Source organism: Condylura cristata, unplaced genomic scaffold, assembly GCF_000260355.1.
Source record: "Condylura cristata isolate star-nosed mole 26May11 unplaced genomic scaffold, ConCri1.0 scaffold00011, whole genome shotgun sequence".
Classification (NCBI taxonomy): Eukaryota; Metazoa; Chordata; class Mammalia; order Eulipotyphla; family Talpidae; genus Condylura; species Condylura cristata.
The window spans coordinates 6,182,299-6,254,387 of record NW_004567112.1 but is presented as its reverse complement, the minus strand read 5'-3'; the positions used below and the strand labels follow the sequence as shown (position 1 = coordinate 6,254,387).

Here is a 72,089-nt window from a genome sequence, read left to right as displayed (position 1 = left end):
AGCAGAACACTCACCGAGAATCGTTTTGCCAACGGCAAATTATCCAAAGGAATCGAAAATATCTCACATGAATAATTAACATAAATGCTAAACGTTTGAAGTGAAAAGCTGCTGAGTTTCTGCTGATGAAATAGCTGAAGCCCCAGCAAAGTTTCCCTTAATAAATGCTGAAGTATTACTTCCACCCTCCCAGGCAGGAAATCTGATGACGTAGACAAATTGGTCACTCGGCAAATTGACGGGTGAACTTTCTAGAATTCATTTCTTGGGCTTTACCGCCAACGCACCGAATCGGGATCTCTACATGAGGTCTTCAGGGCGTCCCACCGCCCCTCACGCTTGAGAAGTGCTAACGGAGTGACGGCTTTCAGCCTTGGTGCACACGGACCTTGAAATCACTGTCATTGTGCCACCGGCTCCTTGGTGTTCACTGCAGCCCAGAGGTGGCCACAGCCCAAGCAGCGGAATGGACAAAAACCGTGACACCTATGGTATCTCTATAGGGGTAGCCACACACACACACAAACACGCACACACAGAGAAATGCTATTTTGCCACACGAAAGCAGGAAACCCAGTTCTGAGGGACCCATGCATGGGCTTGAGCGTGTTCCGCTAAATGAAGTAAGCCAGCGGAAGACAAGCTCTGTACGACGTCCATTCTATGTGGTGGGTGGACTCTAAAACCTCCAAACTCATGGAGCAGAAGCTATAGGTGGATGGGTGCCGGGGCCCAGGGCCTGGGGAAAGGAGGACACGTAGGTGAAAGGGCAGAAGCGCCCAGTGACAAGATGCCTCGCTTCTGGAGACCTGTGTCCAGCGTGGTGACCAAGCCAACATCACTGCGTTGTGCACTGGCAAGTTGCTGGGAGAGCAGGTCTTAAACGTGGTCCCCACCCTCGCAACCCAAACTAGGGTGACTGGCGTGTCAGCTGCCCGCAGGCGGCCGCTGCTGCGTGAGGCACTGGCACAAGGGGTCATCACTTACCCCGTGTCCTGCGTCAGTGACATCTCTCTAGCTGGAGGAAGACTCACCGGAGGAGCTCTTAAGGACTCCAGTTTCGGGGTGAACGCCCAGCCTTCAGCTCCCAGGCAATGGCGGCCCAAGGTGCCCCGAGGCTCAGTGGCCCCTGAGGCTGGCTGGGGCCTACATCTCTCCACCTTCTCCGTCCCTTTCCTCCTCCGGGGTCCTGGGAGCTCCAACCTGCGACAGATGCTCTCACTTGGGACTGATTTCTGTCGTCGGAGGCTGGCGGCCACCAACCTGGTGCCCAGGAGCTGCAGCCGGGTCCACACCATGCTCTGGGGGGGCTGGGATGAGGGGAGGTTCCCCTGCAGACTGCAGACCAAGGACGCCCACAGCGGCTCAGGCTGCCTCTGTGTGACGGCGGCTGTGGTACCTAATAGAGAAAGAATGGCGGCGGGGGGAGGAGCGCGGGGAAGCCTGTTGCACACACACCTGTGTGTCTTGTCTCCTGTGGGCTGGGCAGGTGGGAGCTGCTTCTGGAGAGGGTTAAGCAAGGTCAGTGGAAGACCACACCCCCCCCCCCACAGCCCCACTTCTGGAGCCCAGCGCCCCTGGGGAGACTGAGAATCTCCCCTGGGGTGGGCAGAACCCACCCGCCCCTCTGCGGGCCAGACCTGGGTGCCGTTCTCCTGGCCACCTGGCAGGCTCAGGGGCCGCCGGGCAGTGATGTGCCCGTCCCTTGCAATCACCGTCTCGGCCTGAAAGGAGGCTTTTGAAAGCTGCTCATCTGTGCTTCTCCGCAAGCCCAAGGGGTGGCACTTGCTCAGCCGGGGGCCAGGGGGCGGACATCCCACCCCGGGCCCACCTGGAAGAGAAGAGGTTGGCAGGTGACGGGGTTGGCGGGTGGACGGACCGGCCTTGCAGCCCCGGGCCGGAAGCTGCGGACCCCCACTGGTTTCAAGAACAGTGCCTGGCACACAGTAGGAGCTCGACAAAAAACAGCTGGCTGAGGGTGAGGATTCTGGAGCCAGACCCTGTGGTTAGGTGTCCCTGCTGCTCTGCCAGCCTGGAGCGGTGCCTCGAGGGGAGAGAAACAAAATGGCACCTGCACAGAAGGAGCGATGCACCATGCTCCAGAAATGGGGGGTTGCCGTCAGGAGCAGGAGGGCTCCCCTGGCTCAGGATCACTGGTTTCCACCCAGTGGGCCTTTGAGATCCCCACAGGTGGGTCTCAGCAGTGTGTCTGCAGAGAGAAGTCCAGCAGCTGGTGAAACCTTGGTGCTTTCTTGCTCCGCCTGCCGGAGGCCCCTTCCCGTGCCCCAGGGGTCCTCCCCCGAATGTCTCTAGATGGGCTTGCTGGACCGGCCGCTCCTGTGGCCCACAAGTGGGAGGGGAGCGTGAGGGACACGCTGCCCATGGCTCCGTCAGTGCCTTCTCCCATGCCAGGAGACCCCTCAACTCTCAGCTGGCTTCCTGGGCTCCACAGGCAGCCCCCATGTCACCCTCAAAAGACAGAACCCCAGCTTTCTGCCTCAAAGGCCCCCCGTCAGCCCACTCCCCAGTCCCGCCCACTGGCCCGGAGCTGGGACCCTGCGCCCCACATGGCCTGGCCTCCCCATCCCCAGACTCACCGCCTGTAATATCAAGCTCCTGTCAGCTCAGTCCCCGCCCCGATACTGAATGGAGCCAGCCAGGCTTGGTTGCCAGAGTAACCATTGAAATCCCGTATTTGAGGAAACCAAGAATCCCTGTCTATACCTACATTGATAAGCCCTGACTACCTGGGGCTGGGGGGCTCCAATCCAAAACCCCCGATCCCATCCCCAGTCAAGCGGGGTCAACAGACAAGAGTCTCCCCAGGGCTGAGCAGCCGCCAAGATGCAGGATCCCTGTCTAGGGAGCCTGAGTGCTTTGTGAATCCAGAAAACAGGACCTGTGTTCCCTGCAAGAAGTGCACGTGTACACACACCCACGTGCACGCTCTCCTTGCCCCCCACGGCCCCCCTAAGTGCTCTGTTACAAGAGCCTGCAGTGGGGAGGCGGGGGCCTCTCTGTGCCCATCCGTCTCCCATCTCTGGGTCCTCGCACCAGAGCAGGTGCTCAGGGCAAGTGACAAACTGAATGAAAAGGTCACCTAAATTTGGATTCTAGCTTCAGCCCTACGACGACAGAAGTCCAAAGATGATGTCAGATTAACCCCCCAACTTTCCTATTTGAGGAATTTAAGAACTGGTCTTCAACGAGACAAGAGAGACGTCAGAACCCTACAGTTAATCTAACCTGTGCGTCCCCAGAGTGGGGGGTCCGTGCATCCAGGTCCCCTGGTCGGGGGGTGAAATGCAGGGCCCAGACCTACAGAATCAGTCTCTGGGGGAGCAGGGAAACGGCGCCATTAACACGCTCCTCTGCGCAGCTTACACACCAGCTCAGCCGGTTCTCCTCTTCCTACTGCTGAGAGGACAGCAAGGTGCTGAAGGCCCTGCATGGTCACGCGGGCAGGGGCCCTGTGCGGCTGACGTGAGACCTGCCGAGGGGTGGCGGCCCGGCTCCGAGTGCTAGGAGCCAGGCGCAGCCTTGGCGAGACAGATCCGGCTGCTGGCAGGCACGCACTAACGGACTCCGGGACAAGCAAGGTCCCCACTGGCCTCCAGGGTCCCCTCAGGTGCAGCTGCCCATCCTCGCGGCTCCATTTCGGAGCAAACCAGAGCCCCGCCTGCCGCTCACCTAGCACCCCAAGCCTCTCTCAGAGGACTTTCTTCCTGCCCCTCCACCAGCCTCAGCTGGAAGAGGCGCTGCCCCCTGACCCCCACTCCCGGCCCCAGGGAAGTGCTAGCTCACCCCCTGAGTTGTTAACCACGTCTTTGCCCTGCCAAGCCTGAGGAGACTTCCAGGTGGCCAAGAGGAGGCAGTTCCGCAGGCGCAATCAGAGGAAGCTGCCGGGGCCTGTCTGAGGGCGTCGGGAGGCGACCGGCCCCTCGGTGTCCTGAGCCGAGAGGCCCAGGGCTCAACCACGCCTCTGGGCACAGGGGCACCCAGCTCCACCCCCTGGTACTGGGGGTCTTTGGACAGGACACTGTCTCTGAACCCCTCCCAAGCATCTGCAAAATGGGCCTGGAAATGCTGGCGGATGGGAGGCGTGGCACAGGCCAGCAGCGCCCGGACCGACAGCCACCTGCTGCTGCCACAGGCCTGTCCAGGCCAGCGGGGCTGTCTGGAGACAGGCGCTTCCCATCACCATGGAGATGGGGCAGTCGCAGCGGGGAGGCTGCTCAGGGGCTGTTCCTGCTTCAGAAAAAATAGGGATCTAATTTTAGCCCAAAGATGAGAGTTTAAAGGCAACTGGAATAACGCCGGCAGGCCGTGGGCTAGCGGGCTGCCATCCTCCCCTTACCAGAGATGGGTGCTGGTTCCCTGTACAGAAAAAGGCCATTTGAGCTGCCTCAGGGGTCGCATCGCGGGCAGGTCCGAGTGGGGAGGGGCCTGAGTCTCCCTGCTGTGGGGCTGAGACCTGCTTGCCCCCAAGAGCGCCCTAACTGGCTCCCAGCTCAACACTAGGCTGAACCCTGACCCCTGACCACCCCCAGGCTCACATTTCCCCGTTGGGGGTTGGGGGCGGGCTCAGAGGGTGAAGCCCAGGCAGGCCCCACGTCATTGGGCAACAAGCGGAGCCCATATTGCCACCCTGCCCAGGGCGCCGATGGGGCGGGACGCCCGGGGGGCTCTGGGGCCCCTGGGGGCGCTGGACGAGTCACCTGCGGCCCCTCCCAGGGCCACAGGGTGTCAGGAGCCCCTGGAGGCAGGGTCCTCCTGTGGAGAGCAGAGTAAGGATGGCCCCCCGCAGGTGTGAGACCGCCCACGGGCGCTTGTCACCAGGCTCCGTGGAGTCTCATTCCAGTGAGACCTTTTAGAGAACAGGAGTGACACCCGCCACCCAGTCCTGCTCCGGACAGTGGAAGGGGCGGGGGGGGGGGGGGCTCCAGACCCACCGCGGGTAAGCGAGGCTCACCCTCACCCCCTGCACCCAGCCGTGAGAGCCGTGAGAGGCCCCAGCCAGGGCCTGAGCGGCCATGGGCCATCGCTGCCCCTACCCGGCCCCGCCTCGCGCCCCAGGCAGCCTGCCTCGCCCCAGCCGCCCTCCGGTGGGCGGCCAGGTCGTCCTGCGGGCTCCCGCTGCGGGCCGAAGGACACCTTCTGCTCTGGGAGATGGGAAATGCATTTTTCACTCTGTCAGGCACCAGGGCAAAAGCAATTTACAAATGGTCAGCTGGAGGAGAAACGGACAGCAAGTGTTTTGCAGTTCATTACGCGGTGTCGACCCGCCTCAGGAGGGGCGATTGCAGGCCGCAGCAGTGTGGGGTCTGAGGCTGGGGCTTGGGATCAGACAGAGGCTCCCTTTTCTTTCCAGGGAGCAAATGCAGAGGAGGAAGAAACCATCAGGCTCCATCACCAAAATGTTTTTATTTGATCACCACCTTGTTCCAGAAAACTCCAAGGGGGAAACAAAGGCCCCACGAATGGGAAGGGACCTCCCAGAAGCTAGAGCACCCAGGAGTTCTTCTGGGGGCCTTAGGGCACTTGTACTGATCTTCACCCCATAAAGTAAGGCGATAATCGAAGAAGGGGTTGTGGGTGTCCCCCAAGTGGGAGGTGGGAGGCAGAAGGGCCGGCCTGAGTGGGGAAGGGTCCCTGGCAGCTCTAGGCCTCTCCACGCAGGACCCCAGCCAGACCCCAGGGTGCTGTACGGACCCCCGACTTCTCCTCAGTTGCTCTGTTGAGGGCCAGGTCACAGGCCCTTCCAATGGCGGCGGGAAGCAGGTCCAGTAGCGCCCCCAACACTGTGTTGAGTGAGGAGCAATCCCCAAAGTCACTAACATGAAAAAGGGAAACGCTGAGCAGTCCCAAGCTGGGGTGTCCGCCGCCATCTTTATGTTACAGCTGTGAAGACTGAGGTCGGTGTGGCTCAGTGACTTGCCTGGAAGTTCATGATGGAGCCAAATTTCCCAGTCTGACCCAGATGCTACAGTGAGCTCTTTCCGCTACAGGGCCTGGCCTCCCCTCTCTATGTTCGCCCTAGACCCGCATCTCTACCTCTCCAAAGAGCAAACCACCATCAGCCATTCAACTGCTCTCAACTGCTCAGGGCCTGGCGTCCCTGGTCCCCCCGACAGAGCCGCTCACACCCCTGGTGGGCCCTCTCAGCAGCCCCAAACATCTGATGTCCTTGCACCTTGGACCACGCAGGTGGGGCCCCGTCCTCAGGCCCAGAGGCCACCCACAGCTTGGGGGCCACTGTCCAGCAGGCAGCTGCTGACATACCTGGCAGGCTGAGGGCCCGGCTAGGTGACAAGACAGCTCGTGGTCACAGGGAGGCCACCTCCGCCCTCCAGGCAGCCTAGCACAGGAGGCCGACCTGACCTGCGGCCACCGGGAGGAACTGAGCACTCAGGAGGCGCCTGCTCTGAGCCAGGCCCTGTGACAGTCCCGTCTTGCAGCCAACGTCCACCCGTCCGTGAGCAGTTCTCAGGGACAGTGGCTGCCTCAGGGCTGAGTAGCCTATGTTACCAGTTCGCCCTCACCAAAAAGCACCGCTGACATGAGCACTGATGGGGCGCTGGGCAGGGAGCTTCTCCAGGTCACAGCTCGCCTCGGCAAGTAATGGACTCTGAGCAGACAGCGTGAGGACACCTCAGCCACGGGTGAAGGCCACTCAGATGCCACAGAGCTCGGGTTGCTGGGCCACACCAGCACCCAGCTCACCCCAAGGCATCTCGCCGCCCCCCCCAGAAGTCCTGGCGGGTGCCCCGCTCTGCTGCCTGCTCACAGCACCTACGTCTCCGGTCTCCATGTTCCCCGACCGCTGGAGCTCACCGCCAATGTGACAGTCTCAGTTCTTAAAATGCTCCCACAGCCACTCCTCCCCATGGCACCTGCTCGCTTCAATTTTCCTGTTTTTCTTTCCAAGATTTCCTTGTACCCCTGGAAGAGCGCACCCCACGGAAAAAGCCCTTTCATGTCTACTTTCTTCTCTTTGATGTCCTTCCCTCATTAGCAGATGGTCTGGCACCTTCAATCTTCCTGCCGGTCCATACCTGTAATTCTCATGCAACCGCACTTCAACTGCCATCTTGGACTGGCTATTTGCCTGGATTCACTAGACTCAAGGACTCTGGGGCAGTCGCAGTGTTTGACTAGAACCAGGTTATCCCTGGAAATCGTGAGAGTAGAGTACAAGAGACCCCAAGAAAGACCTAGGTCTCCAGGGAAGATTGCCCACCCACCCAGCTACAGGAGACTGGGTACCAAAGACTTGAACTTCCCCCCTTTGGAAGCTTGCTCTAACAGCCACGATGACACTTAGCTAAAGCAAGTGCTCTTTTGGGGGGAAGGGCATCACATACCCCTGTGCTGGCAGCCAGCCACTTTGACCTTGCAGACCCTCCTCCCAGGAGCCACATGCACCCTTGGGTCCTGCCTGGAGAAACCGCCCCAGGGAACCCCTACTGGAAAGCCCGTCAGGGAAGCCCTGGCAGCCACGCTGGAAGCAGCAGAGGTGGGGGTACCCCTCCGCCCTTCCTCATGGAGACGCCATGTATTCAGGGGTCTGCTGCTCCCTGGACCTTCGGGAACTGTGTCCACAACCGCCAGGTGAGACCATCCTAGTGCAAGTCCTATAAGTCCGCAGCGGCGTCCCTATCGCCTATTCCACCTCGCTCAAGTGAGAAGCCCGGTGGTCGGCTCTGCACCGTTCCCAGGCTCTTCACGGAAGAGGCTGGGGGCAGACACCTTAGCTTAGGTACAACAACTGCAGCGGCGTGAAGACCAGAGTCGGCGCAAGGCTGGGCCAACGTGTGGACACTGGCAGAGCAGGAAGCTGGGAGGAACCTGCTCGGTGGTGACAGCAAAGAGCTGCTGGATGTATCAACCTGGAGCCATGCAGACTTTGGCAAACGCGTGAGATGAGAAGCTCCCTTACTGGGGAAACTAGCGGTTCCTGGTAGACAAGATGGAGCTGTGTGTTTTTAAGAGTAAAGCAGATTTACCCAAACCTCTGTAGATGCTTTGTAATCGAGCAGCAAGGGAGGCATCCTGGAAGCACCAGCGGCTCCACTCAGAGGGGCAATGGCCCTTTGTCTTTCCAGAATGTGGTGGCAAGCCTCCTAGAAGTTTACATTTGAAACATAGTAAGCTTCCTCCTGGTTATAGCAAGTTAAGCCTAAATTTGCTATATATGCTTTGCACTGATTAAAAAAAGGCAATTTGCCAACCTTGTGGTGACAAATACCCAATTTAGAAGGTATTACAAAAAAAAAAAAAAAAAAAAAAAACTACTTTGGCCCTCCCTGGTAGTGCCAGGAGTTAAAGTGCAGCGCTCTGAAGCTGTCTGCAGCCACTGCAGCACAAGTTCAATCCCCAGCCAGGGAGCTGACCCACATGGCGCTGTCTCTGTCTCTCGTGAATCTGCTCACCTCCTGCACCTCTGGCCGGTACCCCAGTTGTGTGCATAAATAAATCTTAAAAAAAAAAAAAGATTTATTCATGCATACAGAACTGGGGTACAGGCAGAGGTGCGGGGGCAGTGAGTCTTCACCAGAGACAGAGTGGGGCGCAGAACAGGCAGATCGACGAAGGACACTGCTGAGGGGAGCAGCGGGCGGGTCAGGAGAGGTCTGCTGCGCCATGTGGTCACCTCCGGGGCGGGATTGAACTCGTGCTGAATTGGTTTTAGCTTAGTGCTGTGCTTTAACACGCTGCGCCACCAGGGAGGACCGCATAAATAAATCTTTAAAAAAAAAAAAAAAAAAAAAGACTTTACCTAACCTTTCAGTTAAGGAGATGGTAGCAATCAATTAAAAGGTAGCTGGGTTTTTTTTTCCCCCAAATGAAATGCATTCAGAGCATTTTGAAAGTAATTAGATTGTTTCCAGCTTTGTGTAAAATGTATTGCTAAAAACTCTCACCTATTAAAAATAAATGTTAAATAATAATAAAAAATAATAATAAATGTTAAGTGCACACTTAAAACTTGGGAAATGAAAAAGTGAGGTACAGTCTTGAACCCACTTGTTACCAAAAGTAAACCCACCACGTTCCCAATTACTGAGCAAGGACAAGTTACTGACAGCAACAAAAATGGAAATTTAAAGATTTCAGCAAACACCTTCTGCGGCTGTGGGGTGGCCACAGTTCTGAGTGAAGGGGCTTGGGTTTTTTCAGCAGTAACAGTCACTGAAGCCTCACGTGGAAATTACCTTAGAATCAAACTGCTTATCATAGAGGATTAGAAGCATTTTGAATAATCTGATTCTCATTAAAAGAACAAAAAATTAGAAGAGCCAAAGGTTTTTTTTTTTTTAATCAAGATACACAAACACTTTTAAGCATATTGTCTCATCTTTCTCCCCCTATTTTTTCTGTGTATTAATACAAACGTGAGTTTAAAATACATACGTAGGGCCTCCCTGGTGGCACAGGTATTAAAAGTCACAGCACTATCAAGCTACCAGCAGCCGCTGCAGCACGAGTTCGATCCCCGTCCAGGGAGTGACCCACGTGGCGCAGCAGACCTCTCCTGTCTCCCTGCTGCTCCCCTCAGCAGGGAGCTTGAAACTCTTCTAACCCTCTATGATAAACTGTCTGATTCTAAGGTAACTTCCATGTGAGGCTTCAGTGACTGTTACTGCTGAAAAACCCAAGCCCCTTCACTCAGACCTGCGGCTCCAAGTGCTCCCATGGATCCGCCTTTTCCGTTCTACTCCCTATTGTCTCTGGTGAATCCTCTCACCATCCCCCCTCACCTCTGACCTGTTCCCCAGTTCCTGTATGCAAAAGTAAATCTTGAAAAAATGCATAAATACACTCATTCTGGGGGCAGGGTGCCCCACAGCACCAGGGTAACAAGACACGGGGCTTCAGGCTGTTGTCTTGTCTTTAGCACACACTTCTCCAACCCCAAGAAAACATTAACAATGGTGACTTCTAGCTTTTAACACTTCCTTTAACTTTTTTGTACACCAAAAATGACTTTTGGTGAACGGTATTACAGGATTTATTATAGTTTTCTCCAGTTATACCAGCACCTTCTATTGAATAACCCATCATGGCCAGAATAATTTTTAAAAGTTGTCCTTAACATATCCTGTTTTTCTGAACTATTTTTCATCAACCTATTTTTATACCAATGTGAAAATGTCATTTATTGCACTTTTAAAAAAAATATTACTTGTTCTTTGATATAGCAAGTTCCTTTTTATCCTTTCAATGAAGATTTTTCTTATTTTCATTTATATTTAAAAATACTCTTTGGCATTTGAATTGGCTTTGCAGTGAATTTACATGTTAACTCAAGAACCAACAAGGTTACAATGGTCAAAATGTTCCTGTTCCAAGAGCTCACAGCCTGTGCGCCTCTCCTCACGCCTCTCAGCTTCCCACCTCAAAGGAGACAGGATTCTGAGTGTTAATTCTCCAGTAGCTTCACAGTTTTATTACTGATGAACATCCTGAGTTTTTTTGTGTTTTAACTTTCTATAAAGGTACCTAAGGAGGCTATTCTTTTCCAGACTTGCTTTTCCCTAAACAGGATCTGTGATGTGCAAAGATCCACACAGCCTGCCCAGCCCTCACTTTGTAGATGACTCTCCTTCCCTCCTGCTTGGTATAAATAACACCATTGAGGAAAAAGCCAATACTGTACAAAAATGAACAATGATGTAAAATACATTTAAATTTAAAAAGATTAAAAGAATAGAAAATTGAAATAACGCCATTGTGGCCATTCCTATATGCGACTCCTAGGGATCACCATCTAGTATGAGTTTCTCTAAGAGCATACATCCTGCCTGAGACATACCTGTGTTCAGCATCACTAAAAAAGAAAAAAAAAAACCTCTTTTCCAAAGTGGTAGCACCAAACAGCAACATAAGATGTTCTTGTCATGTCTCCAGTTGTTGCTATTTTCTCTTTGGCTGCTGCCATTTTGGTGACTTATGAATTATGACTATTACATAAGCTGTTCCCATCTCTTTTGTGACTTGCCTGTTCATTTTGCCCATTTTTCTCCTGAGTTTTTTTTTAATTATTGATTTGTATTCAGTAACTGTTAGTGCACACGTCATCTATATGTATGGTAAAAAAAATAGTATTTGGTATAGTAAGGTTAGCACAAAATGAATGTCTCACACTTCCTATTTTGTTCACAGCAGTCTTCCTTTCCCCAAACTCATGAAAATATTCTTTGATACAGGTTTACTAGTTTTTATGTTAATTTTCCTATGTAACTTTAATTGGCTTTTGTGTATGGTGCAAGGTAGAAATCCAACATATATTTTTTTCTGTTGTCAAGAATTACAGGTGCCCAATTCATTAAATAATTCATTCTTTTCCTCACTGATCTGCAATGATTGCCTTTGTAAAAATCCAGTTCCTCTAATGAATTGGTTAGTCCCAAGCTCGATTCCTTTTTTGTTTATCCACTTGTCATCTTTGTACCAATTCCTCATTGTTTTAATCACTATACTTGATAGTGAACTTTAAAACCTGGATGTGCTAGTCCCACTCATATTTCTTTCATTCTTTAGGAAGGTGCTGGAATCCTTGGTCCTTTGCTCTTCCATTTACATTTTAGAATCAACTGGTCAAGTAACCACAGGATTTTTTATTAATCTATTAACCAATTCAGAGAAAGAGTTCAGACTCAGATAACAATGAGTCTTCTCATCCATCATGGTCTCTCCATTTATTCAGGTCAGTTTTTTTTTAATTAAAATTTTCTCATTAAAAGGTTCATACATCTTTTAGTAAGTTATCCCTAGGTACTTATTTCATACCTACAGTAAACTGTATTTCTTAATTACATTAAAAAATTTTTAACTATTACTGCTTATAACTGGTGCATAAAAATATAACTGGCATTTACATATTGACATGTTCTAGCAACATTTATAAACTCTTAAAGTCTTGCAACTTGCTTTGTAAATTCTTAGGATTTTCATAGACAATATGATCATATGACATGAACCCATAAATACAGGAAGCCATTGAAAACAACTGATTTTTTTCATTTTCATTTTTTTTCATGTAAGCCAATTTGCAATCCTGGATAAATCCAATTTGGTCATCACTTTAATATTGTTAGATTTGACTTGCAAAAAAATGTTTATTTTCTTATTGAAAGGTGTAAGTTTATCTCTGTGTATATATAGCATACCTTATTTATGCATGAGTATTTCTCCATGAGGCCAAACTTATCAATTGTTCTATTTAAATCTCGTATGCCTGTGACAATGACTTTGTCTTCTGCATGACCTATTAATAAAGGAGGTGTTGACTGTCCATCACACTGGTAGACTATGTCTCCTTCTACTTGTGGCCACTTACTTATTTTGAGGTATTTAATCACTTTGGTGTGTGACTAAAATGGTAAGTTTAGAACTGTTATATTCTTTTGGTAAACTAAGTCTTTGTCTTATGTAGAGGTCCCCTACACTAGTAGTTTGGGGGGGCAGGGGAGGCAGCGAGGGTTCAATATAGGGACCCTCGAGCTTCAGAAAAATGCCTTACCCAGGCACTCACTAGTTAAGAGATTCCAACTTCTGTTCTCTGAGTTTACATGTGATATTCTTTCTACTCTATTTTTAAAAGTCAAATGCTTTTGAATTTTGGGTTAGAAACAGGCTAAGAAACAAACTGCACAAGAAAGAGTGGCTCTAGTAGAAACGCTTTGTAGTCAGTAAAGCAATTTTGCTAAAAGAAGGGAGAGCACTTAAATAGCCCCTACTTGGCTTAAAACCAAAGGCTGAAGGAAACTGTCAGGTGGTTTAAATGCAGAGAAAAAGAAAAGCTAAAGCCGCTGAATCCTGCTGTGTGTGGTAATGAAAAAGTAGACGCGGCCACAATGCAACTTAGGCAACAACACAGAGAAGCGGCATTCCGAGAACAGTGTCGGAAAGAACATTCCAGAGAGACAGCGAGAGGAACTAAATTCATCGAGTACGATTACAAAATACCGAGGGGCCTTTACTAATTTCACAGCAAGAAAACACAAAGGGTTATTATTTTTTTTTAAAGCATGTTAGTCAAAAAAAAAAAAAAAAAGAAAAGAAAAACCTAAGTCAGAAACTTTTGATTAAATGTCCACAATATACCAGGGTTTTACAAAAGAAAACTATGCACGCAGAAATATACACGTATGTACAAGGAACATGGAATGCTATACACACGGCAGCCTGCTCTTTAGCGGCGGGGGTCGGGCCCCACGCTCACCGAGGCCCGCCGGAGCGCTGTCCTTTAAGGACACAGTGAATGTGTCATGAACAAAATCCTATGTTCTGTTTATAACAAGTTCCAGTGAATCAGGCATGAACATAACAAGGCCAAGGTTATCTGTACAAGATTTATTTCGTTAGCCACAATGTTTTAGTGATGGTATAGACTAATACAGAAGGAGTGACTCAAAATCCATTGAGAGTTCAAAGTCAGAGATAAGTCAGTGGCTTTGAATCCCAGGTCAGTAAGTCTCATCCACCACCTTGGGTTACTAACAGCGCTGATGTACAGAACACCCTGCTCTAAGAGGCACAGTCTGTCCAGCAAACAAGCACACCAGCAGCTAGGCTTCACTGCTCCATCTTAGTCTGCTGTGCTAGTGGGTGGCAAAAGCCTCCCAACTGCATTTTACTCCCATTTTCGTGAACATTCCTGCTTCTAGCCATCACTTCCCATGACTTCACATTTGAGTATTTCTCTTGAAATACAGCAAGGCCGTTCAACTAACAGGACTAATGAGGGCAACGACATTACCATGTCTAAAATCTACCCTTTGAAGAGAATAGCCAGTGTACTGCATTTAGTATATATCACAACATTGAAATGACATGTGAGAATCAATACAAAATATTTATTTTTTCAAACCACAGAATTCACCCCAGAGCCACACTATACACGTCCGGAAAGTGTAAGCCATTAACATTTTCCTTAACAATGCGGTCCAACCAGAAATGATGACAACTTCCGACCAGCAGGGGGCAGTGTGCGCCAGAGTCCCAGAAGAATGGCCCTCTGAGCAGGAGCCCTTAAGGTCTCTCCAGTCATGGGCAAACGCAGGCCCAGTCCAAGTACCTGTGCCCCTTCTGCTGAAAGAGGCCCCATTGAGGGTTGGGGACAGTGGAGATGGGGAAGTGTCAATGACTCAGCTAACAAACAGCCAGGACAGAAGAAGAATCATTTCCATTGGGAAAGAACAGGGGTCACGTGTCCTGGAGGCCAGAACCCAGGGCCATTTCAGCAAGGTGATAAAAGTAACAGGAGTGTGAACTCTATTTAACTTCGATAAATGTGAACTTCATGTTACACAATATGACTAAAAACAGTAATCACAACAAGAGGCCCTAGAAACCTCTTACAGGTCTCAGTCACATTCTGATCTTAAATTTTAACGTTGCCTTAAGAGGCCCAGACCTGGATTAAAGTAAACATAATACCCTGAGCTAAGAAGCTCAACACGAATCATTATTTTTAAAAAATCAAAACATTCTAACAATGACTGGTTAGCTAATGTAGGTCTTTAGTTTTGCTTTAAAGTTGTAAAGTCTTTATTACCTCAGATTAGTGTATATTTATAAAACAAAGTTTGCTTATTTTAATAACAGCTGCTTATTAAACAAATGAATGTAGCTCAAGGGCATTGCCGCTTGCATAATGATCATGGAAACAATTAACTGCAATAAAACAAAAAAACGCATCAGAAAATACAGCCAGCCTCACTACGATGAGCGCATCTGAAAGGCCTGCTCCGGAATCAGGTGTGCCAGCTACCTGGACAGGCACGCGCCTGCGCAGTCAGGACCGCAGAAGCCGGCGGGCGGTCAGCCGCAGCGGGTGTTCCCAAGCTGGCGCTCAGGCCCTGCCCGTTTCCTGCGTTTTCCTCTTGTGCTAAGAACCTTTCGAATCCCTTGTTCGGACGGTCCAGAATTGGAGGTGATGCGCGTGCAAACTCTTCCTGAGGAATTCTTTGTGTGTGCAAATGTGCAATCCGATAGAAAGCATGGCCTGCAGCAGGTGGCAGCTCCGAGGGAGGCTGACCAAGGCGCCCATTCTGCAGTTTCACTCAGACATCACTTTTCATCCGGAAACCCTGAAGGAGGGGAGGGGGCTGCCTCAAACTTGTAAAGGGGAGAGGAACAAACTTAATAATGCAAACTCTCGGCTTCTGCTAAGTCTACCTAAGAACTACCGGTTAGCCAGATGCTACCCCAGGTGTGGCTTTCTGCCCCACAGAAAACAAAAACACAGTTCCCACCGGTGAGGGCACAGCTGTGACCATGGGACAAGAGCTGACACTGACTGAAGCTTAAGGCAACTGCCAGAGAGGTATGCCACTCTCGCAATTACCCCTCTGCCGACAGTCCCATTTGGTGAGCAGTCTGGCTTCCTCTGGAGGCTCTCGTGTGGGGCCGCAGGCAGTGTCAGGTCTGCCCAGCACCTCAGACGAAGGAGACAATCAACCTGCAGAAGGTACATTCTGTCTCTGATGATGTGGGCCCCTCAAAAGCCAATATTAAACTGAGGTGGAGAAACTAGACAAGGTATTGGCAAGTAGAATACAAACAAACAGGAGAAGAAAAATACTTCCTGGCAAGTAGTGTTTAGTCAACACAAAATGGAAGGCAAATCTCACTTAAGCTGCAAACTAAGAATGTTGGTAAGCGTTCCGATCAAACAGGAAAGGTTCACTTCCAATTGAAAGAAAGGTTGTGGTCACACCGCCAGGTGCCTCCTGGGCCAGGAAGAGGACAGCCGGGCTGCGCGCGGAAAGAGCCCTGTGTCCTTCCCAACCAGCCTCGCAATACCAACCCCAGGCCCGATGCTGGCTGTAGTCGCTGTACAAAGATTTAGAGCAACTCCATTTTGCAGACTTCACTTTGCCTGCTTTTTGTTAACACATACATACTATGACAAAAATAAAATATTTCTCCATTACGCTAATAATGCAAAAGCATCCAAAGGTTTTAATGCCAATTCACATAATACAACGCTTTTTATAAGGAAAGTTCTGTTGTTGGCCCAAAAAATACTCTCTCCCAGAAAAAGCACTTGGATATATTATAAGGATACTGAAAAGTCCATTCACGCTTAAAGAAATGTTCCAATTTTATTCCTCTTGGAAAAATTAAAAGTTAAAGGAGACTTCAGTTGCAGATACTATTCATAAGCCTGCAGCAAGCATTCCATTGAGAAGAGTAAATTTAGATTCCATGATGAAGTGGAATTCTTCCGTGATTGACACCAGAGTATGACTGGTGCGGCAAATCCAAACACACAGGGCAGGTGAGAGCCTGTATGATCAGCCCAGCAGTTCGTGCTCATCAACACAATCCGAGATGCTGAGTGGAAGGAGTACAATGCAAAGTCCTCCAAAACTCTGCCAACTGGAGCTGTTAAGTACTTAAGAAAATAAATCTGACATCCTTCCATTTGCCTCTCTGAACAGTAACTCCCAAACGGAGGCCTTGTGTTAGATGAGGACCTGCTCCCGCTATCACACGTCCACCTCTCCCATCTACCCTCAGTCTCCCCACAGGACAAACCGAGCAGCAGGGCAGAAGCGGGGCACAGCGCTCCTAGTCATCCCTTGGCCCTGGGTCCTCAGGAGAGTAAAATCCGAGTAAAATCCGACGTTACCAAAGAGAGTCAAGCACATGCCCAATTTAGATTCAAGCAAAGTTGAGAAGAAACATATTTCTCTCCTGTCACACCTTCCTATTTTGCTTTGCCTGTCAAAAACAACTAGAATAAGCTTCAGAGCCTTTTATAAAGAACTAAATAAGTAGCACTGTGGGTGTAGAAAAACAGAAAATCCAGCTTTGCCACAGCTGGAAGGGAGCCTAGAACAGCAGTGCTCGCTCCCTGTCACCTCAGATAAGGTACGTGAAAGATGCGGCCTGCAGACTCGGAAGTACGTATCTCACCCACTGGGAAGGAAGTGGATCAGGAATCCCTCACCACTGATTCTATTTGGAAATCATAACCGTATCTGCTTCCTACAGCATCACAGGAACCAGTCTTACTGCTGGGTCGTGCTCAACTGGGTTAAAGGAGCGCTCCCGCTCAGGACCCGTCTCCCCACACCAGGCCACGGGAGCAGCTGGTGAGGTCCCTCGTCCCTCCCGCCACTTGACAGTCCCCGCGTGAGCAGACACAGGGCTCGGGGAAGCAGGATCTGACCGGCCTGCTGCACGTTTCCACTGTCCCCAGGTGGCGGGCTGCTGACACCCGACACAGCGGGGGCCAGTCTGCAAGGCCATCAGCTTTCTCGGGAAGCCTTTATGAGTCTGACAACATGGTCACAGGGTTGCAAAGTGCACAAAGCTCAAGGCACAGAGTAGAAAAACGTTGTGAACAGATGGGGAAAGGTTAGGGCGAAAGCAGAGTTAGCATTTTCTTTTAACAAGACTCGCTAATGCTAAACAAAGACCAACTCTTTTAAATGGATTTGTTTTGGTTATGAGTGGAAAATACTGTAACAATCGGCTTGATTTTAAAGCAAAAGATACCATGATGTGTGGAACCCATATGCCAAAGTGCCAAGTCCACAAACGAACAAAACAAGTGCTTAAAAAAAAGATTCTTCTGCTGTTCTATTTTGGGAGGAAGCTGCTCAGTTTGGCTGCCAGGTCTCACTTAGCCACGGTCACTTTTCAAGACATTTGTTCCTCACAGAATCTGTAGATAAACTCATTAAAAGATTGTCCCATTTCAAAATCATCCCCAAGTCTAGCAGCAACTGACTGGTTTTGTTTTTTTTTTTTGTTTTTTTTTTGTTAGTTTTTTTGTTTTTTAAAATTACAAACCAAAGTATGAAGTCCAACATCCTCTTCTGAGAAAAGCGTGTGGCAGAGCCCCTGAGCGCCCGCAGGCCCCGCTCTGCCCAGTCTCTGCAGCTCCAGTGTGTCCTCTCTTCAGGAAGGAAAGTACATGCAATACATTCACTATCTGTACCCTCTGGAACTCGCACATGCTGACGGGCTGTCTGGAAAACAGTGCAACAAGAAAGTCTGAATAGCAGGCAGCAGCTGACAACGGGCGCAATCTGTCTGCCTAACACATATTCTCAGCCCTCTCCTCACCCCCCAAAGGGAGATACCGGGGGCAGAAAGGCAAATCCTCAAAACCACATGGCGTTAAGGGAAATGCAAGGGGGCTAAATGAGGAACCGAAGCAGGGCTGCTCCCACTCTGACAGGAGCCCAGGACACCCAGTTAGGTTCCTGACAACAACCTGAGCGCCGGCCGTCAGGGCGGCCACGCGGCGCCGAGCCGGCCACACGCAGCGCCTCGCAGGCGCAGTGCGCACAGGGGACGCTCCCCACAGCGAGCACTGGAGCACCAGCACGCTCATCTGCACAGTCACCGCCAGTAACTGCTTCAATCACAAAACCACCAAAAAAACGTCAAGGAGCATCGCTACTTACTGTAAGCCAACTCTTCTCCAGCTCTCTTCCGGGACTGGTCACCTCTAGGGATAAGAAAAGAGAGTCAGCGAAAGTGTCTGGCCTCTTCACATACCAAATGAGAAGAAATGAGCTGGTAACAGATAACAGAAGTATAGCAGGTATTTCAATTCTAACAACCCATTTAAAAATATCCGAGCAGGTACAACCTGGATGCACCAGTGAATATTCTCTTAATTTTTTTTTTTATAATTTTTTTTTTAAAGATTTATTTATTTGTGCATACATAAGTGGGGGACAGGCCAGAGGCTCAAGGGCGGTGAGAGGCTTCACCAGAGACAGAGTGGGGAACAGAACAGGCAGATCGACGAAGTCCACTGCTGAGGGGAGCCGCGGGCGGGTCAGGAGAGGTCTGCCACGCCATGTGGTCACCTCCGGGGCAGGCGGGGATCGAACTCATGCGGAAGTGGCTTTAGCTTCTCCGTGCTGTGCTTTAACCCGCTGCACCACCAGGGAGGGCCGAATATTCTATCTCTTAAATACAGAAAGTTACTAAATGAAGGAGAAGAGTATCTACAAATATAGTTTGGAGAAATAGGCTCAGACTAATATGTTGTTATAGAAAAACCTGATTTCGTTATCAGTATCTCTGGTGACCTGCATATACCAGGGCAAATTTCAAATAGAAAAATTAAAAATCTTCCTCTAAAAGCCCTAAAAGGAGACTAAAGCTACACCGTCTTTGAAAAACCACAGACTCACTGTAGATGAATACCTGTCTGCAGGTAGAAGAACATGAACCTTTACACTATACTACCCAGCTCATCTTCTAACACCAGAGAAAAAAGTTCTAGTTCTGTTCTAAAGACAAGCAAGGTCTGCCCAGATCCTAGGCTACCTGAAAAGTCTGTTCTAGTCTCTTCAGTTTCTCAGAGAGAATGCAGTTAGAGTGACTACAATGCGAACTGACTATCCTTTCCCTACTGGTGCTCGTAGAGTACATATTACATGGTTGATCTGTTCCTAACTGAAACACTTTTGGTTTTGCTCAACACTCTCTCTTCAGCTACTCTGTCTTATCCAGGACACAGGTCCCACAAGCTGTGCAACCTGAAACATCGTCCATATGTCTGGGGCTCCCAGATTTATTCTATTTCCAGCCCTGGCTTCTCCCTACACTCAGACCTGTAGGGCCAGCTGCCCGTCACCACTATGCCTGGGTGACCTACATGTGCTGCGAAGGTCCAAGGCCACAATGCTGACTCCACTCCGCGCCCACTCTCCCACTCTTCCTCAATAAATGGCACCAGCGCCCACCCACTTACTCCAGGTTAACTCTTAGCTCATCTTTGATTTCTGTTTTTTCCCTCACTCTGGAGCATTCTGTCTCCAAACAATCAACTCTACAGCTACCACCTTGATCCAAGCCACTGTCATCTCATCCTCCATAACTCTATCAGTCCAGACAAGAGCCTGGGTGATGTTACATAAAGACCAAATTATTTCTTGCCTCTGATTAATAAGTCTTTCGGTGGCTTTCATTACAGCTAGAAGTCAATCAAAATTCATTTCCCAGGCCATGAGCTATGCCTCCCGCCTACTTCACCCTTATCTCCTACTTTAGTTCACGGAACGTCAGTTGTGCTGGTTTCTGTCTGTGCCACGGACATGCCGGCACTGTTGTGCTTACTGCCTTCTCAGCCTGTGGCACCCTTCCCCTCAAAGAGCCACAGGGACGGCCCCTCACACCACACATCACCGGAGTGACTCTGCCTCAGAAGGCATCACATCACCAAGGGACAGGGAACGGCCCCAAACACGTGGCCAGACTTCCACTCTCTTCATAACACTGGGTATTGTTGGAAATTATTTGTTCAAATGTTTATTATTTATCTCCAGACACTGGAGCATAAGCTCCCTAAAGAACTAGGAACCGTAACTGTCTCACTCCCTCCTGTATCTAGGACTATCTTGTACATGGTAGGCAGTAACTACTAGCTACATAACAAGTGAGTGAAAAATAGCCTCTACATATGGATTATTAAATGCTGGTCCAAGTAATTACTTCCTGCTTTTGAATAATCTTTCAGAATACCAAAGTTTCTCATTTTCTCTCTCTGGTTACATTCATGACAAGGACAAACACCTCTTGCTAAAGCAAGGCAAGAAGTCTCAGTGACTGGCAGAAAGAGAATCCCCGAATGGCCTCTCGGGGTTCCCCTAGGCTGAGCATTCACAGGAAAACCTGCCTATTTACCGGGAACCAGCCTCAGGCAGCCTAAGGAGCTGGAAACAGAGCCGCCCTGAGGCTCTTCTCCCAGTCACTGACCTGCAAAGCCAGCTGATCATCTCGTGTTATTATTTACTAGTATCCACATGAACTGACATTCTCCAAACATGAAACCAGTAATGCTGATCAGAAGAGAAGATATAGGATTTCATATCTGGGACCTCAAATTGTATAGACAACCTTCATTCTTACCCTGCAAAGGTTAAACAAAGACTGAACATGCGAAAACGCCTGTGAAAAGAGCAGGCAGGAAGAAAAAGTGATGCATTACTTACACATGTAAGTAATAGATGCGTACAGCTAATGCCACATGTCTAGAAAGCTATTAACTGACCTCAAAACCAGAGCCCTGCTGGTAAATAAACAAGTACCAATTCTAGAGTGACCCTCTCAGCTAAAAGAGCAACAAACCCCTACATGATTCTATTTTGTTGCAGAAACTCAGGTAACTATATTCAGAACACATTTGCCTTTGGAAATGACTTAGCACACCCTGACGAGGACCCCCGACTGGTCTGAACGGGGATGGTTCACTAGTAAACACGATAGACTTTCCCAAATAAGCTTACCTTTAGTAAGGGAATCTTGGCAACAACAGAAACCAACCTCTTGCCTGTCCCCCACCCCTCAATAAGCCATTTAATTATGCAGGGTAAGAAGAAAATATTGCTCGTAGTTTACATATCAATTCTAGCTTTGAAACAAGCCCACATTATATTAATATTTCCATGCACCTAAAGATGTTTAAGATGAACTCCAGCTCGAATAAGAATCTGTCCATCAACTGTGCAAGAGTAGGTGACCCACCCCACAGCTGGCCCAGTCTGGTAGAAGGGGCACTCACCCTCATCTTGTAACAGGGCAGGGGAGAATATCTGACAATATTCACATATCACTTCAATTAATGACTCACTCTGTGCCATCTACATTAAATTTGTCTGCTGCCTATTCAGGGCTCCCTACAGCACAAACACAGAAGATAACCTTAAATGAAACAACAGTTTGTGAGTCTGAACAGCAATCCTATGATTAGGCATAAACCATAAAATGAACTTCACAATTAGCACAGCCAGTCAGAGTCTCTGTTACACAGTTTGGACTACATTCTCAATTTTTGCTTGGATCAGTGGACATCTCCAAATAATCCAGCCTGAGGCAGGCTGAGAATCCATGTGCAGGAGTCAGCTCAGGCAGACCTTCTCTCTGCTACTGAGATTGTACAGGGTGGTCCCCAGGAAAAGGGGAAGTTCCAGGGTCCCTTCCCCACCCAGAAGGAGGGAGTCTGAAGAAGGCAGCAGGACGCAGAGCCAGGAGACATGAGGAAGCAATGTGGAGCAGGGAGCATGTGATGAAGAAACTGTGCTTGTTTCTTGGCCCTGTGGTTGAAAGAGATGTGGGTGACAGACCCGTGGGGAGGTTGACCATGGCAGTGTTTATACTGATTTTGATTATGTTCTTTTCCTCCCAGACCCGTCTGGCTATGTCTGACCCTTTTCTGTGGGTTCCAGCCAGAAGGTGCTTTAGGTTTGTGGTGGGCTTGCAGGCCTTGCTTTGGGCCAATCCCTTTTGGGTGGACTTTGACCCACGAGGGGATGGGTAACTTCAGGTGTCTGATTTAGAAATTACACTCTTTGTCTTCTGTACTGTATACTCACTCTATTAAAGTTCCTTTCCATTAAAGCTCTTATGTCTTGTCCTGATGCAGCGGATGGCAGAACCTATTTAGAGCAGGCAGGTTTGAGGGTTCAGGAGGGGCCCTCTCTCTCCCTGCCCTGTTACAAGATGAGGGTGAGTGACCCCTTCTACCAGACTGGGCCAGCTGTGCAGTGGATCAGCGAATATGAGAAAGTCACCTTAGGTAAGGCCCAGTGTGTGCAAAGTATCCATCAGAATAACTAAGGACTTAATTCTCATAGTAAATGTTTAAATTGCTCATTTAATTCCCATTGCGAACCACAAAATTTTTCTATCATTTATGTCGGTTGAAAATATGTACTTTGCAAGATGCTCTGGGATAAGGACATCACACTACATTGCAAGTCTTAGAAAAATTAGCCAAGGAAGAAAAATGTAAGTGAATAGAACTATCCTCCTTTTTAAGAAGAAAAAACTAGAACTTAGGGCAAAAGTGAAAATATGAAAAACAGAATCTTAAGTCTCTTTATTGTTTAGTCATAAAATTAGTTATTATTTGCCACTTTAGTCAGAAGAGCACATTATAATTGACCATAAAGGTCGCACATCATTTTTTCCCCAATGTTCAGTGCTAATATGAGAAGATCAAAATTGGAAAAGCTCGGGCCCTCCCTGGTGGCGCAGTGGGTTAAAGCACAGCACTAAGGAAGCCGTCTGCAACCTCTTTAGCATGATCCCGAGCCAGCGGGATGACCCACAGGGCGCAGCAGACCTCTCCTGACCCGCCCGCTGCTCCCCTCAGCAGTGTACTTCGTCGATCTGCCTGTTCTGCTCCCCACTCTGTCTCTGGTGAATCCTCTCACCCTCCGCATCTCTGGTCTGTACCCCAGTTCTGTACGAATAAATAAATAAATCTTTAAAAAAAAATTGGATGTAGGGCCCTCCCTGGTGGCGCAGCGGGTTAAAGCACTGCACTAAGAAGCTGAAGCCACTTCCGCATGAGTTCGATTCCCGCCTGCCCCGGAGGTGACCACATGGCGTGGCAGACCTCTCCTGACCCGCCCGCTGCTCCCCTCAGCAGCGTACTTCGTCGATCTGCCTGTTCTGCTCCCACTCTGTCTCTGGTGAAGTCTTTCACCACCCCTGAGTCTCTGGCCTGTAGCCCAGTTCTGTATGCACAAATAAATCTTTAAAAAAAAAAAAAATGGATGTAAAATAAAAAAAAAAAATGGAAAAGCTCTTGGAGGCTGGTCAGCCTAAGTGCTCAAGAAATCCCTTCTTTATGACCCGCTCGCGAAGAGCAGCCCCCCGACATCGAGGCCCAGCGGCCCCCTGCAGCACTCCACGTGTGGAGTTGCTAAACTCCCACCCCCACCAGCGAGCCAAATGGGCAGAGGGATGGACGGCTCAGCCACCAGAGGAAGGACACTTGCCTCGTGAACCCGTTCTGTATGAGTTCTCTTTGAAGTTTCTGATCTTGAGCAGCATATTCAGAAAGTTCGGATTCCACCGCCGGAGGGAGAATGTTTGGAATAAATTTAGAAAATAGGGTTGGAGCCATCTGAACCCACTCTGTAAGGGAAGGAAAAGATTCATTAAGGAAATCATACAGACTAACTGAATTAAGTGGAAAGGGAAAGCCTTCTATTGTCCAAAGAACAAAAACATACATCAAACGAAACTTAAAATGGGGAAAAAACGAGTGTAATCCCATTCTGCTAAGAGGATGAAAAGGCTAAATTTCTTTCTGCAAAGAATGTACAGTATAAAGAAATCAGATATTTTACATTCTACTGGTTTAACAAAATTTAATCAAAGTCCTTAGAGAATTTTTGAATAAATCTTACTGAAAAATCTAAATATAGATGAAAACACGAACAAGATAAGCAAGGATCTCTGAGTGGGAGAGAAGGGATTCTGCAGAAATACGGCCCTACTAAGCATTAACTAAAACAATTTCATGGTCAAAGAACAGAACAGAACAGGCAGTTCAGACTTAAAAAAAAAAAAAAAAAGTACCACGAAAACCTGGGGAGGATCGACAGTGAACACGGAGTAAGTGGACCAGAGATTAACCGGCAAATACTTTTGAAGTAACAATCCACTGTTCCTAGTATTAAGTTATAACAGCCCAAGAATATGTAACAATAAAAGATAACTGAATAGTTATCAAAAATTAAGATTAGTGACCCAAAGAGTACTCTGTAAAAAAAAAAAACAACATGATCTATCAAATAAGTGAAGTCTACACTAAAGATCTGTATCAGACACAACAAAGATGATCATCTTTATGCTAAACTATTTTTATCAAATTAGTAAGACCAGATAAATGAGACAGGACTGACTAATTCACAAGAAATAAAGTAACAGCCCTGTTAGCACTCAGAAAAACTCGCACCAGCATAAACACACTTCCCTCCACTCGGTGAATGCTGCGTGCAAACAACATGTTCCTGCACCCCCCACACCCTGACCCCACCCCAGCCGTGGCTTGCTGAAGCCACGCTGTCCTTGTGGTAGCGGGTCTGAAAAAGCAGGGTCACCCCTTTTGATTCTGATCAGATCCTTTCAAATGCTGTCTTTTGGAAAATATCTTACGTTTGTATCAGGACCCACCAACTGTCAACGCCCGAATCTGGTGAGCTCATCTTAAAAACTAATCTGAGTAAATAATTCTAAGTTTGAAAAAGCCCAGTTTAACACCGTACAAGGCTGGAATCCGGGTTAAGTACAAAAGCATAAAGTCAAACACTGCCCAGCAGCGCGTGCGCTGCCACCTATCAAGGCAGCGCCGGGGGCTGCGGGCCAGGGAGCGCGGGAGGAGCAGGCCCACCGTTTACCGTGGTCACTCAGAGCCGTTTTCATCATGCAGGAAAATGAAAATTCAAAATTCTACAAAAATCAGCTTATTGGACACATACAATATTTCTGCTGTGTTATAGAACAACTTTATGCAAATAATTTGTCCCAAAAAATATGAAGAGAGCACCATGCCTGATCCAACTCAAATGTTAAAGTTGATGCTCTACAAATCACTAATCATTTACAAAAGGCTGAGGAAAAAGATTTCTTACACCATAGTCTAACTCATGTGCCAATTTTACACTTTACCAAGCCAAATTCTGACACAGCTTTTAAATAAATCATCAATGACCTGAAATAACCACTCTCTGGATAACTTAACAGTTTATAACAGTTTATAACCTGATTATGCTAACAGGTACTGTGTTAATTCTCTATTTAATCTTCAAATGACCAAAGAATTGCACAGAAAGGGAATTACTATCAAAAATTATCCCCTGTGTTTCCACAATTAGGAAGGATACACACAAAGCATCTGGGATTCCTTTAAATTCCCGCTGTTATTCTAAAATTGCTATGGTGAGTTAAGTTGCAAACCGTGCCTTTGAATATAGTGATCTCTGACTTCTGGTTCTGCTATTATAACTTCTCAAACTATTCTTAATCCTTCTACATTCCCTGCAAATTACGTAACAAACGTAAAAAGTGCTGAGGTGTAAATGTGTGTTGGTGCACACATGCAGCCTGGGGCAGAAGTGGGAGATTCCAGAGAGGGAGGCAGCGGTTAGACGTGACCCCGAATGTGTCTCCTACAAGCTGTTTCTTTTATTTCCCAACTACCTGGTTTACATGAGGAGAGAACCAGGCAGTCCTGCGTTGACATTTCACAATGATGAATACCTATCTACTTGACTTTACGGCTGTAGCAAATCCTAATACCACTACACACTAGAAAACAGAGGGATAAGGCTGGAAACACACAAACAACTGCAACCCCCAAGGAAAAGATGAATGTTTACCTGGTCTGAGAGTATACAGGCCTTTCACAATATTTGCCATAGTTGAAGGTGTGACCTGAAATGGTGTTGACTGGGCTTCTAGAAGTAAAGCTGAAATATGAAGAGAAAATGGGTTATAAAAATGATCTAACGTTTACTGTCAAGGTTTCGCTATTATTATTTCTCCCAAAGGCTAAAGGGCAAGCAAGTGCAAGAAAAGAACAGCACAGGAGGAAAAATAAGAGTTTATATTCTCAAAAGTTGTTTTTTTCTTAATTCAATCCAGAAGCTTCATCAAACAAGTGACTGTGCAATTCTGCTGAAACTAATGGAATGATACTTTTCACAGAAGTTCTGAAAATAAGTAAAGCTTTCTAAAAGCAATAGTGTTCATGGACTTAGTGAGCCAAAAGAATGCTTCCCATTAAGTTTGTGATTCAAAAGAAATTCATTTGGGGAATGAAGTGTTCTCTAGAATTTGAAAGAAACCCCCTCAGTCATCCCTCTTTCCCCTAAATCACCATAGTTGAGGCTGGCAGAACTTTCTGAAAGATGCATTGCTAGTAATTTTAGTAACTGTGATCAGTCAGAAACCCACTTTCCCAAATGCCACAGGTACGTGTACTTTTTCTTCTCACTAAAGGTAAAAGCTAGAGATCACACAGGCTCACCTGGCTCACTCCAGCACTCTGGTGACCACGTGATTGACTGCAAGTGACAACAGTCATCGACTGCCACACAACAAACTTACTAAAATATTTCAAGTGGGTACAGTAATTTTTCTAGGTAACAACAGACACAAAACCATTTTTAATTTCTCTAAGGTAAGCATTTTATTAACCAAAAATTTTTATAATTTTAACTCTAAGTCAGGCTTATTAAACTGTGCAAACTGAATTTCTTTGGTAAATGTCTTTTTTAACTGAAACACCATCTTGCTTAGCCAACAATGATTTTACACTTTCAAAAATACATTGTGAATTACACCTAAGTTTATATCACAAAGGTCATTCAAGTTAATTCTTCCGATTTTAGCACTGGTAGACAGTTATTTTGAATGGCATAAATTTTAAGAATGATCAGTTAAGCATTTCAGATCAACAAAATATTTTAAAATGCAGTGTTTAAAAATTGAAATTCTAAATGTTTCTGAGAGTCGCTTCTCAAGGTTCTCCCAAATTTCAACGTGTGCCCCAAATCCAGGGTCTCCATTAATCCCTCTTCCTTCTTTTTGGCCATTCATTTGGTTTTCAGTTAAGTCTTGTTCCACTAACTCTTCAGTTTCAACCACACAGTTATTACTGGGTCAGGTATTCACATTTGTAAAAACCCTTAAATTAAATTTACAGATTATTCACAAAATATGTATTAGTTTGGGATGAATTAGCTGAAAATGACAATTGTGAAAGATTACTAGAGTTGAAAAGGTGTAACATTTCACTAAAATCTTCTCCACCCTTTTTAGGAAAACAAGAGATTTCTTGTTGATCTATTTTAAGGAAAAAGAAATGGGAGTGGGGATATGGTGCTTGAGAGAAAAAAGAAAGTGTGTATTCAGTATTCAACCCTACTGTGTTTACATCTCCTAAGCTTTAGTGAAGATTTACCTTCTGGCAAACTATTATTTACCTTTCTGTTTTTCAGATAAGGGAACTGAAGCTCAAAACAAAACAAAAATACAGAACTAGCAAGTACAGAAAGGGTCAAAAAACTTGTGTTTCACTCAAAACTCTGCATTTTTTCTACTCCACCAGCCATGACTGAAAGGCTAATCTTACATGTAAAGAGCTCCAAAGTGTTACCGTCAGGAACAGTTTTCTTCCAAAAACAGCAACTTTGTTTTCTTCCAAAAACTGTTAATTTCAAGAAGAATCCCCAACCATCCCACTGACTCTTAACTGTAAATCAATAGTTTTAAAGCTACACCAGAACCTTACAGAACTTCTAGTGCACACCTTTTTCTTTACAGATTATGAATGAAAGTTTTGAAATGCCTTGCTGAAAGTCACTTGGCTTTTTAATAGTGGAACTGGGACCAGCACTAAGCTCCTCTGCAATAGGAAGTCTGGAAATCAAAAGTGATGTTAAAATTAGGCCCTCCCTGGTGGTGCAGCTGGTTAAAGCACTGCACTAAGAAGCTTAAGCCACTTCTGCATGAGTTTGGTTCCTGCCTGCCCCAGAGGAGATCCACAGGGCGCGGCAGACCTCTCCTGACCCTCCTGCTGATCCTCTCAGCAGTGTACTTCGTTGATCTGCCTGTTCTGCTCCCCACTCCTCTTACCCTCCTCATCACTGGCCTGTATCCCAGTTCTATATGAATAAATAAATAAATCCTTAAAAAAAAATCAAACTAAGGTCTAAGTAAAAAGCAGACAACACCTGCTAAGGCTAAGAACTGAAATGAAAACCCTCCACGCAACCCGACCGGTAAACTTCCACTGCCACTCAGCATACCACATTTCTCTGGATGCATCTACCATTAACCGACCCATTCTGTCACGTGCGCAGAACCCTCAATACTGTATTACATATACCATGATAAATCCAAATTCTAGTACTTCTGTTTTTCAAAGTTAAATGTATAGTAAGAATTGATTTCAAAGGAAAACAATTTTACTGCCAGCCAGAAGTAGAATCCACCTAACTGCAAAAACAAACCTATGAAAACAAGTAAACCAAGGAAAGAAAAAGTTTTATGTGCAGTGAGAAGGCACCGTCCTCATTCCTGAACCACCTGGTGGGAAGGGGCCTTTGAGCACCAATCAGTTACGAGCAGAGAGGGCATCCATTTTGTTCGGCTCTATGGCTTTAACACGTGGCCCTCAAATACTTCTGGCACACCTCCCACTGCGAAGTGTGCCCCCCATGTCTGCCTCCTTGGAATCTGAGCTCTGTGGCTGTCTGTCCAACGGGATAGAACAAAAGTAACACCATGCCAACTTCTGGGCTCAGTTTCCACACAAGATAGTTTGCTGACTACCAGAGGAAACACAAGAGAGGGGCCACAGTGGGCACAACTTGCCAGCTGCTCAAACGAGCCATTGTGAGTGTCTCTCCCCCCCCCATCCCAGTCAAGTCTCAACGCTAGAAAACAGAGGCAGCCCCTGAACCCTGCCCAACTAGCAGATTTGCAGTCAAATAAATAAATAGCTGTTGTGAGCTACTGTGCTTTGGGGGGCGGGGAGGGGGGGTAACACAGCAGTAATAACTGAGCACAACATTCCGAGCAGGTCTGAAGAAGGAAATGACTAATTGGATATTAGAAAGTCAAGAGGCTACCTACTGGGAGGCGGCAGGGGTCCAGGAAGAGAAGGGGGAAGCACTGAACTCCACACTGTATTCTGCATACTTAACCCTCTAGGCTGCCACAGCAAACATTCTCAAAGCCTGAGAGGGCAAGGGCTGAGAGTTTTGCCAAAGATAATCAGTAAATGAAAGAGCCAGTCAAGACAAGGATTTTCCCACTAAAGAATCAAAACTAGAGCATTCTATACTACAGTTCCACAGATAGAACACTGAGCTCCTTCTAGGGCTAGGGCTATTAGTAGCAAAGTTAGGAGTTAACCTCCCAATATTTCCCTCGTCATCAGAAAAAAACCAAAACCGGGGAGCCAGGATCAGGCCAGGCATGAATACAGCGTCCAGTGCTCTGGAAGCTGCACTGCCCCCAGTTCGCTGGGGACCTTCAAGTCCCATTTCAGTTGTTCAGCGTCTCTGTAGAGTTGGGCCTCAGCTCCACTTGCGGTATGAATCAAGAGCTGACGACACCCACCGGGTGGAGCTGCCAACACGCCCTGACCACGGTGAGTGTGCCCGGGTCCTCAGTCCCGCCAGAAGCTGATTACTCACGCATCAGACTGCAGATGTGCTTTTCTGCGACATGTTCCGTAAACAGCTTTATGAGGTCATCTTTTAAATCTCTGTTAAGCTTGGTTTCGATGTAAAACTTATTCTGAAAGAGAATAAATTATTTTCAGTGTATCAACGAGGGAAAATTAAATCTACTGAACCACTAAAAGGTACTTTAAGACAATATTAAGGTGTTGACTAGAGCATATGCATCAAATAACGAAGATGCCGCCTGTCAGTTGCGTTTCTCTGGCATGGGAATAGAAGCACACAAAGTCAGAACGCCGTGAACCACACATTTCCAGAAGAACACTGGAAGACACCTAATTTCTGGAGCTTTATTACAGGAGATAATTACATTTTGGATTGAATTAGCTAGACAGGGATGTATAAACACAGGAGCTGTGAACAGGCAATTAATACACTTTTTTTAAAGATTTATTTATTTATTCAGACAGAACTGGGGTACAGGCCAGAGATGCGGAGGGTGAGAGGCTTCACCAGAGACAGGGCGGGGAGCAGAACAGGCAGATCGAAGAAGTACACTGCTGAGGGGAGCAGCGGACAGGTCAGGAGAGGTCTGCCTCACCATGTGGATCTCCTCCAGGGCAGGAACTCATGAGGAAGTAGCTTAAGCTTCTTAGTGCAGTGCTTTTAACCCTCTGCACCACCAGGGAGGGCCCAATCAATACACTTTTTAAAGACACTACCAATCAGGCCTCCCTGGTGGTGCAGGGGTTAAAGTCCCAGTACAATGGAGCTCTCCAGCCACTGCAAAGAGTTGAATCCCCCACAGGGAGCTGACCCACACAGAGCTGCAAACCTCTCCTGTCTCCCCACTGTTCCCCTCAGCAGCGTATTTCATTAGATCCACCTGTCCTGCTCCCCACTCTGTCTCTGGTGAATCCTCTCACCCTCCCATACCCCAGTTCTTGTATGCATCAATAAATAAGATCTTTATAACAAACAAAAAAAAACACTACCAAATCTACAGGAAACAGTACCAGAAGGCACCCCCACCTGTCACATTCCTGGCTGGCAGCAGGCAGTGGGCTGGCATGAATGACATGAATGACAGCCTCCATTCCCAGCCCACAGCCCTGACATGAATACTTAGCTGATGGTGTTCCCTAGAGGCCACCTCTAGGGGCAAAGGTACACACATGACCCAATGTAGCTCCGTAAGACAGAAAGAAACCTGGGATCGAGTCATTTATAATCGTTTTTCATAGAACCAAGAGGAGCACAGGATGAACAGGTGCTGGGAACAGTACAGAGCAGCAAAGGGGCAGCTGAGGCCCTGGTGACGCTGCAGGGCTGCCGTCCCCCAGCCCTGGGGGAGCCCACCTTCTTTCTGGAGGTTTATCACAAGAGAAAATACTTTTTTATTAAATCTCTTTGAATCAAAGCTTTCAGTTTCTTGCAGGCAAGAACATCTTGATTAGAATAACTCCAAGTCAAGACACTGAATTTGTTCATGTTTAGATGTTAACTCAGTGCGTAGTAGCTGCTGATTCTCCTCATTTTTAACATAGCTTTTTTTCCTTTTAAGAAGGTCATAAAAATAACATGCACAAGCTAACGAAATAAAGCCATGCCGATCCAAGTCTCGCACGGCAGCCCTCCGGTCCCACCCCATGGCCCTGCTCTACACTGGGGAACATTTATATGCTCCTCAGTGTGGCTCGCATACCTGTAGGTAGACTTTCTTTTTTTCCAGTAAAGAAGAAAATACTTGCTAATGAAGAAATGTTACACTGCTTTGCACCTTGCTTTTTTACCCAATGTTGTAACTTGAGAAGACCTTTTTCTCTGATAGCAGACAGCCTATTTTTCTATATCTTTCATGAATTATTAAATGAGTAGTCTCCTGCTAATAAAATAGATTTCCCCAATATATTCTGCTATTAAAAACAATGCTGCATAATTCTTATGCAAATATATTACGAGCTTTATATTTATGAGCTTATTTGTATAACTTCTGAGAGGTAGAATTTCTGACAAAAAGCTTGGTTTTTAATCCTGAAAAATGCCAGAAAGTCTTCCAAACATGTTTTACCCATTTGCACGCCCTTATATTTCCTTACAGATCCCTACAGAGTGTGAGAGGCTTGTTTCTCTAGAGCCACCAGAATTGGTGATTTTATCCACTTTCAATTTCACCAACAAAGACATTAAAAGTTATTTTCATTTTACAGATCTTTAAGATGTTGAGTGTATTTTCATGTTTATAAGCCATCTGTATTTTTTTGTGTGACCTACCCATATCTTTTTGGCCATTTTTTCAACAAAATTAGGGTTGTTGATCTTTTTCAAATAACCAAGGAAAGTGTCTCTCTTGTTTTGCAAACTTATTGCAATTTTTTCCTACCTACTTTTGGTGGGGGGAAATCCTTCTTCTATTACTGTGACTACAAAGGATATTTTACTGAGTATAGGTTAATATTCTAAACTATTTTAAGAAATAAACTTTCCCAAAAAGCAGTGCCAAAGTTCAAGATATTTCCATTTTCTGGACAATGAGAACAATTAATAATTTTCACAAATAACTAGAAATGAGATTCAAGCTCTTAATCTATGGAAGTAGTTAAGTTGCATTTTATGACCTAAGATGCTTTAACTGTGAAAAAATAAATCTGATGTTGGTTTATTTTTAAATGACAGCAAATTTTTAAACTTTGGGATCTTACCATAAAATTTAAAAAAGCAACAAGCCTCTACAGAAAATGAATCACTTTCTTCTTTTAAAAAAAAAATCTAATTTTTATTTTTTTATAACAGTTTATTTTTACATCATTTTGTACATTTTTTTTTTCCATCTCAATTGTAATCCCCACGGGTTTTAATCTAATTTTAAAAAGATTATTTTTTTTTCAATAAAGTCTGTCGGTGGAGAGGAGCTGGAGAGGACGTCACTTTGGGTATCACATCTGCTTATTCAGGAAATAGATCAGAGGAAATATCCCACTCCTTAAACTAATATACGAAGGACTGGCACAGTGCCTTCTAGGGCCTCCCCTCAAATGAAACAGATTCTGTGACTTTATACACTTAAGAGTGGGAGAAGGGCTTCCAATGAACTCAAGAATCTATAAAGTATATATAAAGTATACTCATGGCACATGCCCCCAAAGAAAATCAATCAGAATGAAAGCATGTTTTATTCTTTGTTTTTTTTTAAATTATTATTCTTTGTTTTATGGAATGATTTACTCAGCATTTATCATATATATTTTTTGATACAGGTCTCAACGTTCTACTTTCTGAGGACAGGACACGATTTTTTTTTAAAGATGTATTTATTTATGCATACAGAAGTGGGGTACAAGCCAGAGGTGCAGGAACGATGAGAGGATTCACCAGAGACAGAGTGGGGAGTAGAACAGACAGCTTGAGGAAGTACACTGCTAAGAGGAACAGCAGGCAGGTCAGGAGAAGTCTGCTGTGCTGTGTGGGTCACCTCGGGGTGGGGATTGAATTCGTACTGAAGCAGCTGTGGCTAACTTGAAGTACTGCATCCTAACCCACTGCACCACCAGGGAGGACCCAGGAAACTATTCTTAACATACCTTTTCTTTCCCAAGTACAGGACCATGCACAGATGGCAGAGATGACCTAAATGTTCACTGGGTGACTGCTATTGAGCAATGTTACTAGTGGAATTTTCAAATAGCAAAAGAATAAATAGTTTTTTCATGTCAACAACATCAAACATTACTGAAATAGACTGCTTCGAACATAAAACACACAGCCCAAGAAAAATTGGCATCCATTGATGCTTATCAACACCCCTGGGTATCTGGGAGCTGGAGATAGTTCTGACTTACCATATATATGAAAAGAGGCACAATGCTCTGCAATGCTCCCATATATTGCCCAAGAGCTATATTAAATCTTTCAATATAGAGATCTGGAGGGCTGGCCTGTGGAAAAAAACATAAATGTAATCATTCTGGGAAACAAGATACAAAGATCTTCACTCACAACCTAAAATGCAAGCAGTCTTTAACAGAAGGAATCCATAATCCACATTGAAATTCAGAGAGGGAGGAGGTTTCCGCCATCCTTAGGTTTAGTTAGGCTGCCTACTTTGTTCCCAAAGCTGCTATACAAATCTGAGGTTTGACTCAGCCGTCTTTGAAAACCATACCACTAAAGAGTAAGAGGGTGAATTCACAATTAAGATAAATGATACAATTTTTAAAATCATCATTGAATTACAATGGACCCGGATAAGGAACAGGGTTAATATACTATTTAAATAGCCATTGAATTTTTAGAATTATCTTAAGCACAATAATGTTCTGAGTTCTATACTAACATGGTTGTAAATGGATACCATTTACATCAATGGGTACCATTTCTACAAGCAACTGTAAGCAATATTTACTGGCTAGAGAGTCAGGGCTAAAATGATCCATATATATCTGCAGTTCTGGAGAGCAGTAAAATTCCCCTAATACATGGCTGGCACTTATGTCACTGTTACCAAATTCCAAGTCACAAAGCCATCAAAAGAAAACACTTGCAATTTTATTGCATGTAAGGGACTAAACCTATATGAACATCCCAAATTTTTAGACTGAAGCTCGAACCCCCAGAGCAGCTGTATTTGGAGTAAGGAAATAGTTAAACAAGGTAAGAAGAGTAAGGCCCTCATCCTACACGTAAGTGCCCTCACAGAGAGAGACAGCAGAGAGCTTCTCCCACACAGGACACGGGCCAATAGAGTGAGGAAGAGCCCTTGCCAGAAACCTCTCAGACCTCCCAGCCTCTAGGACTATGGAAATAAGTTTCTGTTGTTTAAACCACCTGGTTTGTGGCAACCCAACTAGAGTAAGACAAGTTATTTTTACAAAAATACATTCAGGTAAAAGTATTTCTTTTCATAAAAAAAAATACTAAATGTATGAGACTAAATGTCTCATAAAGCCAAATTAGTTATCACTTTAACACTGAAGAAACATAGAAATAGGCAAGTAATGTGTCTAAAATTAAGAATATTTGGAAATAATAAATCAGTACATGCAGAGAGAACTGACTCCACGCCAGGATTTACTCGCTGCAATCTCGTGCCATGGCAGGCGCATCGTATATACGAGAAATGCTTTCCAATACGAATATAAGGAAAACCCACGCTAAAGGATTCCTAAATATGAAATTTCTATATACGACACCATAAAACCACTTAAGTTCCAGAAGTGCCGCATGTTCCAATGCTATTCTGAAGTAAGAGTCCACTGGCTGTTCCCAGCCCTCCTGGCCGCTCACAGCGCGAGAAGTGACCCCCCGCCCACTCGCCGTGCGCACCAGCACCCGCAGGTTTGGAGCGTGCTAGGTGCTCTCTTTAATTTATGTGTCTTAGTCCTCCTGATTGCCAGCTGAACTTAATCTCTACTTCACAAGAGGCAACTGGAGCTCATACATAGTCACTTGACTTCTAGTCCCACAGAGAGTAAGCCCAAGAACTGAGGCTCAAACCCAGGCCAATCTGAGTCCTTCCATCCATTTACATTCTTTCTACAGCGCTGAAACTGGTGGGGAAAAGTTCAAACTTCCAATTCAAGGCACCCAACTGCATCGCCACCATCACCACCTGCTCGCCCACACGAGCAGCCCAGCACAGTGGTCAGAAGGGCCAGTGGTTCCCAAAGAGCAGCGGAGCAGCGCAGCAGCAGGTGGGCCGCAGCCTCCCGGATACAGGCGCTACCTGAAGGTTGGAGCCCGTTCTCGAGGGCCTCAACTTGGCTAATTCTCCTATTCATCCTGCAAAATGGGTGGTGTGCTGTCTCAAAACCCGCAGAGACAGCAGAGCGCCAGCACCACTGCACCTCACACGTCTCCCACTGGGTGTTGTCCTGTGTCTGCATAACCCCAGCGCGGGCCAGGACGGTCTTGTTTCAAACGCAGTCTGCTTTAAATCTAAGTTATCTAAGTGATTTCACTGCTAACAAGGCTTTAAGGCATCAGGCAATTCATTTCAACCCCCATATCTAAAATAGTAAAAATGTTAATGCTGTATCTAATCGCTGAGAACCAAAAAAAATAATGTGTAAGTGCTGTAGAAAATGCCCACATACACGCATAGTAACTAGTAAGAGTAAGCAAGCCTTCTGAATTAATCACCCATTAACACTACGCAGACATTTCCTATAAGAACCAACCTGTATCTGGACCTGGAAAAAACATTACAATTATTGAAGGCATTTTTTGTTACTTTAACAAATTCCTTATTAAAGGAACTGGGGGAAATGCTCCCACATTCTGGGCAACCTTTTAACTACAAAGCATGAACAGAATCACAAATAATACCTTTCTCTAAATGGTTTCAAAGAACTCTGGAATGATAAATTTGAGTATTCAAAGAAACAAGTTTCAAAGTGTTATATGAAAACCAGAAAAAAATCTGAAGGACTTTTGCATGAAAGTAATTCCTCCGTTCTTAAAATGATACTTTATCGTTCCCAAAGTTAAAAGCATGAGTATTGATTCAAAAGCACACTAACAGGAGACAGAATAAATAAAAGTGAGTCCCTTGGTTATTCTTTTCCAAGAATTCCCAAAGTCTCAAAGGTTATGAGTATTAAAAGTACCTTTTACATGGAATCAAATGTCAGAATTTCACTTAGTATTTCTGCTTCCACATTTCATGCAGCTCTTATTCCAGACACTGTAAGCAACGGGTCTATAAATCATAACAGTCTTATAAAATAAATCCAATCTTTTACTGGGAATCACTGTTATTAAAAAACTAATCAAACTGTCCCTCCTTAGAACTTAAATTCAGTAGACTTCGGGTCACTGGGGAAAATGTGACCTATTTGATTTATATCACTTCAATATTAAAGTGTTTGCCTTGGACAAAAAATGAAAAAAATTTTTCCCAGCTCCCCGGTAAATGAGGTATTTTTACCCTAAAATAAGCTTAATTTTCTTCTCAAACAAAACAAGGAAAAGCAAGCTGCCAGAAAAAGAACCATTGCTCCAACTTTTCGCAACAGACCTCCATCCCTGTAATAAAAGTTGGCAGGAATGTTTTCTTTCTTTCTTTTTTTAATAACTAATGCACTCATCTGGCTTAAGATTCAAATGAGTCCAAATGGATTTAGATTAAAGAATGCACCTGTCATTTCCTCCTGTGACCAACCAACATTTCATTTCTTTATATTCTTCCAGAAAAATTTTACGTATACCTAAGAAAGTCAGACATGCACCAAGATCTGTACTTCTTCCAAACAACCAATCTTGAGACTGTTTTATTCCTGTAGTTCTCAAGCATTTTGGCTCCAAGAACCCTTTAACTCTTGAAAATAACTGAAGACCCTTCCAAAAGTTTATTTTTTATAATGTGGGCTATATCTATCAATATTTACAATATCAGATTATAACACTAGAAATTAAAACTGGGTTTTAAAAATACATATTCATGCATTCTAAAATAACAAGTTCACTGCATTTTAACATCTTAATGTTAAATACAATTATGTATTTTATACTATAAACTATAGTTAGATATCAATAACTACATTTTTCGAAACAAAAAGAACTGGTAAAAAGAAAGGCATTATTGTTACATTTTTGCAAGTCTCTACAGCCTGGCTGAACAGCAGACAGCTGCATTCTCACATCTTCTGCAATGAACCAGTTCAACTGAAGAAAATCTAGCTTCAGATGGCTACAGACAAAAGGCGTATTTTAGTAGCCTTTTCAGATAACTGTGGCTACTGTGAAACTTGATGTGTGGTGGCTGCTTATAAAGGTTAGCTGCAACATGAGATCAGAAGCTATCAATGACTCTTACACCCTGCCCCACCGAGCCCCAGCCCCGGGCCTCTCCTACTCTGAATGGATCTTTCAATACGGTTTATGACATCATGAACTGGACATTCGGAAAATACTGCGTCACTGAGTTATGTCAATCTTCCAATGATGACACATTTCACTCTTCAACATCAAAGAAAATTAATTTTGCTAGTAGCACTATAAATCTCCCCAGAAGAGTGTTTACAAGTAAGTTCTAGGCAGCTATCAAGATCACAGTAGTAGATACAGGTTTCCAAAATTCTAATTTTCACTTCAACGCTCAAATTTTATCACTGGCAACATCTGCTGTCAGTTGCTCTCCTTTAAGTAACAAACATCATTCATTTTTTGAGAAAATACCTGTCAAATACCAAAGTCTAAATAGACAGATTTATCAGGCATTCTTTCAAATAAAGAGTGTTGTACAAGAGAAAAACTCCACTGAGCTAGCTCCAAACTTGTACAACTACTCAAGTGTTTTTTTTCCTCAAAACAATCACTGTACTTTGCTATGCAGCTCCCAGTTCTTAATATGGAATTCTTTTTTAAGTGTACTCAAAGTCACAATTAAGCAAAACTAGTTCCACTGTTTCGTCCAGGACATTTTTAAATGGCTTGTTTTTGTTTTATTTTCTGCTTTGAGGGTATAGGAAGAGTCATGCCAAGGCACCAACAGTTTTCCCCACATTTATTTTGTACCATCAGAGCAAAAGTCAACAGTGAGAAGCACAATTAGTATTATTAGTACCAGAAAAATGGTTTTGACTTTGCAGACTCCCTGGAAGGATTTTAAGAACACTCATTGATATCTGAAGCAAACTTACAGAAACTTAGTGTTATAAGTACAATGTTTGAATGCACAATCAATTTAAACTGGCCCCATATCAATAACTTGTTGCTGAATCTTGTGTTAGCACAGTGCTGCAATGAATAATGTCATAGGTATTCTTCTGTAGACAACACTCTAAAGTTAAATTCAACAAAGGTAAAACTCCATGATAATAGTACTACATTAAAAACAAAGTAATTTTTGCTATCTAAAATTTAAAAATTTTTAAAGACTCAACCTGCTAAGTATCTGTATTATTTACACACACACACACACACACAATACATTGCTTCGGAAGCACACTGATCAGGTCCCAGATCCCAGATCCTAGATATTGACCAAAATCTCATAGCAAGAAGTCTGTTATTTTTAATTTTGAAAGCTAGGTAAGGTTTGGTCAACTACTCTTACTAGATGTATATTAATTTTATAACATGGCTTGTTTCAGTAATTTTACTATTTGTAGCTTCAAACACGCCATGATCTAGGTCAGTAATTCCTACTAGAAGTTTCTGTGATAAGGAAATGCCCCTGTGTGTACACTCCCCAGTACAGCAGTCACTAGTCATGTATATGCTCTGCAACTAAAATGTAATTAATGAAACTAAGGAACTAAACTTTTCTTTCATTTTAATTTTAACATTTACTTGTGGCTACCAAAGAAATAAAATATAAACAAGTTCCACAATGTTATATTTATGCTCCTCCTCCTATTACTAGGTCATACCCCATCCCACCAAAATGAAACATGAAAAAAATGTACTAAGAGTATGAGGTTTTATATTTACAAAAACAAACATTCTGGTTGTCTTTAAATGAAGACGTGACTTTTCTAAATAAAATGAAAAAAAAAAAAAGGATAGGAAGGAAGATTCTGGTAAACCTAACAAGGCTATCATAACCTAACAATTCTTCATAAGGTCACCGACATTTTTAAAAATCAAAATTATAGAAAAAGAACCATTACCAAGGCTGGTAGGTAACTACCATTCATGTTTTCTTCTGTCTTTGTGTCTTTATGTTTTAACAAATATGAAATTACATTATTTTATCATCTGCTTTTGTCACTGAACCATGTATGATCATATACCGCAGGCCAAGTGCATTTCTACAGTATCATTTGCACGACTGTCTGCACACGCCATTGTCGACATCAGCCCCTCTTCAGCAGGTATTTAAACTGTGCTTTGCTATTTAACACGGCGCAGTTTTGTGGGACAGTGCCTGTCCAGACTAGCGCTTCTGCGGCACAGATGTGCTGAGTGCTTCAGCAACAACGTGATCTCATTTAACCAGAAGCTGACTCCCCTCTGTGCATAGAGCTCAGAACCGTGACTCCCGCCCAAGACCAGCAGATCCTGAGGGATGCTGGTCTCCAAGTCACTAGGCCTCGCTAGTGATGCTGACGCTGATACCACTTTCCAAGTCCTGACTCCAAAGGTTTCCAGAAGTATATTTTAATGAGAACTTCGAGGGACACTAAAAAGGTGGTCTGGTGGCTGTCAGGCATTTAGGAACCACTGGGTTAGCCCACTTCAAAGGAATGAGAGCAGCTGGCGGACGGACTCCAGAGGAACAGCTACCACCCACACCAGTCACCGCTGGACACCAGGGATGACGCAGCTCAGACTGCACTCAAATTAGTGAACAACAGGACCCACTGGCATTTTAACACTAAGATGACTGGCAAATTTTCTTTGAAATGGAACAGATTCTTGACTGTTCCCAAGCTCAGTGACTGTAACTGTGACATGAAGCGCCCCCTCCACTGAGGAAGCAAAAAGTCGAGAGAACACTAGTCCCATCCTCATGACAACAGAAAGTTGTAACCTGTGTGACCCACTGTTTGAGGTCTCTCTATTTTACAACAGAAGTGTCCAGCAAACAGGTGAAATGAATTCCAGACGGACAGACTCCTCTGAGGAAAAAGGGGGAGATGAACTGCTTCTCCCGTGGTGACGGCACATGTAACAGTTGGTAAGAGAAGCCCAGAAACTGTACTGAATCATTCCAGGTCTACTGTGGACTGACTACAGGATTCCGGGGAGGCTCCATCGAGGTGTACCCACACAAACTCCTCAGCCCTTTGGCTTAGGCTGCTCTTTGAGAGAAGGCTAAGGGTAGTGGAAGAGACCTTCACCTGGTACAGATCTGCTAGGTCTGTCAAGGTCTGGGACTGAGCAGGAGAAAATGAATCCACGCACACTCCAGGCGCTTCCTGAGCAACAGGGTGCTGATGATCGGCCAGGCCGTGGCCTGCACCTGCTTGGATGCAAAGCACAGCTGTTTGCTAAAGGGAGAAGCTGAAGTCCCACCTGCGTCCTGGTACCTGGTGACCCAAGGCAAAACCTACCCATTACCCATGGTGGGCAGGATGGGGCGTCGTCCTGCATTAGGCAAAGGTCTGCTATCACTGTGCTGAGGTAGCAAATCCCCCCAATTTCCCCACTATTCAAAACAAAAGTACACTTCAGTTGAGGGAAGTGCTGCCTACCCCCACCCCCAACACACACACACACACACACACACACACAGCAAAATGAAACAGGACTGGAAAGTGAGGCAAGAATAGCTTTGCCCTGACAACTGTGTTAGTTCTAATTTGGACTTCAATAGATCTCCAAATAGCTTATTCAGAAAAAATTTCATTAGGACAATCACAACTTACCATTGGCAATGATACTATTTTTACTTAAAATCTATATAGAAAGGCAACCAGCAATAATCGCCCTAAGTAAAGATCTCCCTCACTCTAACAAGGGGTTTAAAAAAAAAAATTTCATACAGTGAAAATCTTAAAAAAAAAAAAAACTACACAAAAACAGACTCATGGTTCAACAGGTACAGAAAATAGTCATTTGAAACAAAATAAAATTTCAAAATGGCATGTACAAGACACGAGTTGAGTTATGCTGCCACCTGCTGGACAAAAAAAAACAAACAGCAACATAACCCTTTCTGATTTTACGCAACAAGAGAATCTGGCTCAGTCACAGCTTGGCAGTAAATTTGTAATCTGGTGTCTGTGAAGTGACTCAAATTGAGTAATGCTGGCTGACTGGGGTTTAGTTTCTATTAATTTTCATTATTAATTGGTTTGAGTATCAAGCTATGTTTAACTCAACGAAGACATTTAGCTTAACAAGGGACCATTGGTGAACTGGTGGGGGAGTTTCATGGGAGCTATAACCGAGACAAGAAAGCATACACTGTACAAAAATAAAAAATGTGAAAAACTTTTTAAAAATTTTAAACACATATTTAGCTTAAAAAACTGAAAGCTCATTTTATTTTAATAAATGGCTTAAATTTTAATTATTTTTAATTAAAATGCCTGATAAATGTTCATTTAAACTCTTCTAAATTCAGCCCTGAGGAAAAAACTGCTGTAGCATTTTCTTCCCATCTTCTCCGTGGTTTCCCTCCTCGAACACCGACTGCAGGGTGCGCCATGGGTGCTGCTCCCTGCACGCACTGTCGCCCTACCCTGGGAGCTAAACCTCTGGTGAAACACTGCGCGGTGGGGAAATGTGCAGCGTTAAGTTCCAGACCACAAAGAGCCTGTTGGAATAAACACCCTTGCTGGTATTACTGGGTCAAAATGAGACTACTTCTATTTGGTGAAAGTGAAATAAATTTGATAAAGCACGCTGAAACATACAATCAACTTATCAACACTACATGCGAGAAAATGCCCTCAGTTTCAATTCAGAACTACGCAAAAATAATCAAAATACGTTGCGTCACTTAAGGCAGTTTTAAGAGTCAAAGAGCTCGTGTCCACTAAGTCCAAGTATCGTATGCTGTGGGGCAACACAGTGCACTCTAAATGTCGAAGCTTGAATTCAAATTCTTACTGTACCAGTCAAAAGAAAACACCCCCAATTTCTTGGGGACTTAAGATAATGAGTGTGGATAAACAAAACACAGCATCACCACCCAACTGAACAGAACTCAGTCCTAAGAAAGAATAAAGTACTAATCATGCTGTAAACATGCTGAACCCTGAAAACACTACGCCGAACTGAGTCAGACCACAAAGGCCACTTACTGTCAGATTCCATGTGTGTGAAATGTCCAGATCAGGCCAATGAGCAGAGACAGAGAGGAGATGTGGTTGCCAGAGGCTGAGGGAGAGAGGGAGGACACAGTGACTGCTAATGAGCACGGGGCTGCTTCTGGGGTGACGAGGATGTTTGGGAATTGGTGGTGACAGTGGCACAATTCTGTGACTATGCACAGTGAGATACACACTTAAAAGGTAGCGTTAGGGCATATGATTTGTGTCTCAATTAAAAATCAGGAAAAAATACAGAAAAGCCATCTTTCTCACACGTATTACAAGCCCATCTGGAGGGTCACCCCCTCTCCGCCTTACTCAGAGACCCACATGAAGGGAGCCTCCACCCACAACGCCGGCAGGGAAAGGGGAGCACGGAAACCACGCAGCTGATGTCCAAGGCCCGGCTCTCTGGGTGCCATTCACAGGCCAAAGCCAGTCACTGGACTACAAAAGCACAACCCTATCACGTACCCAGGTGGGGCGGGGGGCATCAGACACTTGGTCAACAGCATCATGACCAGCACACGAGAGCTCACTCAACTCAGCTTCAGACCACAATGGGCTAAGGGAAACCACACTAGGTCAGCGTTCTGAACCCTCAAGAAGCTCAGCGTCACAGAGGTGACGTCCTACTTAGTAACTAAGTATGTGGAAAGCACTAAACTAACAACTACAGCAACTATACAAGCGTGACAGAGACACAATGAAAAGGGAGTGAGAATTAAGCCTACGAGCAACAGCGAACCCTCACAAGGAGAGCGCCCCCTTTGCAGGAAGAAAAAGGAAAGGAGGAAATCATGAGGAAATGCAGAGATATTTTAAAATGCACAGCCTGGTTAAATTTTAAAGCAAAATATGATCAGACCACCTTGCTGGGTTCAGAGAGTGCAGAGCCTGGAATCCTTGTTAAGGAGTATGTGCTTTTGCAAATCATTGGGTAAATGGACTCAGCAGTTGAGAAAACAGATGACATGGTAAATTTGAAAAATAAACCAGATGGACAGAGGACAAGTGCAGGCCAATAACCAAACATGCCGTCTGTGTCTATTTTTCAGGCAAGCAGCAAAGAGGACCCACACTAGGGAGACGCAGGGCAAGCCGTCAGGGCACACTGGCAAGACTCGTGACTCACTTCCTGCCGAGCCTGCGCCTCCCTTCTTCCAGTATGTTCGCCTCTCCTGCAAACACAATGAACCAACTACCAGCCCCCTTCCCTACCTCATGTCCCCACTTCTAACATTTATTCTTCCTTTTCCATGTGAAAATCCAACTCTCAAAATGTGATTTTCAATTCTAACTTTCTGATATACCAAGGAACAGAATAGCTAAAAAGAAAGAGAATGGTGGTTTACTAATTTAGGGAATTCCGTTGTGGCAGTCACAGTTGTTTGGGTGCAAGTCAGACAAAGATGCCCAGATGCCCAACGGCACATTAACCTGGGTTTCTTCTCATGGAGACGTCACATTCACGTCAACTCTGAGATGAACCGCTGATGTGCTGATTCCTCACTCGGATCGTGGACTTGGTTCTCCTTTGGATTCTGCTATTTTTGTGGCTCTATTTTTGGATACATACAAATTTAGAATTATCTTCCTAGTAAGTGAATCTTGTCATGCTAAAAAGTTCTCTTTATAGCCAGTAACCCTTTGCTCTGAATCTACTACTTGAGGTATCAATCTATGGCATCACCCTTCCTTTTGGCTACTGTTACTGGCACGCCTTTTCGCATCACTTAAAACGTCCTGTCTCCTAATATCTCAGGTGTACCTCATGTTAACAAAATTTATTTATAAATTTATTTATAAAGGGTGTAGTATTCTATTCAATTCTATGGATATTTGTTTTTTTGAAATGCAACGTCTGTAACCTTTATATGGGTCTAAATCTATCTACTGATTTCTAATGGCCCATTGGTTTTTCTGAATATTTTTCTCTAACCTTTCCTGATTTCCTTGCTTTTTGTTTGTTTAGAGAAAGAAAAAGTTTAGTAAGGAGAAAAGCAACAGAAATAAAGTGGAACTCTCAGGCCAGTAGAACCAGACCAGGGAAAGTGAGGAAGCCTTTGTTTATTTCAAATTATTCCATTTTCTCTATTATCCTGTTAATTATATTTTCCTTTGCTGTCCTTTATTGGTTACCCTACAATTATATAGACTGCAACTTTGTTTTATCATAGTCTAAAAGAAATCAGTAGTTTTACTTCTTCCTATACAATATAAGAACATCAGTTTTTCTTTTTAAGATTTATTTATTCATTCATACAGAACTGGGGTACAGGCCAGAGGTGCAGGGGTGGTGAAAGAATTTACCAGAGACAGAGTGGGACACAGAAGAGGCAGATGGACGAAGCACACTGCTGAGGGGAGCGGGGAGCGAGGGGAGGCAGGAGAGATCTGCCGCACCACGTGGATCACCTCCAGAGCCAGGGAGTGACCTCACACTGAAGGAGTTACAGCTAGCTTGCAGTGCTGCACTTTAACCCGCTGCACCACCAGGGAAGACCAGACTTCTCTTTTTTTTTAATAATTTATTTATGCATATAGAACTGGGGTATAGGCCAGAGGTGCAGGAGTATTGGAAGGATTCACCAGAGATAGAGTAGAGTAGGGAGCAGAACAGGCAGATTTACTGAAATGCACTGCTGAGGGGAGCAGTAGACAGATCAGGAGAGGTCTGCTGCACCATGTGGGTCACCTATCTGGCCGGGGATCGAACCCACACTGCAGTGGCTGTGACAGCTTCAGAAGTGTTGTGCTTTTAGCCTGCTGTGCCACCAGGGAGGGCCCACATCAGAACTTTTTAAGATTCATTTACTCTTTTCCAACTTACATGCAACTGTCATGTATTTTGATATTATTATGCTTTGATCACTTATTTACTCTGTTTTCTTCATTCTTACCTGATTCTGCAAGTCTTCACTTAGGGACACTTCCTTGTACCTGAAGGCCAACTCTTCATTGTTTCTTCAAGTGAGAGACTACACAGGTAATGAATTCTCTCAATCTCGTCTAAAGATGTACTGTCACCACTTCTCTTGGTTTGATGCCTACTGCTAACACTAGTTATTTCTGACTGAGTGTCAAGCACATGAAAAATGATGGAAACAAACTGATGCCTAGGATGAAGTTACCTTTTCTCAGAATTTGCCTTCACTTCCGACAAGTACCTAGAGACACTAGCAAATCTGGAACATCTGAATCCAGCTCGGAATCAGGCTCCAGTCCCAAGTTCATCTAACGTGCTCGGGCGTGACCCCTCAGGTATAGGGGCCTAAACTCCCTGAGTACCCTGTCCCTATCCTCCTGAGTGCCTTCAAGCACTATTAAATCTTTCAACCTATCATCCTCCTTCTCCAGAATAAAGGATTATCCAGTAGAGAAACAGCTCAAAGCTAGTCTCCCTCTCTGAGTTTCTTTCTTCTGCAGATCTTGGTCCTTTTAACTCCACTTTTTTATTAGAGCCCTGACCCATGAGTTAACACTGTTCTCAGTTGGAGGGTTGGTCCAGATCTTTTAGTCTTATCAATCATCTATATACTGCAGTACCTGAGAATGCCTGGCACTTATGAACAGGAAAAAGTCATCTGTGTCATCAGGTTCCCCACAGCAAACTCTACACCCCATCAACCAGCTCTGTGTTTGACACTGACCCAGCAATCCACTTCAATTCACTGAGAAAGGCAACAGGGAGTTTGTAAGGTTTTTGAACAAGAGCATATGCCCGTCAATAGCAGTTTTAGGGCCCTCCCGGTGGCAGCAGCTTAAAGCACAGCACTAAGAAGCTAAAGCCACTTCAGCATGAGTTTGATACCTGCCCTGGAGGTGACCCCCATGGCGCGGCAGACCTCTCCTGACCCGCCCACTGCTCCCCTCAGCAGTGTCCTTCGTCAGTCGGCCTGTTCTGCTCCCCTCTCTGTCTCTGGTGAATCCTCTCATTGCCTCTACACCTCTGGCCTATACCCCAGTTCTGTATGCATAAATAAATAAATCTGTAAAAAAAAAAAATAGCAGTTTTAGAAGATTATTCAACCAAAAGACTAAAAAAGACAAACCAGTTAGGCAAACACAACACTAGCGCAGGCATGAGCTAGTACGTGACACTGGGTGACAGCAGTGGGCAGAGAGGGGACAGAATCCAGTGAAATGAAAGAGCGATCAATTTTGACTCTCACCTGGAGAAAAAGGAGAAATAAGGGGTCAAAGATTGTTGTAAACTAAGACAAAATATACTATCACAGTTCAAACAATCCAAGAGTAAGCAAAAAAGTACAGTTACACATGGACGTGAAATACCAGTCACAGAAAACGGAGTGGGGTTTAGTCACATGTTTTTATTAATTTAAAACCTTTCTAACATTACTGATGTGATAATAAAAGTCATTCTTTTCAAAATGAAAACCACATTCTGTTTAAAGAGGCAGCAAATTAGTTTATGCTGTTTATGTAAACATTTAGGCTGAACAAATTAAAACAATCTTTTAAAATATCAGAAAACAGTATTTCCTAATAACTGAGGAGCACGGAAGATTGTCATAAACTCTTCAGCCTCCCCGAGAGCTCGCGCCTTCTGAGAGAGAGGTCATTCTGAAACGCAAGCCAGACAGACCAGCAGTTATTTTAGGACGTCCTTGACAGACAGAGGCTGCCCTCCTGAGGTCATCTCACTGAGCAGCAACCCCAGCGCTACATTTCGGAGTATCTGCCAAAGGCAATTCATCCCACATTCAGGTTCCGGCTCACAACAGCAGTATTTCATGACTAAACTCAGAGCTGCCAACAAAAGGCTCCACCCAGACACACTGCTCTGGCCCGGCCTGGCGTGTACCCACTGAAGCTACCATAAAGACTCTACAAAGCAGAGATGACCCTGGATTACACCACGTACGCAGTAATTAATAAACTGAATTAGCTGAACAATAAGTAAGAAAATGCCTCAGCAGTGAGAAAACAAAAAGATTAGTGGTCATACGGGCTAATTAGGCCACCTTTTACATCACAATAGGTCAAATTTAGTTGCTGAACCTTCAATAAAAGTTTGTTGGGGTCTATGTAGGTCCAGTACCAAGGACAAAAAACACAGGACAGCGTCTCTAACCTCCAAGGGCCACATGTGCCTTGGGGAGACATGGAAGTTTTAGAAACTTCACAGAGTTAACAGAGCTATTATTGCCAAGATGCTGAGTACACAGAAGCAGAAATTCCAACTGCCTGTTCTGTTTTGTTCTGAGGGCAGTGCAAAGGTTCCAGGAAGACTCAACACAAATGAGGGTATGCCTGAGAAAAGAATGAAGCGGCATCTGCCAAGCAGGAAGTAGAAGAAATATATCTTAAAACTTACAAAGCCACTTCATTTGATGTTGAAAAAACTTACAGCAGGATATTAACATTTTAATCACAAGAAGCTGCTGGGCGGCAGACATGAGAGGAAAGCCCAGTCCCAGCGTTTTTATCCACTCCACTCTGTTACCTAATGAGTAGTCAGACTCTATATCTAACAAAAGGGAGCGTGTGAAGTAAGATTTTTTTCACAAGCCATACTGCTGAATTCTGAGACATCCAGTAAGATTGTGAAAATTAAATTTCCTGGTTTTATATTACATGTTGCTTTTATGTTTATCAATAATAAACATATATTGAGATACCACTCTCAACTATGTTTTAATTTTTAATAAGAATTATTACTGTATTAAGATAAAACAAAGGTTATCTAACTTCACAATCTACTGCCTGGGTAAAGGCCAGGAAAACAAGCACTCTGGGACATACATAACCGGCAGGCGCACACGCGGGCACACGTCTTAGAAACTCCATGCAGCCCTCATAAATCACACCACTCACAAGACTGATTACTCACTGCACTACTGCTAGTGACAGAGATCAGAAGCAACGTACATATTCATCAATCAAAAGTGACTAAATTAAGGACATCAATAATATCAGGTACAATCACCTATTCTGTATTCATGTTAAAGAATGAAGCAGTTCACATACTGACGGGAATCACCCCCACACCCCAAAAGCTCAAAAACACTCTGAATTTTAGTGATCCGGTGTGGCCAACAGCTTACCTTCAACTTACTAATAACTGGCCTTGAAAATCCATGCTGAAAAAAGGAGCCACTAGTCTTCCCAAACCACAATTAGTGTGAGTTTGACAATACAATGCTACAGCACTCCCAACTTTTAAAAGACTTTGACAACAGTCTTCTAAGAATGAAAAGAGATCTTTCAGTGCTTACCAAACTAAATACAGGGAAAACCTACTCATCAGAAACTGCAACATTACAAATGAATTCCACGCAGTACCCCACTCTAGGGCAGATGACCACCGCGGAAGGCACCACGCAGGTCCGAGTCCTGTCGCACAGGCAGTTTTTGTGAGCAAGACAAGTAACACAGTTTGTCTTTATGATCTGAACAGAAATGGCTTGTTTTCTGCTCTAGAAGAATTCTTGACATTTCAATAACAGCAAAACAGTGTTAATGAAACAGTCCTTTTTGAGGTCACTTGGTTTCTTGCTAACCTAGTCTGGGACCGCAGCGCCTGACAGACCTCCCAGTTTCAGGTTACAAGCAGCTCATGCTCGGATCCTACTGGAAACCCCCACTATCTAACAAATGGTAACTATTTATTTGTAAACATTCAATGTACATTTTAATCACTAAGCATCCATGCCTAGTGTGTGTCAGTACTAGACTGGGTACCGACAACACACTTGTAATGAAGACGGAACAATTCCTCTGCCCTCTCACAGCAGAGTAAGGAGGGGCAGGAGGGGGAGTCTGAGGGTCAGGAAAACAGCTAAACAAGAAATTACAATACATGATGAACCACAGAACTATACTGGCTTTCAGAGGGTTCCCCAAACCCAGACTTGAGAGAACAAGACCTGTTTCCCAAAACAAATAATGTCTCAGGCTAAGGCTGATAATAATGTATAGGCTAAAGGCTAAGTTCATACTCACCAAAAAATAAAGTCAGAGGGAAAAAAATGAATGTTCCAGGCAGTCAAGTTAACATGGCGAAAGCCAAAAGTGAGCGAGCCCATAAACACCCAGGAACTGAGGGAAGCTCATGGGCGAGGGAAGCTCATGGGCGAGGGAAGCTCATGCTGAGGGAAGCTCAGCATACAGGGGCTGACAGTAAGCAGGCACCTGCCTGAAGTCCAAATGTAAGTCAGAACCACCAGCGACGATAAGCACTGCAGTAAAATAGATGAGGTTATAGTGGCCTGAACTGGCTAATACTAAATGGGCAGACATGACCAGAAGCCAGCAGAGAAAGAGGAAGTAAACAAGAGTTGGCAATCAATTGTACAGATGTGGGAATTCAGGAGAAAGTGGGAGCAAGAATCAGTAAGCAGCTCGTTCAGAGTTAAAGTGCCCTGATCTTGGGTCACAAAAGCCTGGGGACCAAACATGTTTGGTACATGAATAGAGACTGTACTTAGAGACAGAAAGATGAAGACAACATTCATTTGGTTGTGGTAAAACACAGTACTGGCTATAATTTAAAAATAAAAAAAGCTCCTTGGCACAGGAATCATCTGGGGTAGACACTGAGACACTTGGCTTACAAGGCAGAAGAGGAACACGACCGCCCAGTGCCGGCTAGCAGCGACTCCTTCGGAGCGCGAGCGCCCTGCCCACGTGGGGCTGCAGGGTGTGGGCCCGGCCACCGGGCACTGGGTGACTTCAACATCTGTCACTGCTACACCAGCACTAAAATGTGATCTGGCCTTGGCATAAACATAGCACCTGACCTTCAAGCACTGGAAACTTCTCTGAGGTGGGGAGGGGTGGAGTGGGAACCAAGAAGCCAAGTGCTTCCTAAAACAGACTATTTTCCACAATTTGCCCCAAATTTTACAGCTGGGATGATGGTCATCTTTAGAGGGTTTATCAACAAAATACTGACTTCCGCTTTTTATATTAGCAAATATTAGAAACCAATTGGTAAAAAACACTCTTCAAATTTTTAGAAATTCTGGGGAAAAAAGTTAACATACACGTTTATATTATAAAAGTCAACAAATCCTGACCGTAACAGGAAAGATAAAAGAAACATTAACAGGGTTAGATATAGAAACAGTTAAAGTCTGAAATAAATTCAATCTAAACTTCTTCATAATTTACATCAATTTTCACATTAATGACCTTCTCCAAGATTAGATAGTTTGGTCACTATTTACCTAGAAAATATTTGTAATTTTACATCATGATCAAATTAAACAGCTTCTAGATGTAGATTACATAAGCAAATCCCAACCAGTGGAAGACCCCACAGAAGTAAAATCCACACAATCAGTTCTTTACCTGCAGCTCCTTCGAGACTCTCTGTAAGTGATTAGTTATCTTCTTAATCAGATCACTATACATCTGTTCTGAGTGCTGCTGGCATACACATTTATACACACAACTGCAGGGAGGAAAAAACAACAGAAAAGCTAAGTTAGCATTAAAGCACTTACTTCAACCCAAGGGGAAAAGCACACTTTCCATGCACAGCCACAGGTCAAACGATTCAGACTTAATTTAAGTGATCAACGAAACTGTACTGTCACTTCCTCCTCATCAGTAAGCTGATCTCTCTCTCTCTCTCTCTCTCACACACACACACACACATTTTCTCCCTATTTTGCTGCTTTCATTTACCAGAAGCTGGGAACAAAATAACCAAAACACTAAGCTCAGGACTCCTTGGAAGCTAAAAATACCTATTTCACTCTAGTTTCTTCAATCATTCTTGTCCTTTTTTTTTTTTTTTACTGCCCTCTGTGGGTTTTTTTGTTTTTTTTTTTTTTACTTTATATAGCAGGGTGGCAGGCTGAAGTGGGAAAAAGTTTGAGTGGGGTTTACTCCTGATTTGAAAAACAATTTGAAGCATACAGTATTAATCAAACCTCGCCTCGTAAATAACTTACAGAGCTTCACCTTATTATCTGCATACATACTGTCCTAATTCAAGCTGCCAAGAACACAATATACCCTCTCAAACCCAGGCAAATTAACTCTTGACTTACCTGTATATCTGTTCATAGGATATGGGGATATAGTCACCAGGACTCTGGGTTAAAAGCTGATCTATGGCACCATCCAATTTTGGCCAGTATGTGCTCTTATAATCTTCAATAGTTATAACATTCATTACTACAAGTAAAAAGTAAAATAAGTATTACTATGGGCCACATGTAAATAAAGCGATTCCTTTCATTTACTGATTTCACACTGACAATTCAAATCCAATAAAAAAAGGCAACCTGATCAAAGATTTTAAGCCATTTGAAGTCATTAGCTGTGATTTAAGGAGGAGTGCTTTGGGTCTGTCCATCTTTAAAAGTGAAAACCAAGCCAGCTACCATCAAAGGTCTCCTCGAGGGCTCCTGTAAGTTTCTATTATCAGCAAGGTGTCTCGAGCATGCAGACTGTCAAAGATGCCGCAAGACGGCCACATCCAGGAAGCTACGAGCCCCCCGAATCATTCTTACAGACACCACTGGGAAAAACCTAAGGACACAACTGAAGGGGTTCAAGTTCAAACACCACCGTAACAAAATCAGTTGCCAGAAGCTGGTGGAAAGCCCGCCCGCGGGAGCATTCGCCTCACCCTGCTGGCGGGCTCTACTTGCTCGCGACAGGCTAAAAGCGCACCTCTGGGTGCTCATCCAACAACTCTGGGGACAGCTGCTTCACGTGAGACCTGGTGCCCCCAAAGCCCCAGGCCCCGGGATCTTGGTGTCTGACGCCTTCATTCCTAGCAGCCAGGTAAGGTGTTTTACTGGTCCTTTACCAGCAACTAGAGAACAAAGGGTGACACCCCAGAGGGAGAGCTAATGAGCAGCGGGGGGCGGGGGGGCAGTCCTCGCCTAGCATCTTCATGTCACATCGCTGGTCTCCCAATCTCACTCAAGACACTGCTCCTAAGTACCACACCGCCTGCCATTTTTGTTCAATTTTCTTTAAATCAATTCCCTTTTTAATGTTTTGCTTTAATAGAAGTATTGTAAAAGACACTCAAGTGAAGAACTGCTGGTTTACACAATAATCTTGTGTAAGACCACACAATAGGAATACCCGTAAATGCATTCTGCTAAGAAAAAGAATCAGACTTTGGAAAAGGCTAAGAGCTCGTTCATGTGACACTAGTAGAGGCCGGAAAGTGTGGACAATGGCCATCGCCAGGGCAGCTTCCTTGTGGGGTTTCCCCTGCAACAAGAAAGTTTTCAGGGCAATGAAATTCTATGTGGAACCATGGTGGTAGATGTACCACTCCAGGCTGTTGTCAAAACCAGCAGAACTACACACCACAAAGATTAGATTTACTGTGGAAAAATTTGTTTTAAAAATCAACCAGGATGTAGTGGTAAAGATATGAGGCAAATTGTGACAAATAAAACTAGTTTACAAATGAGTCCGGTTGACCACAGATGGGAATGGGAAAGTCACCATCCTGACTACACAGAAGACAAAAAAGAACAGGGCCCTCCCTGGTGGCGCAACAGGTTAAAGCACAGCACTGCGAATCTGGCCGCAGTCTTTCAAAGTCAGTTCCATCCCTGGCAGGGAGTGACCCACATGGCGTGGCAGACCTCTCCTGACCCCGCCGCTGCTCCCCTCAGCAGTGGACTTCGTCGATCTGCCTGTTCTGCTCCCCACTCTGGCTCTGGTGAAGCCTCTCACTGTCCCTGCACCTCTGGCCTGCACTCCAGTTCCGTATGCAGAAAAAAATAAATCTTAAAAAAAAGAAAAAAGACAAGAACAGAGGAAGCAGACCGACACGCATGCAAATCAGGCACCCAGACGGAGCAGCGAGCGGAAGTCTACAGGCCACTGGAACAACTTTGGCTTTTACTGAGTAAGACAGAGCCTCTGGAAGCTTTTAAGGTGAGAAGTGACACAATCTGAAGTATATAATGCAATTCTATGACTCGTTCCAGTTGCTATGTTAAGGGTACCCTAAGTGAGAGGGCAATGAGATGATGGGGGACAGAGGGGAGAGGGGCTGAACCAGGTGGTGGAAATAAGGGCCAGAAGTCAGATTTTGAATACATTGTTAAACGTAGAACCAGTAAAATGTAGTTTGGATGTAAGCTGTGAGACAGGGGTTAAGGGGTGACTCCAAATTTTGGGGCCAGAGCATCAGAAGATGGGGCTGCTGCTTACTAAGAAGAAGAGAATGTAGGTGAAGCTTAGCATATTGGGGTGTAGCAGAAACTGCTGGTGCCCCGCCTCTTTATTCTGTCCACAAGGTCACTGTGAACACCTACCATTATCCGCCTGGGCACTGGCTCCAGCTGCCAGAGCCGCTCTGCCACAGATGGGCATGGTGGCAGTACACACCACTGCTGGACACTCAGTGTACACACCCTGGCCCGCCCTGGCCAGCAGGTGGGAGCAGGCTGCGGGCCAGGTGCTAGCCGCCTCCCAGAGCTCCCCTCTGGGATGATGCTCCAGTCCCCTCAGTGCTCACATCCTCACTGGCTTCCTGACCTCCCCCGCCCCACAGGTCTACTCCTCTGAGGGTGCTATCACCCCTTTGGGCTTAAAAAAAAGGAATCCATCAAAAACAGAACATCGAAACAACATCATGTGTCACTAAGCACAAGGCAGTACAGAAGCAGATGCGGTGTCACTGAATGCCACCACGGGGCCAAAGCGGGCTCACCATCCTAGGCCAAGGCTGCAGTCCCTGGGACAAGGGAGCCAGGCAGAGCTGAGCGCCGTAGCTCCAAAGCATGACCGTTCTGATTTCAGAAGGTTTCAAAGAACATTTAAAAGGGAAACAATGATCACGCTCACTATGTGAGTCTGGATTACTGGAGCCTCTCAGAGTGTCACCTAAACCACGCCACATCCCTGCTCTACACTGGCAGGTGAGACTCAAGGAAGAAAACTCAACACCACACCAGGGTAAATGAGTTACCCAGGCTGTTGCGCCACCAGCCTCTGGCGGCCTTGATCACCTACAGCCTTGAGCGCGTTAACGCAGAAGGTGCTTGGGAGTGTGGGGTGGGGCCCGCGTACCTGACTGGGGACACCTGGAGTACGGGTGCATGTGCAAGTGTACACCTGAGCCTAGAGGCCAGGGAGATACAGGTGGTGTCAGAGGCGGGCTGTAAAAGAGAACACCAGAGAGCCCAGGGGGGAGTGTAGTACGGATTCGTGGGGGTCTGGGAGGCTTAGTTGCCTGCCTGCCTGCCACCCCCACACACACCCTCACTGCCAGGCACCTCCAGCCTCCCTGCTGGGTGTGCCTGTGCAGCTGGTTCCCTGAGACAGTGTGAAAGGCTGTAAAACCCACCGCGGGCTCTGCTGACCCATCTGCGAACTCCATGGGAGGCCTGTCCTGTGCTCGCTGGCGCTGCCTAACCAGCCCCGTGGGCCACTGGGCTGCACTCCAGGGCTACAGTTAGGAGCACTCTTACTTCCAAAGTACAGGTTTCAACTCTAGCAAACCAAGTCAAAGGGAAAAAAACACCTAAAATGCCCAGTTCTGCAGCTGCAAGCAGAATGAAAGCCCCAATGAGAAGCAGTGACTGCTGATGCCTCTCAGGTGTCCTTCATAGGGCCTTGTCTCAATGCTCTCCTTTGGAATATCTCTGAAAGTAGACTTTAAAACCCAAGTGAAAAAGGCATGAATCACCACAGAAAACCTTAAAGTCCATTTCCACATCCAATAAAAGCTTATTTTCAAGCATATATGTTAAATCCATATATACCTTTTCCACAAATATTTTTCACTTGAAAAATAACCAGGAAGTCAATTTCACTTGGCCTTTCATGCCAGCTATTAGCGATTGTCTGTATCCTCCTCAAAATTCATGTTGAAATTCTAGCCCACCCCCCATGTGATGTATTAGGACATGGGTGCTTTGGGAGGTAATAAGGCCCTGAGGATAGAGCCCCCATAAATGGGATTGACTAGTACCCCAGAGAGCCTCAGAGTGCCTTCCTTCTGAGAACACAGCAAGAAGACGGCCTTCTGTGAACCAGGAAACAGGCTCTCTCAGACTTAAAATGTGCCAGCACCTCATCTGAGTCTCCTCAGTATCCAAACTGTGAGAAATAAACTCGCCACTCAACCCGCAGCAATCGGTTACAGCAGCCAACAGCCCGAGACGGCCTTCTCTGGAGACCAGGCAGTCTGCATCCCCACAGCAAGAGGACAGAACAACACAGACAAACACCTGCGGTACTGGCTATAGCTTGATGAATGTAGAATGAGTCGTATACACTCTCAGCTAAAGATTAGGAAGGGTTTTCATCATCATCTACAGTCAACACTTAAAATGGCAACCAGGATCCTTTCCTTGGTAATTCAACCCAATTTCTGAGCAGCAATTTATTTGGCTTATCTAACATCTGACACAACCCCAAAGTGTGTGTGTGTGTGTGTGTGTGTGTGTGTGTTTACATGTGTGTGTAATCTTATATTTTAAAACTAGATCCTCCTTAAAGAAATAACATCCAACCTAAAGAACACTGAAATCAGCATTAAAATGCATGTAATTAGCAACAACAAATGTTGGAGAAAAAGGAACTCTCCTGCACTGCTGGTGGGAATGCAAACTAGCACAACCACTATGGAAACCTGTTTGGAGGTTCCTCAAACTGCTAAACATGGAGCTTCCCTATGACCCAGCAATCCCACTCCTAGGTATCGACCCAAAAGACACAAAAACAGTGGTCCAAAAATACACCTGCACCCCCATGTTTATGGCTGCTTTATTTACAACAGGAAAGACATGGAATCAACCCAAATGCCCAAAAGTAGATGACTGGATTTAAAAGATGTGGTACATGTATTACTCAGCAATCAAAAAAGAAACTCATTCCTTTTGCAGCAACATGGATGGAGCTGGAAGGGATCATGCTTCATGAAATAAGCCAGAAAGAAAAAGAAAAATACAGGATGGTTTCACTCATAGCTGGAGCGTAAAGGACCGGGGAGAAAAACACAAAAACTAAAACCAATGAACAACTAGTACCAAAGACATTTTACAGAGGTAGAGTGGGGAATGGGATCAAAAATGGATTGGGGGGCGGGGAGAGAGAAGTGCTCGGGACTATGATGATGGCACATGGGTAAATTGGTGGCGGGAAAAAGGCACAAAATGATGTAAGAATAAACTACTATAATAGAACTTTAAAAATAAATAAAAACACATGATGTATGTTAGATTTTCTAGTTTGAAAATAAATGCACTACTTTTTAAACTATTTAAAGACATTAAAAAATCAAATGTTCACAAAAACCAGGCCAGTCGCATAAACGTTTACTAAAGAAGGCCTCCCTAAGAGAAAAGCATACACGTCAACTGAGTGGGCATGTATGTGCCCTTACTGACATTCAAGTTCAAACAACCTTAAAACCCTCGTGTTAGCTTCAAAACATCGTGCTGCAAAACTTAATCCTAGAAACACATATTTGGAAGGTCAAGTTCATGTGGCATAAGTACTACTGAGAAAGTAGGTTAACCTCTGTTTACTAAAGTAAGGTCTAAAGCCCGTGGAATAGCTAGACCTAAGGTTCAGGAATCTTATGAGGCTGCTAATAAATAAGAAAACATTCCAGCTATACAATTCAGCAGGAATATGTATGTTCAGCATTTTATCTAAATACCAAAACTTGACATATTATTTATTGCCAATCTCCATTAAACTAGACAGTCGCCCCCAGAAGAGAAATTCACTGCTAAAACCCCACCAAAGACTGCTGCACATATGGCAGGTACTCAGAAACAGATGTGAAGTAAATTAATGCAATGAAAGACAAAATAATTGCTTAATATAAAAACAGTCCAAGGCAGACTAACTAGTCTATTTGTTAGGTGTTCTGGAATTACAGCTTTAAGCATATTTTATTTCACAGAGTTTGTAAAAGCAAGCCAGGTAATTCCCATTAGATACTCCTTTTGATTTGTTTTGTTACTGTTTGTAAGGGAAGTGCACCTTCAGAAAAGTATCGTACGCATTGTTACTTCATGCTTGGCCTCCTGAAACACTGAGCACTACATAAGTCATTCTCAACTTGTGATACCCTGAGAAGCACGAGCATCACCTAGAAATTCACAAACTGCCAAACCCAACCCAGACCCAGTGAGTGAGTAAGGGGAAGGAGATGGATACCATGACCAACGAGATACAGAAGTCTGAGTGCCCACCAGGCTGATTCTCACGGCTGCTAACGTTTGAGAGCCGCAGTTAAGGCACAGCCCACTGTGACAGCCAAGGATGGTCAGGGGGCCCAGGTCTTCCCCTGTCCTCAACTGCTAGCGCATGATTTTTGATTCTGAACAACATGAAATGCAAAGTCAAATAAAGACACTCTTCATATCAGTGACTCACTTAAGTTCTACTCTTCCATATACTTCTCCCTGCCAAAAGAGCTGCTTTCATTTAGAATAGAATCCTTAAGGATACAGTTGTGGTAACTGTGACACAAAGTAAGCAAAGCTGAACAGGCTAAATTATATCTCAAACACAATGATTAATTTTTTCTTAGATTAACTATATTTAATAACAAAAGACTGACAGAATGGGATGAAACTGGGTTTTCTATTTAACTCTGGCTAGCATATGTCATCTTAAAAAAAAAACAAAACAATGACTGGCTGCCACAAGTGTTTGTCTACCAAGAGCAATCTAGTAAATCTGTGCTGTCCAAAACGTTACTGCTGGGTAGAATGTTCTGCTCCCCCAGCACAACTGAGCACCATCAAGTAATGAACAGAGGGAGCTGAAAACCAAGAACGAAGCCTGCAGAATGGCGGAGGAGTGAGGAAGAGTTGCTTTGGGAATAAAACAGAGTAGAAGAAAATCAGAATCAAAACAAGGTAGTGAATTATAGTAAATAAATGGGGTTTTAATCTTTTTTTTTTTAAAAGTTCAGATATTTTCTCAACTGAGCACCATCAAGTAATGAACAGAGGGAGCTGAAAACCAAGAACGAAGCCTGCAGAATGGCGGAGGAGTGAGGAAGAGTTGCTTTGGGAATAAAACAGAGTAGAAGAAAATCAGAATCAAAACAAGGTAGTGAATTATAGTAAATAAATGGGGTTTTAATCTTTTTTTTTTTAAAGTTCAGATATTTTCTCAAAAAGAAAAATAACGTGATACTGGCAAAGGACATATTAGCTGTTCCAAAGAGAACTGCCCTGTTTTTGAAAAATTAAAAAGTCACCACGAACAAAACTAGAGGCCTCAATCTCCTGAATTTCAAACTATACTACAGAACTATAGAAGAAAAAAAAAAAAAAGACAAAGCTTAGGGAGACAGAAAAGAGCCCAGAAACAAACCCTTGTACATACGATCAATAATTTCCCACAAAGGAGGCAAGAACATAACGCGGGGAAAGGCTCTCATCCTCGTCAATGAATGGTGCTGGGAAAACCATACAGTTACATGCGAAAGAATGAAACTGCACACTATCATATACCACGTGCACAGCTAACTCAAATGGATTAAAGACTTGAATGTAAAGCTGAAACCACAAAACTAGGAAAAAACATAGGACATAGCTCCTTGGCATCAATCTCAGTGATCTCTTTTTGGACCTGTCTCCAAAGCCAAGGGAGACCAAGGCAAAAATAAACAGATGGGGCCACGGCAAACAAGCAAACTACTGCACAGCAAAGGAAGTCATCAACAAGATGAAACATAGCCTGCTGGGTGGAAGATATTTGCAAATCATATCTCTGATACGGGGTTAATATCCAAATCATAGTAAGTCATATAACTCAACAAGAAGAGTACCTGATTCAAAAAATGGGTAACAAATCTGAAAAGATAATTTTCCAAAGTAGACACACAGATAGCCAACAGGCACACAAAAGATGCTCAAGATGACAAGTCATTAGGGAAATGCAAATCAAAACCACAATGAGATACCATCTCGTATCTGTCAGATTGGCTGTCATCAAAAAGCAGACAGGAACAAATGAATACATTGATGAGAATGTGGGAAAAAAGGAACCCCCAGGTACTCTCAGTGAGAATCTAAATTGGCACTAAAACACAGTATGGAAAAAATACTGAATTTTCTGAAAATATTAAAAATGGAACTACTAACAGCAATTGCACTTCTGAGTATTAGTCTGAAGAAAATATAAACTCTAATTCAAAAAGATAAAACAGCCCTGTGTTCATTGCAGTACTCTTTACAATAGGGAAGATTTGGAAACAATGTAAATGCCTATCAACAGAGGAATAAATAAAAAAGTAATATATCATTATACAGACCTGTGGTGGAATAGTATACAGCCCTTAAAAGGGGCTTGACATTTACAATGATATCAATAGACCCGGAGGATATTAGGCCTGTATGTCAAAGAAATACAAACACCAGATGATTTCACTTATGTGTAGAATCTAAGAAAACTTAGATACAGAGAAGAGTTCTGTGGTCACTGGAGGGGAACTGGGGTGAAACTGATAAAGGGCATATACAGAACAGGTTTCCAGTTATAAAATAAATTAATCATGGGAATGTAGTGTATAGCAGGGTATTATATTGGAAATTAGAAAAATGACTAAGAATGTGTGGGGAATACTATAGTATACAGAAATCATGTTGTACACCTGACATTATTAGTAGTACAACTAACTGGTTGTATGTCTAGTATACTTGAATAACAAAAAAGAAGTTAAATACTTTAAATATCTTTTTTTTCTTATTGAGAAAAAAAAAATAAAGATTGCCAAGCTTCAGGTATGTGTTTGTATGGGGAGTTTCTAAGTTTTATTTTTTTAGAACTTGTAATTTGCATACTTCAATTTAAAAACTATGTACAACAAAAAAAATCTACTGCAAATAATTAAGAAATCATTTTTTCATAATATTGCACATCTATGTAAACATGAGTTACATTCATGTAAACAACTAACTAGATAACACTGTTGTCTTATTTTTTTTTTATTCCTCATTAACATTTTCTTTAAGGGCTCCTATGCCCCCAACAACATCCCATCCTATGCCCCCAACAACAAAAGGAAAACATTTTGGTCCAGAGAGGGCTTGTAGCTCTACCTGCTTTGCATGGCTTCAGAGTATTTCTTTCCCCAGTATACCATAAGACATTATAGGAAATATATTCCATTTCTGTTTTACGGGCTAGAAGTCCACAGACTTCTCAATTTGAGGTAATGTACTGGAATAGTAGACACTTTCTTCATCACTACCTCACCAAAAACTAGCACAACCTACCAGCAGGTGGACAGCTACATTTCTTATAGTTACTGCAACATTCTTCTATGACAACATCATGCTTGAATCAGAGACATAGTTCCTAAAATGAATTCATGAGATAGTACATGAAAAGCTCAAGGGTTATCAAGATATCCTCAATGGCTTCAACTCCAGGGAACCCTAAATCTCTTAATATTCAAATTCAAAACAAAGTATCTGCTCAACTGCCATGACACAAGTGTAAACCATGCTAAAGGCGGTCTGCCAGTTTTAAAATTCTGTAATTTCCTACAAGATTTAAACGAGTCAATCTCTCCAGTGAAGTCTGACCTTACCGCAGCAGCTGTAAGACAGTAAGTGCTGCTGAGGAGGAAACACTAATGCAATGAACTAATCTTGCCTTGCAAGACCCTGAGAAATTCAAAACTTGAGGAAAAGATGCAATGGGGCTTGGGGGTAGAGGGCCGCAAAGAGGGAAAAAGAGGGGACTAGATGTCTAAAGACTAAAAGGTAAAAAGAAAAGAGTTATTCTGTGCGGAAACCAATGATAACAGCTTGGGCTTCCAAGACACAGCAATGTGGGTGGGTGGGCAGGGCAGTTTGGAGCAGATGCTTAACAGCTAACCCCGCTTCTCTTTCATTCTGGAATGCCAACCACCAGGAGAAACCCACTTTTTCTTACTGCTCCATCTACCCACCCCTAAGATTCTCCCAGAAAGGAAGAGTCTTCCCTAGAAACTGGAGCGTCCTCAGGAAAATACTCATGTACTAATACTGACAGTTTCCCAACATAGCAGCAGCTCTGAATCCAATTAGCCTAAAGAGAATCCCAACTCTTACACCTAACAAGGCCTCTTATTCTGAACAAAGAACTGACAATTAGTCTTTTTCACTTTTCAATATGAATAGACAACTAAGAATCACAGGATTTGCAAAGTCTCAGACAGATCAAAACAAACAAAAATTGAAAAGGTAAAAACAAAACAGAAGAAAACTTTTTGCAAGTTTATTTAAAAAAAAAAAAAAGGTTGCATCTTCAGAAAATTAAAAACACTATCATGAGAAAGAAGCAATTCAAGTGCTCTTAAAATTAAAAATACAGCCTTTTATTAAATCCAAGAGGAAAAAAAAAATCAAGGGATGTTCCCAAATCACTGAGAAAAAGAATGCAGAAAAAAGTTAAGAGACAAGTCAACATCTGACTAATGATTCAGAGAAAATGTTGAGCAAGAAAAATATTGACACATTAGTAAGAAAATCTTGCAAAAATTTTCTCAAAAGTTTACTGAATTTTCCTTTGTAACATTGCAACCTTAAAGTGAATGAGGCGGCACTTTAAAAATTCCAAGGGATGGCCCTCCCTGGTGGCGCAGCGGGTTAAAGCACTGCACAAAGAAGCTGAAACCAGTTCCTCATGAGTTCGATTCCCGCCTGCCCTGGAGGAGATCCACATGGCGTGGCAGACCTCTCCTGACCCGCCCGCTGCTCCCCTCAGCGGTGTACTTCGTCGATCTGCCTGTTCTGCTCCCCGCTCTGTCTCTGGTGAATCCTCTCACCCTCTGCATCTCTGGCCTGTACCCCAACTCTATATGCATAAATAAATAAATCTTTAAAAAAAAAAAAAGGGATGCTAGGTTGAAAATTTTAAAAAAAAAAAAAAAAAAAATTCCAAGGGAAAAATATTTTCAGTTAAAAATTCCATACCTGGGTGACTCGGTGATGGGAAACCCACGGGGATTACAACTGAGATGAAAAAAAAAATGTACAAAATGATGTAAAAATAAACTATTATATTTAAAAAAAAAATTCCATAGCCGGTCAAACTGTCAATCAAAAGTGAAAGAAGCATTTTAGGATATGCAAGACCTGAAAATTTCTATCCACACACACTATCTCAGAGGATATCAGAATATATCTTCTCCACACATACCCCACACACAAAAAGACACCGATAAAAAGAAAGGTTTCCAGTTCCATGTCCGAGTGGCATATGTGCAGTGACTACAGAATAAACTGAAACAAGACGAACAGTTTCTCAATACTGATTAACTGAACAGTCCACAATTCCAGTGACAGATTGATAAAAAGTTTTAGGAATGACTTTAACAAAAAAAAAAAAAAAAGCAAGTTTAAATTTAAAACTTTTGTTCTTCACAGTAAGACAAGAGACAGAGAAAATACTGACAATACATTATTTGCTGACAAATAGGTAGCCAAGATTTACAGTGAATTCCCACCACACAGTAAGACACACAAAGCAATGCATAAGCCAAAGATCTAAGCATACTCACAAATAAAAGTATGTGGAAAGCCAGTAAGCTTGAAGTCATGTGTAAGAGGAAACTTGTGGGGAAAAAAACTACACTGAGATACCACTACTCACCCTCTAGAAGGACTAGCAATGTCAAGAACTGGAAGCCTAGTGGCGAGAAGTTTTCAGTAAATTCATGGAGCAACTGCACTGGTCTTCTCGCACTGCACTGGCAGAGATGGCTGTGGAAAAGCTTGAGTCACTCACAGACACACAGGTAGTACCCAATGATGACAGGTATTATGTGAAAATCCTCATCAGCATAAAATTGTGTGCATTTCTGACAGCAGCTTTACTCATCACAGTCAAAGTTGGAGGCAATCCAAGTAATCATCAACCAATGAACAGATAGTTCATAAAATGAGTTTTATGAATTTATAAAGTAAATTCATATCAAAAATAAAACTCAAGCCAAAAAGGCACAGCTCATACATGCAACAACAGGGTGCCAGAACAAACAGACTGTATGACTCCATTTACACAAACACCTGTACAACAGAGAACATCAGTGGTGTCTGGGGTCAGGGATCGGGGTACTGGCTGAAAAACATCCCCAAGCAGCACATCTGTGGTAGAAATGTCCTCTCAACTGCAGAGGTGGCCTTTGGAGAGTCCTCTTGGAGCCCCTGGACTCCTTCATGTCATGCTGTGCAAGACCCCCAGGATCTGACCAGCTGCTCTTGACCTGGGCCACTTTGCAGCTGACAACCTGGAAAGGACAAAGTAGTGACTTCCCCTGGCTCCCTAGGGCAGAAGTGAATCCCCTGAGTTTAAGACTCTTCCACTGCAACACAAGCCCATTGAGGGTGCATCTACCTCCACCACAATGTACGGCCCCCCAGTTTCTTGGGGCTAAGGGGAGCTACACAAATATGGTGATGTGCATGCTGTTAGCTATACTGAGGACACGACTGTGTGTTCTCTGGAGCACGAGTCTTCTAGCCTCTTCCAGCGTCCAGTTAATAACAGTGATGGGCTTTTAGCTTACCCAAACCAGTGGCATGAATCAAAACTCAGTTATCTACATATCTAAAATGGGTACACTTTACTGAATATAAATGAGGAGTAAGGAGGAAAGGTGTAGGAGAAAAAAGGAAATGAAAAGAGGAAGAACAAGGAAATGAGGAAGAAGAAATGAGAAGTCAGGACATCAAAAATTCCTTAGTATGTAGAAGAATTGAGTCCAGACCTATAGACAGGGATGTTATTTTTAAAATCTCCAACTCTGTCTCTGTCTCTGAGGAGCCCCGTCATTAAGGAATTGAGAAGAACATTGGTGAAGAATGCAAAATTATCCTTGAAAAGTGCTGTTGTGGCTCTCCTTTTTTCATTCTGGGTTAAAGATGGGCAATACTGCCATTAAAGGGGGCCCCCTACTCTCTAAAGGATAATAAGATTCCCGGTGACACTCCCCAGAGACAACCCTCAGCTACAAAGTGGGTGGCTACTGCGGCAGTCTGAGTGGGGCTCTCCGGTGCTGGCTCACCCCGGTGTCTTTAGGAACACACGGCAGGTATCGCCCAGTCTGTATAATGGAAAGGGGGGAAGTAGGAACAGCAAGCCCTGGTCTGCCTGAAATGGCCACCGTGGCGTGCGATGGCACCTCCCCTGCTGCCCAGACTGAGCCTGGTGACACACGCAGAGCCTCTGGTAAAGGAAGGGATGGGTTCCACTGAGGAGAGAGTCAATAAAGTTGCATTAAGAGCAAACTTAAATGTCCTCCTCCTAGTCTTTTCCCACAGAACACACAACTACTTGTCGAGAAGATTGTGCATTTGAGAAAGAGCATCACTTGGGCTTTTCAAGAGTTGCTCAATACTGGCTCTAAGCCAGTGTTAACCGTCAGGGACCAAAATGTCACTGCCAACCCACTGAGATCAGGAGCTGTGGTGTTACAGTGATTAACGGTGTACTGGCCTTGGTCCCTCGCACACCAGGCCCAGGGGATTCCAGGTCCCACCCCATGAATTCTCCAACCTGCTTTTACTGAAAATACAACTAAAGGTGCTATCAACTATGAAATAAGGGCTAATAGTTAAAATTCCCTCTAGATCTGCCCCTTCCTACCAAAATAATAAACCCCAGGCAACAGCACACCCCTTTGGAAACTGCAGAGGAAGACAGCAACTTCAAAGACCTGAAAGATACAGAGATGGTGACTGTCGTAACATCCTGGTTTCAGTTTTACTAGCCTATCTGGCCAACAAAGAGGAGACAGGGCTAGAAGAGTAACGGGATGACCAGCAAGTCAAGTTCAAGTGGAGACTGCAACCGTGGCTGTGGCTCCTGTAGGGTCTCTACCAGGACAAATCCACGCATTCCCTGGCACCCAGAGTGCGTCCATCACGCCAACAAGTGCTTTTCAAGTCTTTGCCAACAGCAGCCCACCAGAAGTCTCTTCCTCTGACAGCCCTGAGGTGAGCCTTCGCTGTCACAGCCCAGCCTCCAGCTCTTCAGCTGCCACACGTTTTATCTAGCCCACAGAGAGCTGGAGCAATCTAGCACCTCACACACCCACCACTACGCTGTTCTATCTCCCCATGGCCCCACATTTGTTACCATACAGATTTCTACTTTTTGCCAACCTAACAGAAGGGGGAGAACACTACTGCTGTTTAATCTGCAGGTCTCTAATAATTTCAAACACCTCTTTCTATGCTTGTTAGACTTCCAACCAGTACACTAGTTAATATCCTCAGCCTATTTTTCTCCACAAACTACTTCTTATCCTTTTAATTACCCTGTAGGTCCTTCTCTAGTCTAGATATTAATCCTCGTCAACTTTAGTCACTGCAAGTATCTCCTCTTTCATCTGTCTTTTGCTAAATGAAAATCTTCAATTTGCATATATCCAAAGTTGTTATTTTTCATTTTTTGTCAGTGTTTGAAGCTTTAAGATGTTCTTCCAAGTCTCTAGGGAAAGGACTTCAATGAGGCCTTCCATTAACTTCTTAGTTTTTCCTGCCACATTGAGGTCTTTAACTTATCTAAGGCTCATCCTTTCTGTGGTAGTAGGTTTTTCTTCCAAATAGTAACACACTCCCTAAACATGACTCATCTGCCCATTGATTGATGATGCAACCTTCAGTTTATTTACCTGACCCTACACAGGTAAGTCAGTCTCTGCTAATCTGTTCCCCAAGTCTACTTTTCTGTCTTACATTTATACTACCATCTTACTACAACGTTGGAACAGGCTCTTTCTGATAAGAAAGACTCCACCAAAACAAATCTTTAAGATTGACTTAACTATTCATAAACTTTATCCCACCTTAGGTTATTGAGTTTGTCAAACTAGAAATGCGATAAAGCAAAATGGAGAAAACTAACATTCTTATAAGTTATCTTTCCCAAGAGCTAGGGAACTATTTTTTATTAGGCCCTCCTCAGTTCCATATTAAAGTTTCAAAGTTTTCTCCTTAAAGGTCAGTCTACTAAATATTCTTTAATTCATGAATTTGTTATCCATTTCTTCTGAAAACAACTTTATTTCATTTTTGAGAATTTATACATTTCCTCTAGGCTTTCAAATTTATTGACCTAGAGTAATTCATAAAATTCTTAAAATTTTCATTTTTCACACTGAATTTGTTTTTTCTTGATCAGTGTTACCAGAGTTCTGTCTAGCTCACAAATCTTCACAGAACAATCTTCTGGTTTGGTAAGTCTTTTCTTTGGTACTAAGTTCACATATCTGCTCTTAGTTTTATGGTGTTTTTAAATTTTCCAAGAGAACTACACTTAGACACTAAACTAAACTAACTTCAGCATCTACTCACCCTGCCACTATGTCCAAAGTCTGATTTCACCACATAAACTTCAATATACAAAGTACATTACATAAACACTGCTCTTAACGCATGCATAATATGGTAAAACTGACACGTAAATTTTACCCACCATAGCTACATATTCTTTTACTAAAGCAGCATCTTGAAGGCAAATAAATCTAAAGCTCTGTTCCCACACACGAGAATATCTGTAAGGCTGTGACTATACATCTGAATCAAGGCAAGTTTTCTATGCACAGCTAATTGGACAATTACTGGTACCGCCGGATAAAATTAGTAACTGGGAATGCAATCGCCAGTTGCTTTACCAAATGCCATTATTCAAAACTTGCAGTTATTAATAGGAGAGAAAAATCAGGCTGTGACGGTCAATTTTCTCCACCACCACCTCCAAAAGAACCCACTCCCAGCAAAAGCGCGTTGTTCAGGTCCTAGGTGGAAGCAAACAGACATCCTGGTTGGGTCAGTTTCAGATTACAAAACTGATTCTGGTCTTTAATCCTTCTGCCTGCAACGGCGCCTGCAGGCAGACTACTCACAGAAAGTTCAACATTCAACAGAATCGGGAATCTGTAGCACGCTTAACAGCTTATTCGCGACTGGAAGCTTTGGAAAGGAATCTTATACATTATTAGCTTCAAAAGGGATGTGGCAGCTCCCGCTGCATCGCGTGACTCAAAAGACAACTCAGACGCTTCCCTATCAGAACGCAGAAGCTGTACAGTGGCGGCGGGCAAGAGCAGCAGCTGTCGATTTAGGTCAACTTTCCAATTCCCGACTTGTTTAGCGCAGACAAGCTAAAAGCGAGAGTTGCCAGATTTCTTTTCTCTGGATGCAAAAAAAAAAAAAAAAAACTAAATGGCCTCGAAACTCGGGCGGCTTTATTTTGCCCTCCCCGTCGGCAAGTGAAACTTTACGGGGGTGGGGGGAGGAGGGAGGACAGAGAAGAAAAGCGCTTCCCCACCTCGAGCGACGGCCAGGAGCGATAAGGATCGCGCTGGGCGAACTCGGGGCGGCGGCGCCCCCGGCGGCTCCTCCAGGCCAGGTAATACAAGAAGCCAGGCGCCAGCCGCCGGCACTAAACCAGGGGCGGGGAGCGAGGTGGGGAGCGGCGCGGAGACCCAGGCCTGAAACAAAGGAAGCGGGGCCGCTCCGAGGGGGTGGGGAGGAGAAAGCCGGGGCCGCCGGGGGCAGGCTGCACTCACAGAACTTGGAGGTGGAGGTGTTGATGTTGATGGTGGAGCTGGGGGTGGGGGCGGGGGCCGCCTTGGCCACGGCGGCGGCCGCGTCGCAGCTCTTCAACATCATGATCACCCCGTTGGCCTCCGGCGGCGGCCCCATCGCCAGCCCCTCCTTGGGGCCTTTCCTGTCCACGGCCACCGCGGGCACCGCCAGCAGCTGCCCCCCCGGCGGCTCTCGGGCCGGGGCTGGGATCGACGAGGGGGGCGGCGGGGGTGGCGGGGGCTGCCGGAAGCCGTCCACGGCGGCCTCCCAGTTGTTGTGGTTCTGGTCGTCCATCATCGCCTCGTAGCTGCACCACTCCTCCTCTTCCATGCTTTCCTCCATCCTGCAGGCCCCCGCACCCGCCCGCCTCACTGGCACCTGCCGCCCGTCTCAACCCCGGGCCAGGGGCACGGCGGCCTCCTCGAGCTCACATCGCCGGGGCGGGGCGGGCGCGGCAGGGAGAGCGCGGGCGCGCCGGGTCGCTCGCTCGCCGCGGGGCTGGCTCCTGGCGACCGGGCTGACGGCGGTGGGCGCTCCCGGGCTCTGGTCTGGGAGAGGCAGCCGTAAAGCGGCAGCGCCGCTCACGACATTTTACGGCAGCTTCCAACAGGCAGTTGGAAAGGGCAGCTGGGGGCGTGGCCAGAAGGGCACGTGGTGCGAGGAGCGACGCTCCAGAAAGCCCAGAGAAAAGGGGCGGGAGCTGTGGGTCGCCCGGACGCGATAGGGCAGGGGTTCGCCAGGCCTTTGACGACCCCGCGCCGAGACTGGTGGGCGACGGGTCCGGAGCTTCCGTCGCGGCCCCGCCCCCGGCTCGGCTTCACGTGACAAGGGAGTTTGTCGGCGCATGCGTGTTCGATGGTTACCAAGACAACAGGGAACCCTGTCGGGTGCTGAAGATGCGTGCGGCGCGCGACCCGCCCTTGCGGTGGCTCTGGGTCCTCTTGCGGTTTTTTGCTCGCGTTCGCTGGGATTTGAACCCCCGCGCTGCAGAGGTCCTGGAAGCCGGGCCTTTGCTTGAGAACTAAGGGGTCACCAGAGGGCTTGGGTCGCACTAAATGGGTGGGAATGGCCCCAGGCGGCCCTTGATGCCACTGACCGTGAGCCTCAGCCAGCTGGATCGAAACCCAGAAATACGAGAATAGAAACCGAAACATAGCTGATTAGCTTAAAAAATAAAGAATAGTGCATTTGAGATAAAAGTTCCTGAACGCCGCCACACACTGAGACCAGAAATTTTAAACTAAGAAATGCCAAGTGCACTGTTTTACAAATCTGTTTTACAAACACCTGTGAGAGTCTTGGGTGTTGAAGATTATGAGCTCTAATTTCTTTCACTCCGGGGAGCAGATTTGCCTTCTCAAATTATAACAGTAGCAGTATATTATATGAGTATATGATGTTATCGTTTACTACTTATTCTAGGTACTGATGATAAGGAAGTTGCCTAGAAAAATCCATTATTATATTAAGCTAGTAGATAACAAGTATTTCCGTAGAGATGTACTTAGTGGGGGGAGGTAGGAGGAAGAATTCCTTCAGTCCCTGAGAAATTGTGTCTCCGATCTACTTCAGTGTCACATTTGCTTTAGCTTGTCTATATATATATATTTCCCCAATATATTCCGCACTAAATAAAATGTTGTTAACAATCATTTAGAATCATTTCAGACAGCTCTCCCTCCTATAAATTAATGGTGTATACACTTTTTTATTTATTTATTACTCACTGGACCCGAAACTGGTCCTGGAATTTTGGGGGGAATACCAAGAAAGAAAAAAGGGAAGGCTACTGTAACCTTAAAATGGCCAACACAGTAGGGCTGAAAGAACGAAAATATTACATAGTCTTCCAGACAACTAATTAACTTTCTCGGTAGGATATATCTGTTTCTACATAATAAAAAATCCACAAGGAAGATACATACATGTATCTCTAATAGCATGGTCACAAAATAGGTGAAGCACAAATTGATAAAGGAACAAAAAGAAAAAAATCTACCATCAGAGTAGGTGCTTTTCCACAGGTATCAATATTATAGATTGCAATGGGTTGAATTGTAACCCCCAAAAAGCTGTGTCCCTGAACTAATCCCTGAAACCTGTGTTGCTTTGCAACTTAGCTATTATAGTGAAATGACCTTGGGTTATGCAGGTGGACATAAGCCAACTGACAACCGTCCTCAGAAAAAGGCAGGGGGAGATGAAACAGAGAGAAGAGGCATAGAGAGAGAAGAGGGAGAGGTGGTGTAACCCACAGGCAGAAGTTGGGATGATGCCACCTCTCAAAGCTGAAAGAGAAAGAATGGGCTTTCCCCACCCAGCCACCAGGGAGAATGCAACCGTACTGATGCCTTGATTTCAGATTTGGGCTTCCAGAACTGTGAGAGACTACTTCCTGTTGTTTTAAGTCATCCTATTTGTGGTAATTTGTTACAACAGCCGCAAGAAACTAGATACACAGATCAAGGGGAACCAAACCTTTCAGAAGACTAGAAGATTTGAATAACACAATTATGAAGCCTGATTAACAGCTTCATGAATGACTTTGCATTCAATGACTGAAAAATAGACATTTCTTTCAAGAATATGTAAAACATTTACAAATGTGGAACCTACTGCATCTGTCTACATGTCTGACAATGGGTAGCATAGCAACCACATTCTCTGACCACTGTGTATTAAGTTAGAAATCAATAATCACGAGACATCTTGTAAACCACTACACTTCCTAACAACTCATGGGTTAGAATATCATAATGGAACGTAGAAGACACTTAGAACTGAAGAGACTGATGTCATCAGAGCCATGTAACATCCATTCTCGTAAGGTCCTGTTGCATGGTTTTACCAGCACACTGGTGAACACTAAGCGCTCACATGTGTACTGCCAAAATAAATGATCATCTAACTTTTTTTTTTACTGTGATCAGTTAAAAATCCAATAATGGTTGGGCCAAAGCTGTCACTGACAGGGTGCAACTTGTCATAGATAAGAAGAAACATTACCTCTGGAGGGAAACCACATGAACATTCTGTTAACTTGCTTAGTTCATGGCCTGTATAAGACATTGTTATATTACATTTAAAAACCTTTGTAAAAAGTGATTGACTTAAAATGTTTAGTGATTTGTCCTGGAATGTAGCAGTGAGGGCTGACATTATCAGCAACCATTGACCCACTATATCTGTAAAAATATAGGACCCTCCCTGGTGGTTCAACGGGTGAGGACACAGCACTCAAGCTGGCCACAGCTGCTTCAGTGTGAGTTCGATCCCTAGCCCCAGAGGTAACCCACATGGCGCACCAGACCTCTCTTGACCCACTCACGCTCCCCTCAGCAGTGTACTTCGTGGATCAGCCTGTTCTGCTCCCTCATTCTGTCTCTGGTGATCCTCTCACCACCCCTGCACCTCTGGCTTGTACCCCAGTTCTGTATGTATAAATAAATATATATATATATATATATAAGCATATATATATTAAGTATAAATTTTAAAGATTTGCTTAGACTTCTAGAAACAGAAAGTGTAGGTAAAAATTGCATAAACTCAGCGTTATTCATTGGCTAGCAGACTGATAAGGACTGGAAAGGGCAAAGGTCAGTTGTGGACCCATTTGGCTCCTGTTCTGCTTCTCAGTCACGTCCTGTTTTGCAGGCTTCATTCTCGGGCTGCCAGCAAAATGGCTACCACGGACTAATGCCTCATCTACACAAACAATGTCTAGATGCAGAGAGACCATGACTTCTGGAAGCTGTCAGTTATGAGCAAGTTCTTCCTAGAAGCTCTCAGAAAATACCCTCTCAGTGTTTCATTGGCCCATTCCTGAATCAGCCCACATAGCACATGGAGCTATGTTCCAGACCTGTTTAGTGGAAAGGATGTGGATATCG

General features: G+C 44.6%; 1 protein-coding gene across 1 annotated transcript; it reads right to left on the bottom strand.

Moving 5' to 3' along the window:
• Positions 1-13,842: 13,842 nt before the first annotated feature.
• Positions 13,843-69,015, bottom strand: CACUL1 (CDK2-associated, cullin domain 1). The gene is made up of 9 exons (XM_004680400.2): positions 68,178-69,015; positions 51,706-51,832; positions 50,999-51,101; positions 33,815-33,910; positions 29,988-30,090; positions 26,160-26,249; positions 23,772-23,910; positions 18,435-18,478; positions 13,843-17,993 (listed from the first exon to the last, which is right to left on the bottom strand). Exons 1-9 carry the CDS (start codon positions 68,536-68,538, stop codon positions 17,953-17,955), a joined length of 1,104 nt encoding a protein of 367 aa, XP_004680457.1. The 5' UTR covers positions 68,539-69,015; the 3' UTR covers positions 13,843-17,952.
• Between the last annotated feature and the right edge of the window lie 3,074 nt (positions 69,016-72,089).

Excerpts from the sequence above, each read along its gene's own strand:
- CACUL1 (XM_004680400.2), bottom strand. The coding sequence starts at position 68,538 with ATGGAGGAAAGCATGGAAGAGGAGGAGTGGTGCAGCTACGAGGCGATG. Across the intron at positions 51,833-68,177 it reads CACCTCCACCTCCAAGTTCT|TAATGAATGTTATAACTATT; the intron begins GTGAGTGCAGCC and ends TTTTACTTGTAG. Across the intron at positions 51,102-51,705 it reads TCCTATGAACAGATATACAG|TTGTGTGTATAAATGTGTAT; the intron begins GTAAGTCAAGAG and ends TCCTCCCTGCAG.